We start from the raw sequence: 72,089 nt of genomic DNA, 5'->3' as shown, positions 1-72,089 counted from the left end.
GTGTCTGAACTATCAAGACCCTTGACATCTCAATGTATCAAATCTTTCCAAAAATTGACTGACAAGGGCCTAGCTCTTGAACATGTCTTGTTAGAGGAAGGGACCTTAAAACATTACCAAAAATAAAGTCAAAATTCTTCCTCTTACCATAATGATAAACCAAAATTTTGGTCCAAAAATAAGAACGTAATCAATGAGGGTGTGACTAATGCAAAACGGGTCCAGACCATGGCCACTTCTCCAAAGTCCACAACCACAAATCACCAATTCAACAATCAAAACAATCAAAATCAATCTCAAAAGCCTCATAACAATGTCTCAGTTCAGGGGTAACCACCCTGATCTAACAACAGGACTCCAAGAGACTTCACTCCTCTTGCCGAGCCCATTGAGGTTGTGTTCCAAAAGCTTGTCCAAGTAGGCGTGGTAGTCTTTCTGATAACTTGCAAGTTTGATCCTAATCAACCCAAACCTAGGTTGTACAATGAGAATGAGTATTGTGAATATCATCGTATCAATGGTCATGATACACAAAAGTGTATGAAGTTGAAAAATATACATACAAGACCTCATTGAAAAGGGTGATATTGAAGTAGCAACAACCAAACTTGGTAACAACAATGGTAAACTTAAGATATACTAGGATTCTTTCCCGAAACATGATAAAGGTAAAGGCTCATCATCTAACACTATGAACTATGATTACACCAATCATATAATGGGCTTTGACTTTTTAGTGGGTTGCATTGAACCTGCAGACAACCATGTCAATGTCATAACTATCCAAAGAGCTAACCCTACCCCTTCCCAAAGAAAACCTAACGCTGTTAAGATAGTCATTCAAGGTGCAACACCTTCCACTTCCCACTCTCTAAAGGACTCCTACATAGCCACCCACCAAGGCAGAGTCACTATCCAAGGAGCCCCTCACCCACCAAACCCTCCCCCCATGTCCTCCACTCGTCGATATGACCTACTTGACCATCTTGGGAAGACCCCCATGTAGATCTCCATCCTATAACTTCTCAAGACTTCCCCTGTCCACAAGGAGATTTTGGAACAAGCCCTCGTTGAGTCTCGCGTTCCTGATAATATCAATGCTGCCCAATTTCAAGCTCTCATTGGAAACCTTGCCGCCCAGCAACACCTTGTGTTCACTTCCAATGACGCTCCTACAGATGAAGACCTTAATAAACCTTTTCACATCGAAGCCGTTATTCAAAAGCACAAGGTTAAATGTATCATTATAGATGGTGGATCTAGACTCAATCTGTGTACATATAAATTAATAAAATAATTAAGGCTTTCTGAGGACTTGGTAGATACATCAGGAAGAATCATAATAAAAGCATACGATGACGCAGAAAGAATTTATAAAGGCATGATCACCTTGCCTCTTCAAGTGGGCCCTATTACAATTGAGACCCCTTGCCAAGTCCTGGATATTGATATCCCTTATAACATCCTCCTCGAATGATCATGGATTCATTCCCTTCAGGCCATCCCTTTCACTTATCATCAATGCATCAAATTCCCCTTCAATGGAAGAGAGATCACTCTCAAAGGTTGTCCACGACCCTTTCAATATTGCAAGCTCTTAGAGGGGAATCATCCATATCATTTTCCATTAAATAGACCCTCTCAAACTCCTCCATCTGACACATCAAATGTCGCCTCCACCTCCTCCCAAGCAGAGCCCAAAATCAAGATCTTGGATAATGTCAGCGGAGAATACAAACTCAAGTATGTCTTATTAATAGGAAATCTCCATGTGTCTCCCAAGTAATTTGGCAAGCCAAAAGAAGTAAAAAAAGATCAAAAACTTGTTATATAATACAAAGATACCACCTTTCAACAATGGGGTCCACTTGATGAGGAGAGTCTTGAGACAGATGTGTCTTCATGGTTGTATCGGGAAGAAGACGAAGACACAGTAAAAATACCTAAGAAAATGTATCTAAAAACATGAGCTATAGTAGAAAAGATGGGTTACAAAGGACATGACTTGGGACCGGAAGAGAAAGGAATAAAAGAACCAATAAATACCATCTCATACAAGTATAATAGGGGTTTGGGTTATACTCTAGTGCCTAAGATCACTATCACTGGTGCCCCTTCAAGTCCTTTGGATATCGAAGACTCTGATGAAGAAGAGTTCCATGAAATGCCTTTTGAATACGAAGACAACATCTTCTTTGACACCCACATCAACACCATCACTCCCATAGCCCCTCTCATTCTGCATGAGCTACAACTTGTTCATCCTGAACTTATAGACCGGGGCCAATGAGACAAACCTGCTTTAGACGTCTGCGCCGATGACAATGATCTCATGACTCTCCTAACTATGCACAATTTGGAAGACTGCAACAGATTTCATGGGATTCAGTTACAGGAAAAATGATACTTTGGTAGTTAGGTCAATGCCCTTAGTTGCAAAAAAGATAATAAAAAGAAAAACCATGATTCCCTAGGTCAAAACCTCTCTGAGGCACCTTTGGATGAAGAAAACGTAAAAACAAAGGGCATATCCGAAAGTGAAAACTTGGATCAGGAATTTGAGGATGAGGGACTTGACCTCCCTACCATTTTTCCTCCTCAGCAAGATAGGTCAACTTTACTAATAGAGGAAACAAACATTATCAATATGGGCACCAAAGACACTCCAAAGAACATGCTCATTGCCAAGTCCCTCATGGATCAAGAGAGACATGACTTCATCAGTTTTCTCAGAGAAACAAAGATCAATTTTGCCTAGTCATATGCTGACATGCCAGGTCTAGATACGAACTTGGTAGTTCACAATCTTACTATCTATTCAGATGCAAAACCAGTAAAGTAGAAGATACACAAGATGCATCCACATATTGCACTCCTGGTCAAAGCATAAATTCAAAAGATGTTGTATGCAAAATTCATCAAACCAATAGACTACTGTGAATGGGTACCCAACATTATACCTGTCGACAAAGCTTCTGGGGGCATCCGTATTTGTGCTAATTTCTGAGATTTGAACAAAGCCTACCCTAAGGATGATTTCCTTTTCCCCAACATAGACATTATTGTAGTCCTCACAGCAAGACATGAGATGCTATCACTTAAGGAAGGATTTTTCTAGATACAATCAAATCAAGATCATAGAGGAAGATCAACATAAAATAGCATTCAAAACACCATGGGGCACCTTTTTTTATTGAGTCATGCCTTTCGGTCTCAAGAACATTGGAGCTACATATCAATGTGCAATGAAAATATTTTTCCATGACCTCTTGCACAAAATCATGGAAGACTATGTGGATGATCTTCTACGAAAATCCAACACAAGACATGAGCACATCCATATCTTAAAGCAAATTTTTGAAATATTGGAAAAATACAAACTGTGGCTCAATCCTAAGAAATGTGTCTTTGGTGTCACATCGGGAAAACTGCTAGGTTTCATCATTTCCCGCAAAGGCATAGAGGTTGATCCTACAAAGGTGAAAGCTATAATGGAAATGCCTCCCTCGAAGACCCTTAGACAACTACATAGCCTCCAAGGAAAGCTCCAGTCTATCAGACACTTCATCTCACAACTCACAGACAAATGTCACCCATTTGCTTACTTATTACACAAAGATACCAAATTCAAATGGAATTTTCATGTGTCAAAAGGATTTTGAGAAGCTTAAGGAGTATCTTGCATCGCCTCCAGTTCTCATGCCTCCTATTCCAGGAAAGCCACTTCTTTTGTACATATATGCTACTATAGTGGCATTAGGGGCATTATTGGCACAGACAGATGATCAGGGAAAGGAGCGTGCTATATACTACATCAATCGCACACTAGTAGGGTATGAGATCAATTATTACCATATTAAAAGAGCATGCTTAGAACTTGTCTTTAGCATGCAAAAGATTCAACACTACATGCTTAACAACAAAACAAAACTTATTGCTAAGATTGACCCTCTCAAATACCTCTTGTCAAAAGATGCTCTCACTGGCAGAACTACTAAATGGGTCATGTTGTTAAGTGAATTTGGCATTGAATATGTGGACATAAAAGCAATCAAAGAATAGGTAATAGCAGACTAATTGGCTGACGCTCCACTTCCAAGTGACCATCCGATCCTTACAGAATTTCCAAACGAATTCATAATGACTGTCACCACATCCTCCACATGGCAGTTGTACTTTGATGGTTCTTACACCCAAAACTGATCGGGGGCAGGAATTTTTGTTGATCACACCTCAAGGAGATTGCATCCCAAAATCATACAAGATAGCCTTTGCATGTACTAACAACATCGCATAATATGAAGCACAAATTATTGGACTATGCCCGACTATCCAATGGAAGATATTGGAATTACATGTCTATGGTGATTCCCAACTTGTCATAAAACAAGTTAATGATGAATATCAAACAAAATATGACAAGCTTCTTTCCTATTGCAGTATGGTTGAATATCTCAAGCATCACTTCATATCAATCAAGTTTGACCAAATTCCACAAACAAACAACAGAGTTGCAGATGTAATGACCGCTATTTGCTCCCTCCTTCAGATGTTGAAACATAGTCAGAAGTGTGAGTCCTTGGTCGAGCAACTCTTCATACCGACATATGGTTTACCAAATTTTGAAATGGTGTGTGAACTCATTGATCCTAAATCGCCCTGGTATCAAGAGACCTTGACTTACCTAAGAGACAACACCATTCCCCCACACCTCACCAAAACCCAACAACAAACCTTCATCTGTCGATGTGCTCGTTACACTATCCTTGGAGACACCCTATTTAGAAGGCATTTAAATGGTTCCCTCCTAAGGTGTTTAGAAAAACAAGAGGCTGAATAGGCACCACTTGACATGCATGAAGGTATCTGTGGGGCACACTCAAGTGGGCTCACTTTGGCTAAAAATCTCTTGCGAATGGGATATTATTGGCCTAAAATGGAAGTAGATGCATATAATTATGTGAATAAATGTATCCCTTACCAGAAACATGGCAACAAGATCCACACTCCATCACAAGAATTGCAATCGTTCATTACACCCTGCCCCTTCTCACAATGGGGGATCAATCTCATTGGGAAAATCCACCCTACATCCTCCAACGATCATAAATTCATTATCACCACCACCGAATATTTCACCAAGTGGGTAGAGGCTATCCCTCTTATCTTCACCACAAGTAAGAAGATCTCTAAATTCATTCTGAACTACTTGATCGGTCGAAATGGAATCCCCAAAGTTATCATCACAGATAACAACAGATCATTCAAAAATCAGGATGTTAAAGAGCTCTGTTAGAAATTCGATATCCAACACCGCTTCTCCACTCCATATTACCCGCAAGGTAATGGTCAAGATGAGGCTTCTAACAAAACCCTAATTAAAATCCTCAAAAAGATAGTCAATGAAGCTAGTCATGATTGGCACCTCCAACTCAACCTTGCTTTGTGGGCTTACCGCACCTCCATCCGCACACCCACAGGCGCCACACCATATTCCCTTGTCTTTGGCTTTGAAGTCCCTCCCTCTTGAGATCAAGATTCCCTCCCTAAGGGTTTCACTACAGAATGTCCTCCCAGGCAAGGAATACAGAGTTGCCAGACTACAAGAGCTAGAACTGTTGGATGAAAGGTGCCTAAAGGCCTTAAACCATCTCGGGGTATATTAGAATCACCTACACTTGAGTTACCACAAGAAGGTTAGAACCCAAGAATTTGAAGTTTGTGATCTTGTCCTCATGGAAAATTAGAGAAACCTTCAAGAAAGAGAGAAGAAAGGCAAGTTTGAGCCTAATTGGCTTGGACCATATGTGATCACAACAAAGTATGGATCAGGGGCATATCAGTTGGCTACTCTTGAAGGAGATCCATTGGATGATCCAATGAACATAATGCACCTAAAGAGATTCTATGCCTAGTCCTCAAAAGGTCTTCAATTGTAAAAAAATCAAGAAAAAATAAAAAAAAAAGTTAAATCAATTTGTCCATTAGTGAAAACCACTTTGTGGTGCTATGGGAAAGTACCTTGGTGAAAACCTGCATGCAGGTGCCAAAGTAAATAATTTGGATCCATCATCTATTAGGTCAAACTCCTTCAGCGCTTTCCCATCTGATATCCATAACACTCCATACCACGCTCCTGGTAGAATAATCACTCGTATGATGGTGTCTTTGCCCAAATAATGAATAAGGATTGCCCCATCAAACTAAGCTTTATCCCATCCACCTAAGCTTTTATCTCTCATTTCCTGAGCTTATGTCTCCACGTGAGCTTCATCAAGTCTTGATGTTAGTCCTACATCCACAAGTTGGTCCTCATGGTCATCTGATCAATTGTCTAGTCAATCCCAATCCACCCCATCCTTTTCCCTAGGGATGAATCCTTCCCTCGCCCAATAGTTTAATCTTCCATCCTAATCCTACTCTTGGCAAGAGACATCGGTTGGTCATGTATGGGTGACTTGTTTGATTTCTTTGATTTTCATTTTGACTTGTATCTTTTGTCCTACGACTGCATCTATCTACGACTGCCTGAATCTTCCATATCTAGGTATGTTTACAATAGGTACATATTGGGGCATATTTTCATGGCATGGCATGTTTTGGATCTCTCTTGTATAAACTGACGACCTGGTACTAGTGTTTATCAACACTTACCTTGTCGTGTACAAGAGGTATCAGTGTGTTTGACGGTTTCCTTGCACGTACCCACAACTTTGTACCAATGTTCATCAACACTAAAATAGATGTGTGTCAGGAATTCCTTCTTGACTGTGAGTCAGTCCACGCCTTAGGTTTCTCATGGAATCCTGGTTCCTATAATCAGTGGTGCAGGTTACCTAGGGCAATAATAAACTAGGTTGGCTCTCTACATCTTTTATGCACAACTCTCCCCATCATTCCATAAATTCCTAATTCCCCCCATCTAAAAACCCTGCAGAGTCTTCAATTTTTTCCCTCATATTCTTCTATTTTTATCTAAGATCATTGTATTATCATGGGCATATTCACAAAAACATTTTCTAGTACTCATTTGCATTGCATTATCCATTCATTTCACTATCCACTTAGGTGGAATCATTCATTTAGATTACAATCATTCTCTCAGATTACATTCATCGTTCATCTTACATTTGCATTGCATTATTCATTCATTTAGATCGCATTATTTGCATAACATTAATTATTTACATTGCATTATCCATGTAGGTGGCATTACATTTATCATTCATTTCTCATTTTGATTGCATTTATTAATCATTTAGACTAATTTATCATTAATTATTAATTATTTTCATCCATATTTACTATTACATTACATATTCATTTTCTTGCATCATCATATCCATTATACATTAAACATCCCCATATACAACATATACACACATCAAAACATCTCAGAAACATGTGCACCCACATAATCACTCTTCCTGCATCCACAACATATCATACAAACATGCACATGCATCCATCCTGCATCACAAATAGGTCAGCGCAATACATCCATAATCATCATCCATGCATCACATCATAAAATAATAAATAGAGTCCATCATAATAAGATACATGTATCACCGCCACCAAAAATCATATATATATAGCTCCAAAAAAATTAAAATGAATATGTCTGTCATAATACAATGATCACCCTAAAGGGTCAAAATATAACATATAAGACAAAATGGAGCTATCTCTCTCCACCTGTCTCCCCAGCCCCCTCCTCATCACCTCCTCCCCTGGATCCTCCTCCTCCTCCTACTCTAGGTGGCCTAAAACCCACCGATCCACCCGTCTGCTGGCTCTGTGTGGGTTGTTGGTTGTGTGTCCTATGAGATCGCACACTCTCAATGTATGAATCTGCTCATTGCTCTACAGGTACCACTCTGTGGTATAACCCTTTATAATAGGCTGCCTCCCGACTTTCCCTCTTCGCCCTCTCTCTCTCTACTGCATCATATCAGAATACATCTACCTAAGCCCTGCGAGGATCAACATCTGACGTGATGCATCCCTCTCCCCCATAGGCATGTAGCATCTACCTCTTCCCTGTGCACCCTCACCCGCAACCCCTCCAACTCCTCATCCTATAGTCCCAGAGCGTCCTGTAATGTGCTAATGGCAGTCCCTGACCTAGCCTCCTCCAGCATCCGCTCTGACTCCTCCCTATCCATCCTCAGATCATCCACCTCTATCCTCACTATTTGGAGGCTCTTTGTCAAATCTATCACCTCCCACCGCAACCACTCAGCCTCTGCCTCCAGGTTATGTCCCCTAGCTTTATCAATTTGTAGCTCATCCTTCAGCAAGTGTAGCCTCATCCAGGTGGCATCTCTCTGCTACTGGAATCTATCAAAATCAGCCTATGATACTCCTTCCCCTACCCTTGGCCCTGTATCTGTGCCTCTGGAATGTCCATAGGTATGACCTCCTCTGCCCCACCATCCCCTCCCTCAGCTGCCTCCCCTACCACTAGTGCTCTTTCCTATCCCTATGCCACCCCAAGCTCTCTCCTCCATACCACCCTAACCCCCCTCTACTGTCTTCCAACACCCCTCCCTACTCCCAACAAAACTCTATAACCAGGTGCATCATCCTCTCCGTCGACTACCTCATCTACTGTCGATTGTAGCTCATCATCCTCTAGAACTCCAAGGATGGTAAGGCACATTGGAAAATATCCCTCATACCAACTCATGTATCCTTTAGTGGTCCCTGGATCCTCTCCCACTCCCCTCCGCTCATCCCAAACCAGGTTTGGTGTTGTCTAGAAGCTGGTCCTCCCCTCCAATGGACTCACTATTGGCCCCCAAAACCTCACCTCTCGTGTCATCCAAGGATATAGCGGTATGTCCCCCACTATATCCCGCACAATGTCAAACTATCTAGCTAGTCTGAAAGGGGCACAATACTCCATAATGTACATAGACCTACCAAATAGCCATATCTCCACTTTGGCCTAGTGCAACTGCCAATCCCCCCTCCATGTCTCACTGTCCAAAAATGGCCGCCATGTGAACTACAAAATCTTGTCAAAAATGTGGCGCCAAAACCATACCGATCCTATCTATGTATAATGTAAGAGGCCCTTGTACCTATCTATATATGGTCATCAAGCCTGCCTATCCTGTACACCTAATGGCCATGTATCTGCAATATGCTCCTAAGCCCATATGTGAAGAAGAGTCACCCCCTTAGATAAGATTTCATACTCCCAGTATACTACAAGATGCATATCATGGTACAACTGATCCAACATCATGGCTCCCCAAGTATACTCTGCATAATCATGAATAATGTAATAAACACATTTTCTCCATCCAACGAATGTCCTCCTAGATCAAGCATGATCCGTCCACTCAGAAACCCACATATCATGAGTACCAGATGAGGAATGTGTCGGATACCCATCACCCTGCCCAAATGCATCCTACTCCTGTCTAGCATCGACAGTACCTCATACTCACAAACCTCTCAGAGGTAGAAATCCACTGCATCTAACTGGTACTCTGGGATCATGCCACAAATTAGCATCTTTGAGATCCTCCATACATCCAGTAAACACTGTAGCCTCATCGGTAGGTAGATGGAAAGTGTTATACCTACTATCCCATCTCTCTACTAAAGTTGTCATCATCGCAGTGTGAGCTCAAATCCTCAAACACCGATCAAAAAAATGCAATCCCACAACACCTAAAATCTCCAACTTATGTAATCGCAACTGCCGATATAGTCTCATGGTCGTCGTCCAATGCTCCCTCGACGCCAATGGTCCCACTTTGTCATCTCATTTTTTTGGTCGTATCCTATTCTTGATGCATTTATGATGCCCCCCACAAGCCATCTTCTATACCAAATCTCCCATTTTCTTCTCCCTTAGCACTCAGGGTAAACCCATGGCACTCGCACTATGCCACAGTTGCACGTGCTAACCGACTCCTATTTTGGGACCTCAGACCTAATCAACGCCAGCGCCAGCGCAAACGTGACCTTTCTACCCTCCCCAACCTAACCCTAATCTACCCTAGCATGAGTGCTCACGCTGTGCTACCCTTTATCCCTCCCTGACCTAACCCTAAATTTCCCTAGCATGAACGCTCGCACCACACTACACTTTCCCAACCCTAAACCTAACCCTAATTGTCCCTAGTGCAAGCACCTATGCCAAATGTGATTGCTCACCCCAGAACCCCTTGTTCTCTCCTTTGACCCATGAGCTCTCGTGCTACCCTAGAGGCGCGTGTACCGAAATGATGATCAACGTGTCTGCCTTTTTAGACTTCTAAGCCTATTCTAAGCCCTAATTCTAGCCTAAATATACAAAATCACAAAGAAGGTTAGTCATACATACCGGTGGTCCATAGCTCTGTGGTGTGTCATATCGGCGAACTCTTTAGGTGTGGTGCTCATGTGTCAGAATGCGATCCATCTCTCCTTCTCTTCTTCCCGGCTCTAAAATGCTCCAATGCTTATGTGCACAATGATCCTTCATTGGGACTTGTGTGGCTTAAATGGACCCCCTTGTGGGCCCACTCCCTGCGTGTTCTCCCTTCTTCTATCTCCTCTTCTATTTTCTTAATTCACTCTATCTTTCTTTCTCGTTCACTCATCACCCCTTCTCCTTCCTTCTTTTCAAAAAATTTCTGTCAATTTTCCAAAAAATTCCAAAAAAATTATCGAGGGGGCATACACCACCCACGCTTTGCGCTGGGGCATCCTTCTTCTTCTATCTTTTACACATCTCCAAATTTGTCGTTGCATAAAAGAGGGGCAACATATAGTCACTTAAATTAATTATTTTAAATAATTAATTTAACTCCCTCGCATAATTAATCTATTAATTATGCCAATCCCTATTCTTTATCAATATTAATTAAATATAATTAATATTGTCACTATAGTCTAGTGATTGATTTATTTAATAAATCAATCTACCTTTATTCTTCTAAAAGCCCTAAAATTAATTCTCTCCAAATCCCCCCTTCAATTAATTAATTGATCTAGGTGATTCCTACAAATCACCTTTTCCTAATCCATCATTAACCTAATGAATTCTTCTAGAAGCACCCCTAATCTCAATTATCATTATTATTCTAATTTTTAATTCCCTCCACTCATTTTCTCTCCTAGTCAAATCCTCCTACAAATCCCATTTGTCCTAATCCCACCTAATCATTCTTCTAATCCCTCTCCTAATGAGTTGCTGGTGTCTAATCCTCATGATTAGCCACGAAGTCAACTCCTTGTCTCCTCACTCACCCACCTTCCTTAAACACCCTTTTCCCAGGTGAATGTGAGATTTTCAAAATCTCACATTCTTCTAGGTATCCCTTCACCCAAGGAATTTTTAATTCCTCTCTATTCCTCCAATCCCTATGAGCATTCTTTTAAGGAATTTCTAACTCCTTCTTCTCATCACTCAAGGGATATTTTATTCCTTTTCTCTTCCCTAGGTGCATTGGGAAGCCTTCCCAATGAACCTTGAGGAGTGTGGAGACAAGAAATTCCTTTTAGGCATATCTCTTTGACTCCACACTTGTCTTGTCATCTCCTCTTGGGCCATGTGTGGGCTCACATGCAATCCTAACCCTCCATCTTGGATCAATCCTAGCCCTTCATTTCATCCCCTCTTCTCCTATAAATTGGAGGCTCCACTCCTTCATTTGACATCTCTAAGTTATCTAGGTTTATGTTGTCAATTTGAGCCTAGAAAACCATCCAAGTATCCAAACTCTAGCCAAATTTTCATTCACCTATCACTTAGCCAATTTCTCATCCATTCCATCTCATCATCTAATTTATTGTGCACAATCTTGAAGAGCCATCCACATCAAACAAGAGAGCCAATATAATCAATCCAAGAAGGGGTGCATCTTTGGCTTCATCAAAGGCTCAATCTGAAGCAGAAGGAGAAGATTACAAAGGTGTAATGGTATTCTAATGTTTTATTGTTCATTTCATTGCATTTGATCATTGTATCTTCCTTCCAATCATTTTCCCTCTTCAGATCCCTCTCCCAAAAAGTCTCCCCTAAAAGAGGACATATTGATGCAAGAAGGTACTTTTAACACTCTTCCTGATGATCTCCCTATTTGGGATGAACCATTATAGGATGGTGTAGATTATTATCTTCATCTGATCCTCCCTCCTGAGGGTACCTTGGTGAAAGAGGATGATTTTAATAACACTTCACCTTCTATTCCTTCCAATAACCTTCCCCACAAAGATGAAGCATTAATTACATATGATAGTCCTTTTCCTAATGAGTGTCTGGAACATAAAGATACCTTAGAGAAATAGGATGATATTATTTCTCATCATAATGCTCTCTCTTCCAAAAATCAAGATCCTAACAAAAATCAAATCAATTCCATTCATGTTCCTAGGAAACCAAAAATTCTTCCTAATTATCATGTTGTGCCTTACGCGTATACTAATGAGGTAGTTGATGAGAACATATATGAAGAATCATATGATTTATTAGTTCTTACAATCCTCTCTTCAATTCACTCAAATACACCATCTCCTACCAAAGAAGTTCCTAAAGAAGAACTCTTAGAGGATGATTGGGGGTCCTTAGATTACACTCCTACCTTTTCGAGAAAGTCTAAGATGCCTAAATTTAATATTCCAAATTTTTCTCTTAACACAAATCTTGAAATTGATTGGGCCTCTTTAAACTTCAATCCAATTCCTCCTAAGAGTGAACCCTCTTTTGAACATACACATGGATGCAATGGACAAATGCGTGAATTTGAGCGATAAAGTCATGAGAAATCACACTTTCCTTTGTCAACATCTTCTTCTCCATTATCTTGTAAATCCACACCTTCTCATTCTAAATTTGAGTTAGAACAAGAAAATGTGTTGATCAATCTTCTAAATTCCAACTTAATATCTCCTCTTTGTCCTAAACGAAGAATAAAACATAAACAAAATTCTCAAAATTCTTCTTTTTATAAATATCATCAAACCCATGGCCATTCTACTAATGAGTGTCAAGCTTTGAAAACACAAATACAACATTGCATTGATTCAGACATGTTAAAAAATAACATCTGACAATGAATGACATATTCATCATGATCAGTTAAAATAACATTCAAGTTCCTATTATGTTGCTCCTCACCATGTGGCATTGTTATCCTACCTATTGGGTGGATCCTTGTCATTCATGGTGGTACAATTTCAGGTGTAATCATACTTAGTGAGCAACATAATAGTCTATTTATTCTTGCCTCTATGCTTGGGGGAAAGAATATTCCTTTTCCTCTTTCTAAGGTTTCACTATTTTCTTTATGGAGTAAATTATTCATAAACTTGATGTCCTTTCTTGCATGGAGTTCTCCTTCATGCGAGTGCATGTCTATTCTGTAAGTGGGATCTTTTCCTTGCTTGAAATGGTACGTCTATTATGAACAATCTCTCCTTAGAGAATTTTTGTGAACCTTATTCTTCTTTCTCTCTCTTTGCACATTACCTCTTCTATTGTATTATTCATAACTTGATATCCTTTCTTGAATGGAGTTATCCTTCATGCGAGTGCATGTTTGTTCCTTGGTTAGGATGTATTCCTTGCTTGAAACAGTGCGTCTCTTATGAGTAATCTCTCTCTAGAAGCTGTGTAATTATTCTCATTGTCCTACACTTGGGGGGAAATGATCTCTCTCCCTCTCTCTTTCTCTAAGGATCCACTCTTTCCTATTTTGCGGATGGTGTGAGTTTTATGATGTTATTCCTTGTGTGAAGTTGTTGTTGTTTGCCCAAGGGTTCTCTCTTATACAAGGGGTGTAAGTTCTTGACTACAATCTCTTTCACACTTGGTAATGCACATCTATAATAAATTCACCCATCCCCATTGGGATAAAAGTGAGTCATCCTTCATCAAGAATCCCTTTCACCTAGTAATAGGAGGAAGGATTGAACTCTTGTTCTCTTCTGCGCTTCATTCTAGAAGATATTATATTTCTCTAAGACAACTCCTCTTAAAGGTAGATGTCTTTTGAGAAAAGATCTCTTCTCCTCCAAGGATCTCCTTTACACTTATACAAAGATATCTCTTTTCAACTATCTTATCCTTGCTTGAAGAGTATTCCCTCTATTGCTTGGATTTATGACATTGTTGCATGATGGATATCTTCTTGGTGTCAAAGGTAGGTATCCTTGTTCTAATTTCCTTAATATATCAACATTAAACTACGTTGACATCTTAAGGGGGGGGCACCCACATCGTTCCTTTTGTATTATATTTATCTCGCACATTGTATCTCTTATATAGTGGGTCATTCTCGGAACCAGAGGGAAGCCTCTTAGAGAGAGATGTCACCACTTTTCTCTTATACATTGGGTCATTCTCAGAACCAGAGGGCAACCTCTTACAATGAGATTTCGCCACTTTTCTCTTATATAGTGGGTCATTCTCATAACTAGAGGGTAGCCTCTTAGAGAAAGATGTCGCCACTTTTTTCTTATGCAGGGTGATTATTCTTGGAACCAAAGCATAGTCTCTTAGAGTGAGATGTCATGCCTTTCTTAACAGTTGTACTATACATCTTATATAGGTTGTAGCATAGTCGAGCATAGACTCCTATGAGGTTCTTAGAACCTCACTTGCACACACACGCATGACGATGAGTGAAACTAATGATGTTCTCACTCTCCTCCCTTACATGGATCACCTAGACAGAATCTAGGGGCTAGTTTTCCATGTCCTTTTTTATCCATGGATCACCTAGTTCTAGGGGTGAGATGTCCATGGTTCCTTTTGTTCTCCCTTCTTCTCATGGATCACCAAAGTGTGTATTCATGTTCTCTCTCTTCTTCCTCTCATGAACTCATAGTTTTACTATTGATGGTTCATGGATGATGTCAGCTTTTCTCTTTTATGTGATTCTATGTGTTCATGAGATAGCATTTTATGTTTCAAGAATGATATTAGTTGATTGAGACATTTTTCATATCGAGGTCTCTTTAGCTAGTTGACTTGAGGTCTTAAGATACTAGCTTTTGTTGCGTGCCATTTTATGTGCACTTGCATATGTTTGAGTGAGTTAAGATCCTAATATTGGGGGCTTGGTTCCTTGAGATTGCTGACGTCTTATACTCCTTGTGATCTTGCTTTGCATCTCTCATCTTTATCTCTCTTATTTCTACTTTACCAGCAGTATTGGCGTAAGCCATACTCCCGCTAAAGTGGGGGCTAAATGTAGCATCAAAAAATTGAACCCCTTGCAATTTTGACCATGTTTTAGGCCCCTTACCTTAGCGATATCATCTCCCACGCTTGATCGGGATGCATCTATGCCTCCACCATGGAACTGGGCCTCATTTCCACACTTTACAACTTCTTTAGACCCTATTTCAGGCCTCAAAAATGGGCAAGACCATGGTGTGGCACCCCAATCCCCTTAGAACAGGGGCGTGGTGCCCTTGTCCTCCCTCTTTGTGTGGCCCCAAAAATGGGTCCGACTGACCCTTGGACCTAAATTATCTTTCGGGAATTAAATTCCCCCCCTATGATGGCCTTCGATGAAGGGATAATTAACCCTCCAAGGAAAGTATAAAAGGGGATCTAGTCCTCTCATTTTCATAGGTGGAATTTGGGAAAACAAGCGAAAGGTCTCCATTATCATCATCAAGCATTCAAGTCTTGAAGTCTTCAAGCATCCATCAAATCTTCTTCTTCGTGTGTCTTCTTCATTCATCCATTGGAACAACATTACAACATTCATTTGTAAGAATGTGTGTGTTAGGGTTTTGTCATTTTACATCCCATTTCATGCAACACTTGTGATTACATTCAAGAAGCAAAGCGACCATCATAAATAAATTGTAGATCTACAAGGTATGCATTTTCATTATTTACATTTAAGAATTTGCAATTACTTTATTTCAAGGTTGATTCCTCAACCAGGGTTTGACTAAGGCAAACCCCTATCCACAACCCTTCTTCTCTTCTTTTTTGTGTCCAGACTATAGGTGCGTGACTATAATTGAAGATTTAGGATTCATTTGCAGAGATGGAAAAACCCTTTTTGACTTGTGGATTTTTCGAAGGACCATGCATAACTTACGCACAGTCCCAATTACTTTTCTTCAAATTTGCAAGGCAGATCCGTATCAGTCTAAATACCTCATATTTGAAGTTACAGTGCGATCCCAAATCAGTAGCTCCTTATTTCACCCATTTTGTCTTCATTTTCTACATAGTCAACAAGACAACTCTTCTACTTGCAAAAGGGGGTAAATTACATTGCACCCTTGCAATTCACTTAGTATTTAGATCCTTATTCACTCTAGGGTTTGGATCTAGTGAATTCAACCCATCTATTGAATATAAAGTATCTCCCAAGTGAAAATCATCCTAGTGATTTCCCTTCTCTCTCCTAGGTGGGGAATGACTAGGGTTCAATTTTCCACTTTACAAGGACATCATATTGTCCTAAGTGGTCATATGGTGTGCTAAGGGGTCATATGGTGTCCTAAGGGGTCATGTCGTGTACTAGGATGTTAAAAGGGGTCATATGGTGTCTTGAGGGGTAAGTAGAGAGGTGGAGGGAAGGAGGGAGGGATGTATGAATAGAGAGAGAAGAAGAGACAGAGGAAGAGGGGAGATAGTGATAAGTTTAGGGGGGGGAAATAGATAAAGAGAGGTGGAGAGGGAAGGAGATAGAGATAGGTGAGATATAAAAAAGTGGAGGGGAGAGTTGGAGTGAGGGAGAGAAGGAGAGGTATTAAAAGAGATGGAGGCAAGGAGAGATATTCTTTACTCCACCTCTCTATCAAGTACCCATCTATCTATACTCTCTATCTCCCCTCTCCCTTTATGTATTCATCTCTTCTCTCTCAATGGGTATCTACCTTCCCTCCCGCTCTATTTATCTCCCCTCTCCCTCTATTTATCTCCCCTCTCCCTCTCTCTACCTACCTCTCTTTCCATCACTATCTACTTTTATCTCCCCTAATTCTCTACCTCCTTCCCTCCATTCTCTCTCTCTCTCTCTCTCTCTCTCTCTCTCTCTCTCTCTCTCTCTCTCTCTCTCTCTCTCTCTCCATACTCTCTCTCTTTAGCTACTTATCTATATCTACCTGACCTCTCTTTAAATACCTCTCCTTCTCTCCCTAACTCTAAGGCTCTCCTCCACTTTTTTATATATCACCTATCTCTATCTCTCTCCTTCCCTCTCCACCTCTCTCTATCTATTTTCCCCCTGTCATCACTATCTCCCATTTTCCTCTCTCTCTTTCTCTACATATATCTCCCTCCCTACAAGACCTCTATTTCTATCTTTTCTTCTATCTCCCAAACCTTCCCTTACCACTTCTATCAATCTCACTCTCTCCCCACTCTCTCTCTCTATTACCTTTCTCTCAACCTTCATCTCTATCCTTCCCTACCTTTATCTCTACCTCTCTCTCTCTTCATTTCTCTCTACTTATCTATATTTACCTACCTTTTTGCACTCCCCCCATAAAATATTTATCTAAATACCTAGATAGAGAGAGAGAGAGAGAGAGATGCAAAGAGAAGGAGAGAGATATAGAGAGGTTAGATAGATAGAAGTGGAGGTGATATTTAGAGAGAGAGAGAGAGAGGGAAGGAGGTAGAGAGTTAGGGGAGATAAAAGTAGTGAGGGATGAAAAGAGATAGGTATAGAGAAGGAGAGGGAAGATAAAGAGTATGCGATAAAGAAAAATAGATAGGGAAGGAGGGAGGGAGGAAGCGAGAAAGACAAAAGTAGAGAGAAAGATTTATGAAGATGAATAGAGCTAGAGAGGAAGGGAAGATGTATGTAGAGAGAGGGAAAGGGGAGATAGGGAAGTAAAGACAGAGCATGGGAGGGTGGGACAAAGATAAAGGGGAGAGAGAGAGAGAGAGAGAGAGAGAGAGAGAGAGAGAGAGAGAGAGAGAGAGAGAGAGAGAGAGAGAGATTTGGTGAGGGGATAGAGAGGTGATATACAGAGGAGAAAATTATGTGTGTCGCATATTTAGAAAACAAAAGGGAGATATAAAGAAGGGTGAGAGAGATAGGTTTAAATCTTGGAGGATAGGAGAGAGTGAGATAGAGAGATGGGAGAGAAGGGAAGAGAAGGGGAGAGGGGCAGTGATAGGAAGAGAGATAGGTCTAGAGATGGAGGAAGAGAGAGAGAGAGAGAGAGAGAGAGAGAGAGAGAGAGAGAGAGAGAGAGAGAGAGAGAGAGAGAGAGAGAGAGAGTATGTCTAAGAAATTATAAGATCTAAATCTCGGGGAGAGAGGAGAGAATGAGATAGAGAGAGGTGAAGAGAGGAGGAGAGAGATAGGAAAATAGATAGGTCTAGAGCTTAGGGAGACAAAAAGCGTGAGATAGAGACATAGCAAGTGAATGATGATATAAGCCCACTGATTACTGAAATTTGACTGTTTGAAAAATTATAAGATCTCCTAAAATCAAGAATCTGCATTATGACTCCTAGATATCTGAAACCACTCTCAAACATCCTAACAATGATATATACATAAAATATAACTTTAAGTATAACTTATACTTAAATGTTATATTTTATGTATATATCCTGTTGAAAATACTAAGGGAATGCTAAATGAATTGCATACAAGTCCATGTTACTAATCTAATTTTATTTAACCAAATTAGGTACATGTTTTTCTTAGTAAACATAACATGTATGCATTTTGTATTTTTATAAACACAATCACATTTTTATTTTAAAAAACCCATACATGTTTTTAAATTAAAGAGCTTGTATGCATTTTTCCTTGTACTTAGGTTTCGATAGCAAGGCTAAGGCTTGGGAGCCTTTTTTCCCTCCTTTTTACATATTTTCCTCTTCAAATTTGGTTTCTCAACTTCATCATCATCAGGTTTACATGTTATCAAGTGGGTATTTCTAAAATTGCCACCATAATTTCACCCATCTTCTGAGTTTTCTAACCATATGAATTTTTAAAATTTGAACAACATTAACATATTAATCTTGAATTTAAAAAAACCAGTATCTCCATAGTTCTCAAAGACATATGTGTACCATTTTTTTAATAACTTTTGATCTACTTATTCAAATTTTTAAAAAATTATATATTATTGTAGTGCACTTGATTCTTTACACTTAAAACAAAATTGTCTTTTTGATTATTTTGGTGCAAGTTATGCTTCGCGCATGAACATGTACCTGATTTTTCAGGATGTGCCCATTTCTAAAAATCATAAAAAAAAACTAATCAACAAAAAATTTATAAAAAATACACAAATTCTAGTGTTCACTCTTAACTATCTTTCTACCAAAGGATTTGTCAAAATACTAAAACTAACTATGGCTTTGTTGATGCGCATGCCAGACATTATGTTATATTTTTTTAGAAAAAATTAGGAGCTGTTTTTCATGCGTGAAGGATTTGACCGACTTAATATTATGTAATTTTGAAAAAAATTAGTATTTTGGAAACTAGATTCGGAGTACTACAATCTTTTTTCTTTGAGTTTCTTCATATTTTGAGTGCGTGAGTCTCAAATTGCTCATCCAAGTTCAGATTTAGCCGATTTCAAAAAAAAAAAAAGGTGTCCACTTATACCCCCCTTTTGCACACCATCTTGGTTCACTACAAGTCAAATTATGATACCTTGTTTAGATCTAGGATATTGGACAGATTCCGCTAGGAGCATGTGGGTCTTGCGGCGAGCAACGTGTCGACGATGAATTTCCATGATTTCTTAGCCATCCAATGAACTGCACGGAAGATAATTTCTAATGAAGAATAAATAGGTAATAATTAGACCAAATCTTGTATAATTTGGGTATATATTTATGTGGAAGTGGTATACTTGACTTCATAGGATGAGGATAGACACTTGGTGTAATTTGGGATTCATCGAACCTTTTCACCACTTGCTCGTTGGTGTAAAGAACTAGACGAAAGAATGTGTCCCACGGTGTAGTGCATAGTGTACCGACATTTCTCTTATCTCGGATGCACTACGGGAAAGTGTTAGCTAGCCGTTATGAATATGTAGATTCCTTAGTATGTAAATTCTATTCGCTAGGTATGTGATGCCTATTGAAGCTAGTTACTTTATGTGAATGGTGTAGGCTGAAGCTAGACCCTATGAATGTGTGATGTATGCCAGAGTTAGTCACTATGTATATGTGATGTAAGCTAGAGCTAGACGATGTGCTTGTGATGTGTTCAAGCGAGTCACCATGTGGTAATGAGAAGTGTGCTCGAATCACTCTTTATGAAATTATAAATTTTGGAAGAGTATGACCCCGATGTAATTGAGTATGTATGTATACTATTTGAATGCAATTTGATATTGATTAATTATTGTTGGGATAATTTTTAATAAATAGTCATGGTTTGAAGAGAGATCAGAGATCTTGTATGAGAGGAGTGAATGAACTCCCTCTAAACTTCGGGGATGAACTATGAAGCCTCTGACTTCCTTCGAAGGGATACATCAGCAAGGTCATTGGGAATAAACCCCGGAGGCTTAACTATAGGTATGATGGGGAACCTATTCTCAAGGGCTTACCACCTTTGAGCACAAGCATAAGTGGTGGTGTAGAACTGGCACCACTAAGGCAATTGAAAAAACTAAGTAGTTGACATTTCTAAGTTAGATTGAGAAGCTTGTTTAATTAAGTTGGTGCTTATGAATGTAAAAAAGAAATTGTAGTGTCCAAGGGGTGAATATTACAATAGTTTCCGCAACAAGTCAAATTATGATATAGCTATCACGAAATCATCTGTGTAGTTTTTGAGTCAAACTCATTGACCCATGTTTCATGAGTAGTAGTTCATAAGAACCCATCTCTCATGAGAATGAATGGTCCACTTAGCACTCATTGCATCTAGGTGATGATAAAAAAGGTGAAGCATTGGGTCTTCTCAGGATGTCACCCATCCCAGTACTACTCCAATTCAAGCATGCTTAACCATGGAGTTTCTTCAAAGATTAAACCCACTTATCTTGCAACCCATTTTGCAAAACGTTCAACAAGTGTTGTGCCTTATGAATCATTCATTTTAGAGGACCTTTTAACTAATCAATTGATAATTAGAAGATATTTTCCACAAGTCAAATTATGATATTGCTGTTAGGATTCAGTTGTGTAGTTTTCAAGTTAAACTCATTGACCCATGTTTCACGAGTAGTGGTTCACAATAACCCATATCTCATGAGAATGAATGGTCCACTTACCAGTCATCGCGTTTAGGTGATGCTCACAGAGGTGAAGTAGTGGGCCTTCCCAAGAGGTCACCCATCCCAATACTACTCTAACTAGATGGTCCTAGAGGTGACCTCTCGAGAAGGCTTAATGCTTCACTTTTGTGAGCATCACAACCTTACTCTACATGCTACACCCTGTTTTCCTAGTCATTCTTTACATCCAATTCCAACTTTAGTCTTATGTGTCTTACTTGAATATTTGACATCCCAACCATCAGTACTTAAGACTTCTCTTGCTAACATTAAATTTCATGTAATTACCCATAGATACAAATGAATGACTATGGTTGAAGTACCCTTAGCATTCCTACCACCTTACCTAGTAGTTCTTCTAGTCTATAAGAAATGCAAAATAACATAATAAAGGAAAGATCTAAGAAGCCATGTTAATTAAAAATAATAAGTAATTTTGCATACAATACAATAAATTTCCAAAAAAAAAAAATGTAATGATGCAACATCACCAAAATATATTATTAAAAAAGACAATTAAAAAATAATGAGAAATTATTTTGTTCTAAAATGTCAATGTCTCCAACCCAATTTACATCAACAAAGATAAGAATATTGACTTTTCTTCCCATAATAAATCCCTCATGGTAGCACATAAAATACTTTCAATTGTGACGTGTAAATATATAAATACCCTCTTTTTTGTAATCTAATGTTTTTTTCTTAGATTAGAAATATACATTCTCAAGGCTCCACTACATGAGGTAATATTTGGTCTATCACAGTTCATAATATACATTGAGCTCCCATAGTATTATACATCCCTAGAGTTTTCTTCAAGGGTGTTCTTTAATCATTATTGTAAGCTCTCTATTGAGTATGTATTCAGTTACTGAGAATTCTTATCATTGTATTCAGATATTTGTGAGGTGATTGATCAACAGTATGTTCTTTGTCTTTGGTTCAGTCTTGTGTTAGGTCAATTAGCAGCACCATGAATGAAGGATTAAGGTCTTATAATATATTGAATGTCCTTTCCCAAGATTATTATATGTTTTCTTTAGATATACAATGTCATTTCTTGGCTAGAACAATTAGCAGGCCAATGGAGGAAGCATTGAAGGTCTTATAATGTTTATGGATTACAGATTTAAAAATCATTTATATGGGCGTTGCATTTCAAGGTTACTGTGCTCTTCAAGGTTTCTTGATCGCCACTTTCCCATAGAGGGAGATTGAATTCTTGTTCTGAAAAAGATATGAGCTCAGAAACACAAGCGACTCGGGTTCCATTATATCATTTTGATTATTTTGTTCTTCACAGTTGGTGCAACCATCCTTCATCAGATATCTCAAGGTCAGCTATCTATGTATTCATTTACTTAGAATTCATATCATTGTATCGTCCATGAGCATAGGTGATTTGTGAGGGTATAGAATTACAGAATGCAATTGTCAAATGGTTAGATTATTTTGCAAGAAAGATTATGTTATTTGCCTGTGGGTCAGTCCTGTGTTAGGTCCTTGGACTGTATAGATTTTCTTTCATTTTTGAAGTTATTACTTGGCTAGATCAATTAGCGGCACCATGAATGAAGGATTGAAGGTTTCATAATCTATTGGTTGTCCTTTTGCAAGATTGCTATATGTTTACTTTATTAGATATATTATGTCATATCTTGGTTAGACCAATCAGCAGGCCAATGAAAGAAGCATTGAATGTCTTTTAATGTTCATGGATTACAGATTTGAATATCATTTATATGGGTATTGTATTTCAAAGTTAGTGTACTTTTCTGAACATACAATGCTATGTCTTAGTTTCCATGAGTAAATTCTGGTTATATATTAGTTCAAGATTCTGCTATATTGGATTGAGTTATAACATGACCAAGACTATCAAGATTCCAAAAGCTTGTGCTCTCGATTCTCATGTTATGTACAATTTTACGACGTTTACATGGGTGAAAGATGCTATAAATCCTCAAACTCTATTAGGCCACAGAAGTATTTTTGTACTTGTGATAGTAGATAACCTTCTTCTGCCTGCAACAGATGACAGCGCCTCAGAATTAAGGATTCCTTTGCGCTTAGCTGGACATAAAGATGATAGAGTATGACCAACAGGAAAGTGCTTAACAGAGGCAAGTGCAACAAAACCAGGAAATCCAAGATGTTGTCCTCTTACCTGATGAGGTGTTACTGTTGGTGCTACTGTTTTCTCAAAGATTCAGATGCAAAGACAAAGAATCTCTGCCATCTTCTTTCGAAGACAATCTCCATACACAACGGAAGGGAATTGAATATTTAGATAGAGCCCAAGGAGCTGCGGTAAGATGCCAGGCACCTGCACAAAATGTCCAATGGTCTGCAATATCAATGGCCCTAGTTGACAACATTCATAACCCAGTTTTAACAGAGACCATGAAAGTGAATGCCGAGTTTATGAATTCCTCCCAGCCCATTGAATCACATCACATGGTATATGAGAAGTTCATTACAGATTAGGATATTTTTCTGTTTGCCAAAGGTATCAACTATAAACAAGGACTAAATATTGCAACACAAGACCTCCGTTGCATCTTCAATGACACAATAGAAACTACTGTAACTCTATTTGCACTCTGCACAAGAGATCTTTAGGTGTGAGCATCCAGAAGAAGAACAAGTACTTCATCAGTTGCTTGGATACAAAATCACTCTGTCAATCCTTGGAAACCCTATTCCTTCTGTTGGTTATTATGATATCCCACCATCTTATGACAGACCTCTGCAGTATGCTCATGTTAGAACTGCAGAAAGCAAGATGAAACTATGTGCCTGCACCTTGGTGTTTATCTCTGGACTCCGGCCCCTTCTCGCAGCGGATCAACCTGGGTTCGCTCCAATGGACGCATACGCTACCAGTTCAGTCGCCAAGTATCCAGCAGCAGCGTAAGATTTTATAATTCTTATTATTCCAAACATTATTCGTTTTCCATTTGCAGTGATAGATTGTGGCATTGCAGATCGCAGGGCCTGCAATATGTTAGGTTCAAGATGGTTCCGTGTGGGGTAAATTTACTGCATATGCATCCATGAGCTTCAGGAATGCTTACTCTTATCTCAGGAGGGCCTCTTCAAGTTGGTTTTGTTGACACTCAAGGTAAAACATACACCTGCCTTCTTTAAACACCTGCTTTATTTCCTTCCCCGAATCATTAAACACCTGCTTTATCAAATTAGGTCAAGCTTTCATCGATATTTTGCATCCTGGAGATGTCACCATATTTTCGAGGGGGACACTGCATTTTGAGCTTAATGTTGGAACTGAAGAAGCTAATTATATCTCTGCTCTCAACAGTCAAAATCCTGGTGTTGTGGTAGGGAAAACACATTTATTTACTTGTCAATCTGCTCGATACTCCATTTTAATAGTATCGTAATCGTTTACTGTTGATCATGGTAGACAAGCAGCGTGTCAATATTGAAGCTTCCATTGAGAAGTGTGTCAACAGCTTTCAACATCACCCAACAAGCTGTAAAGAAATTAGATTCAACGATATATGCCAGTGCAATGGGACTGAAAAAAACATCCAAAAGCAGTTGTGTTCCAGGAAGAGATATTACTGAAGAATTTTTAATTATATGTTGATCCACAATAAAAGGCGTCCATTGGGAACCATATGCCCCGACCCGGCATAATGTGAGCAGATATCCATTGCCAATGGCTAAGACACAGGAAGCAGAGTTTTCACACTGTTCTTTCATGGCCAGGGAAAAGTTCCAATGGATGATGTATACCGATGTGGGTGAGTTTGTATTCTCTGATTCTTGGTTGAATGAGCAGGTGGGTCCAGAGGACAAGGGCTTTCAGGAAGTAAAACCCAACTGCAAAGATCTTACTTCAGTGGCTCTCTTGAACATGGTTATGAGTCTAAGTTCACAGAGGAACAGCCTTCAAGAATTTCCGAATCTCATATCGGGCAACTTTCCTTCAAGGCATACCGAACACCCTGAGACAGAGGAAGGAGAAAAGGTTCAAGTCCATACTTTTGTTGGAAGCAAGTGCTTCAGAACACTTGAAGCACTTGCACACTTGAAGCACTTGCAGTTAGTTGTTGATCTGATCTTGGTTATTTTGCAGTTGAGTTAGAGGAGGTGATATTGGAAACAAATTTAAGATTCCTTTGTGCTTAGCTGGAGGTTTACAAGATGGATTTCGAAGAAAGACAATAGAGTACAACCTACAGGCATGTGCTTTGCAGAGGAATCATTTTCCAACCATTGAATCTGATTGTGCTGCACAGCCATGGATTTTTATTCATCCAAGATGTTGTCCTCTTACTTGATGAAGTGTTACTATCGATCCCACTGTTTTTTCCAAGATTCAGATTTGGAGACAAAGAATCTCTCCAATGGTTCTTTCTCAAACAATTTCTATACACAACCGAAGGAAACTGAATATTTAGATACAGCCCAATTTTCCCACTTCCTTTTCAAAGTGTTTTTGGCTTTGTATATTTTGTATTTTTGATTTTTTGTTTATTTGCTTCTTTGGGTTTGTTCTTGGTTTCTGATGTGATTCCTATCTTTTTCTTTTTATTATCAAATCTAAAATCCAATTTTAATTTTAACTCATCCCATCCCTTCTTATAACCTTGAGAATTTTTCTGAGAATTTTTCTTTGCATCTTATTTCAAAATATTTCTTTTTATTGCTATTCGTAGTTTCTCTTTCTCTGTATCTATTTTTTCTTAATTTCTTTTACGATTATAAAGATTCCTAAAGTCTCAAACTAGAAATTCATTTATGTTTTTTGCAAGTTTAAAACCTTGTCAAAGGTTTTTTTTGTAGTTCCTGCTCTTCTTGTTTTTCTTTTTCTTTTCTTCGTTTTTCAGCTTGTTGGGCAGCCTATCTTTCAATCTGCCTAGCTTTTATCGCTTTTTTGTTCTCTTAGGAACCTTTTCTTTAGTTTTTGCACTCTTTCTAAGCGTTTCTGCTAATCTTCTAGCTTGAATGCCTTTTCCAGGTTCTTAACTTCCTTTGGAGTAGTTGCGGATTCCAATTTTTATAATCTCTGTTTTATGATCTTTTGTCTTTCTTGTTTTCGTCATCTCCTTTCCTCTTTGATTTTTCGAAATTCTGAGAGTTTGCTTCTTCTTTGGATATAAAATTCCCTTCAGTTTGTATAAAAAATGTTTGAGAAAAAACATTGCAGAGATTCTTCGTCTTCAAATCTGAATTTTGGAGAAGGTGGTGGGACCAATAGTGACACTTCACCAGACAAGAGGACAACATCGTGGATGAATAAAAATCCATGGCTTTGCTTCATAGTCAGATTCAGGGATTGGAAATGACTCCTCTGTGAAGCACTTGCTTGTAGGTTGTACTCTATCATCTTTCTTCCAAATCCTTCTTGCAGACCTCTAGGTAAGTGCAAAGGAATCCTTAAATTTCTGTCTGATAACAACTCCTCTGACGTAACTCTAACTTAACCAATGACAAGTGAACAACTAACTCAGAAAAATTAGAATAGGAAATGCCTAAAATTCTCAGATGCTGTCATCTATTGCAAGCACAAGAAGGTTATCCATTATGCCTACATATTACAAGGACAGAAATACTTCTGTGGCAGTACCAGCGTTTGAGGATCCATATCATCTTTGACTAATACTTCTGTGGCAAGTTTCCTTCCAGTGTAGGAATTTTGGGCCATCAGGGCTCACTGAACACCCTGACAGAGGGGTAACCCAAAGGTACACTGCAGAGAGAGGCAGGAGAAAAGGGTCAACTCCATAGTTTTGTTGGAAGCTGCCTCTACTTCATTGTTTAATGTAATACACCGTTTCCAGCTGAAGAAGGGATACAGGACATTGTACGTGCAGTCCTCCATGGCAATGATAAATCATTATACATATTAAGCATGAATTGAGTTTAAGGTCAAGTTTAGGAGGCGAGTAACTGCCTATGTTGTGGATTGGAGTGAGTCTAAATATTCTGCTTCTCAGGACAGAACACCTGGCCTTAGCAATAAGGCCATTCAGCCAGATGATTGGGAACATAGATTTTGTGAGGTGATAGATACTGCATTGAAAGATTTTGCAATCAGGGTGTTTTCATTGAGTAATGAGCCAACTTCCAAACTAGAATGGCAGTTATAAATCTAATGTTTAATGCTCATATACCTCAAATTCTGTTTACTTGTATATAATAACAAATCGGTATTTGAGGGGTGATTCATTGCCCCAGGTTTAAACTTGACAATTTGAAATTAATGCCAAAGGCAAACAGGGTAGATCAATCTGTTACAGCATAAGCCGTATTTGAAATCATAAAATAATTTAAAAGAGCATAATTGTACCATGATATGTTTCACAGGGACAAGTCCTATTTGAAAGCATTTGGTGAAAATAAAAGTGTTAAATTTGTTATGGTTATAATCTCAAGACTAAAAGTTTTCCTTACTGTTCACCCCAGAATTTCCTTCAAGTTCCTTCCTGAATAAGTCGTTGTAGATGTTGAACTTGAATAAATCGTTGTAAATGTTGCTTGCTTGCTACACTTATGCATATAGTTAACTTCTGATAGACACAACCTTATTGATAGGGTTTATAATCAAGCTAACTCAAAATTTAGTTGGAATTTCAAGGTGTTGGTTGTTGCAACATCTAATTCACAATTTTTTTAATTTTCTTTTTAAAATTGATTAATTTTGATTAATGAATAAATTTGGAGATTAACTGGTTCCAGGCTTCCAGCTGATCAGGCCACAAATGAGAATCCTCACCTCAAGAATCAACATAACCAATCCATCAGTGTGCACCATCGGAGTACTCCATGTGCCCAAATAGTTCGTAGACATACCAAATTGAGATGATTGGATTTTGTAGCTTGTGGTGTTTATGTCACATATTGGTGATAATGTTTTCAAAAGCAAATCCAAAAGAGCGTAGACATTCAACATTGTGGCTGCTTTAGGTAAGTTTACGGTTTGGACACCATGACTGACAATTGTTTAAAGCCCAACCAAGATACTAAGCATTATAGCAAGTCAAATATTTCAAACTTTTGAAGGAATTATTAGAAGGTTTAATATTATGGGGTTGAAATTGTCTGTATGCTTGGATTATGCTGGTTACCTTTGTTCCATATCACCTTGATGATTTGCATGGGGATGTTCTATTCAGCCAGAGTACTTATGTAGGAAGGAGGTATCAATGCATTAAGCCTGTGAACAACATTCACTTCAAGATGGAAGCCATGTTTCAAGTTGATATGCATCATCAAATACCCTATAAAGGAGCATAGATTGCTCTGTTCAAACTTCAAATCGAACAAGAAGGATGATTAGAAATAGAAGATCAATCCCATCTGAAAGCTCCCATGAAATTATTCTTCAGCCTGCTTTAATTAAATACTTGATTTTATGTCACTTCAATGGAATTTTATTAAGCAGCATTGAACATGAAGACTTTAGCCAGAAATTCAGATTCATCGAGTCTCTGACATTCATTGAGCCTCTGTTAGAGCATGGTGTTATGCTTACATATATGTTTGAGGCCACAATGCCCTATCAATGGTAAATTTATGATTATGCCAAACCCAAATTAATCGAGCCTCATTTGTTTAAAAATATAAATCTTTTTCTGAACCCCTGATCGATTGAATCTCTATGAATGTGATTATTCTGTAAAATTGTGAGGTCACAATGGTCTGGGTGTAAAAGCAGAGAACATATTCTAGAAATGAGGCTGGTTTTGTATAATTCTTCTTATATTTGATGTTTTCCAATGTTATGTTTTCATTTATATTGACTGAATCTCTGTTATCATTGAGTCATTGTAATTTGTGATGTATCTATTGATAAATGGTTTAATATTTTTTTCTTTGAGGATGTTATAATTGAAGCTTACGATGTAATTAAATTTGTTGTTGCTAAGTATCTTTTGGATTTAATATAAAAAATTCATACGGTCAAATCCAGAAATTGCTTACCAACATTGATATGGACTGTAGAAATCTCATGCTTTTAATTATATTTGGTGTTGCTTTTTTCCACTTTTCTAATTGAGATGTTATCAAATCTTTCTTGTAATAAATGAAGCAACAAGAATGCTTTGTACTTTTGGTTTCCATAAGTGGCAAATGAATCGAACGGATTTCAAAGTAAAAAGAAATGGCCGGGTTCTCTTTGAGGGTGTGATTTAGTTGTGTCCTTGATCTATATTGTCAGTTAAAGACTGTGTGTGTCATTCTAGGAGGAGTTAGTGTATTATAATCTCATCATGTCTTGAATGTTGAGTTACAAGCTATACTAAAGGTTGTTTTACTTTGTCTTAAGGAATTTGTTATGTTATTAAAATGAATTTTGAGTTGCTTACTTGGGTGAACCATCATGCATGCTATTCTATTGAAAATGGTTATAGTCCTAATATTACATTGATAATTGCCCAAAAGAATCATCATACTGAGTTCTTCCAAGAAAATGCACCTAGCATAGTTCAACTAGGCTAGTGTTTTTTTCCTAATTATTCTGCTCCTAAAAATAGAGCATGCTATATGTAGCAAAAAATGTTTTATTTATTACGACTTTGAAATTTTTAAATGCTTACTATATTTGACGAAAAGCCTAATTTATTTATATATAGATTGATAGATTAAACAATATATGAAGAAAAGCTCTCATTAGGTTGAAATATAATTTTCGATTTAAAGTGCATTTTTTTCTTGTATATGCCTTTGCATTTAGGAACTATCATGGATGTACACAAATATGTCATCCAAGAAATTTTGATTTCTTTTTGTGCCTACAAAATGGACCAATTGTAAGAAATGCATGGCTATCACATAATATTAGCAAACTCTTGAACCTCTTTTCGTATCTCTTGAACCTCTTAATATTAGTTTGGACATAATTTTAATTTCCTATTGTCGTATCTCTTGAACATCATATGAGTGCAAGTGCTAGTTTAACTTCTAATAGACACAACCTTATTGATAGGGTTTATAATCAAGCTAACTCCAAATTTAGTTGAAATTTTAAGGTTATGGTTGCATCATTAAAGTTGTCTCAATTTTATTCCTATATTTGCAATCTCGTGAGTTTACATTGTGAATTTGAACTTTTCCCTTATTTAATTATTTTTTAATGAAAGTGTCATAAAGGATGTATCAAGTCATAAATATATACAAAATAATAATGATTGAATTCAAAACGAGATAAATATAAACTTTATTTAAAATAATATTATTCATTTATTTAAACAATTGTTTTATTATTTAGATCATGAATAGAGTCTTTATTTTTTAAACACAAAAAGCATAATATTTTATTTCTTTATACATTTTATATTTTATTTACTTTTTTCTTGTTTAAAAATGTGTCAAATTATCATTTTTACAATTTCGAGTATTAACATAATCTTGTGTCTATATATTATGCCCAAAATCAAGCCTTGTTACCTAACAACTCGTCATACCCATTATTGTTCGTTTCTTCATCTTGAATGTGTGCCCTAGTTTTGGCCTCTAGGAAAAGATAGCACATGGTAGTGTCCCCAAAATTCAAATTCTCCTTTTCTTGCTCAACTACCCCCTTTTCATAAAACCCTAACCCTAGCTCCACTCCATTTACAAAAGAAGATTTTAAAGGAAATAAAGGTCATTAGAGAGGCACATAAAGCACAGTCAACTATTCACATACCACCTAGAGCATTATGAGCATCTACGAGCTATTGGACTTCTATTCAATTTTTCTTAGGACACCTTTATTGCTACACACACCCCATCTCTTCTCAACCACTTAGGATCAAACACACCTAAACATGTCCATTCTCTACTATTAACTTGACCGAATGATTTGACTTAGGTAGGTATCTCAAACAACCATTGGGTGTCCAATTTCTTACGAGTTACAATTTACCGATTGGCTTCGATAGTTTGACTGAACATGACCTCTTAGAGTAGGAAATTAGTGTGTTATAGGAGACACCATTGTGAAAGAGAGATTAAAATTGTGCCAAATTAGACATGATCATGTGTTCGGGTTTGTGACAAGTCTATAATAGAAAATTAAATTATACATCTTTCTCCCATTCTCATTTTATGCTTCCTTCTAAAATGAGAATTACTCAAACTCAACTTTGTAATCTTCTAATGTTTGAAATATGTGATTATATGTTATTTGAATTGTTATTGTAGTCACCAGTTTTGATTTAAATAAATAAGAGAGTTATATTGTGATTAAATAAGGAAACATTGCTACAATCTAGTAAACATATATTTTTATATTATTTTTTAGTGAACCCAATATTCTTAACAAAAATAATAACCTTTTCCTTACCAAAAAATGACACATGAACCTTTTATTGTTCTTCCCTTTCTCTCTTGCATTTAGGGATATGGCTAAATCGAGGGTGCTTTTCTTCAAAAAATCAAAACCAACCAATCATTCTATCTTTTTTTTTTCCATGTGTCAGGTTTAAAATTTATTGTTTTATCTTCCATTTATCTTTCTATTCAAACACATCTAACCCTCCTACACAATACTCTATTAAATATGCTTTCCTTGTTTAGAAACTATTTTAGGTGTTATTCATCAAATTTTGATATTTTAATCTATCTTACCTCATACGGTTCCCTTCTCTCCATCCTGGATACTAGGATTGGATCAAGTTACTTCCCTTTAGTGCAACACATTGCCTTCCCTTCCTATTCATTACTCTTTCTCTACTTCCATTATGACTTCTCTTGATCCATAAACTTATAGTTTTACCTCAATTTTAGTCATCTTATAAAACTATAGATAGAGTAAAATATTAGACCAAATGAAATCTACTAATAGAGTAAATTGGTCTTTGTTTTCATTCAGAACTACATAACTAGAGGCAGAAAAATCTACAATATCCCCAACAATACGTCTACATCATCCCTAATAATTGTTAACCTAAGAAAACACTCATCACAATAAAGATTGCATTGTTATTAAGCATAATAAAAGAGAGAGAAATCACCATGAATACTAGAGACATAACCAATAATATGGAGAAAAATCTTGAGGGTAAAAACTCTAACAAAATTATGAGTCAAGCTCACTTTAGTACTCAAAATGAGTTTAATACAAAAGATTACAATGCATATACAATCTAAGATCACTCTCAACCCACCAAAACCGCTTTACCAATTCATTTGCAAACTCTTAATGAACTCCCTTGCCTAATATGCCAAAACATGAGAAGAATGTGCATAAAACTCTCATGGCATAAGAGATACAATACTATACAAGCTCCACCTATGCTCAATTTAAGCTTAATTTACATATAAAGAGTTTCAAAGCCTTGGGAAATGAAAAGAAATGTGCTACCTTACCAAATTACAAAATTTACAATCTTGTCAAAAAATTTATGAATAAAGATAATAAGTTGCATTGCCTATCAACAAGAATATGATTACCATATTGAATACAATTAAAACCATTGAGATTGTGGTATTTAAATTTTTTCAAACTATGTTTCACAACCAACAATTGTTCAATCAAGTTAGTTTGTGCATTAGAAGTAAATAAGATATCAAACTCAACATCTTCAAATAGAATATTAATGTTAAACAATGCTTTTTTGGATACCAAACCAACCATTCTAGTAGTGCACGAGGTTTGAGAATACCAATGTGAATCACCACTAGTCTCCATACCCTTAGGAAATTCAATTGTGAGATTAACATCATTTTTACACTTATTTTAGTGTGGGTTCCTTTTAGATATAGTTTCCATCATGAACATCATATATTGTAGTACCTATCATAGTAATCATAATCTATAGATTTATTTTTAGCACATTTGGAATCAATTACCTTCTTATCACCTGTTTATCATTTTGAAAGGAAGAATAGTGTAGAATAAAACTTGTAAATGTTAAATCTAATAGAAGAGTGAATGCAATAAATTCTTACAAAACCTTTAACTACTATTGATTAGATGAAAATATGCAAATTCAGATTTAAACAAATAAAATCATACCATTAGATTTAGGTGGAAAAATTCATTCAGTGAAAAAACCCATACTCCAAAAGCCAGAGCTCAATTGTATACAATGCATAGAGCCAATGATCTTTAAGAGTAATTACAACAACTAAAAATTCTAGAGAAAATTCTGGCACAAAACATCTTCATACAAAATATCCAACCTATCATACAAAATACATTAAGAAGCCACATATTTAAAGATCTCAACACATGCATGAATTTAAGTGCCCATTGTTTCCAAAAACAACTCATAGACTCAAAGATAAGAAGTTTCAAAAAGAGGAAGTTGCCATTCCCATGACATGTTGCACATAGCAACTTTACAAACCACTGACTCATGACTCGCTTATAACAATCATTTTTCCATATGCAACACCTGATGAATAATGATGAACAATAAATACCCAACAGATACTAAGAGGTGGGGGTGAATTAGTATGGACAAAAACTTCTTCAACAACTTATACTGCAAAGACTGTACTAACGGGTAAACAATATCACCAATCTAAATCAAGGCACTATCAGTATAACACAGTATGACTATAAAAGACATAAACCAGTAACATCTAGATCTTCTCAAAACCTAACATCTCATCTCAACTTCACCCATATGCTTAAGCAAGTAATACATCAGAAATACAATGACCATTGGATCAGCTTGCATTAATGCTTAACAAAAAACACTAAAACATCACATGAATAAGCATCACACATAACACACTGTTTTTTCACGTGGAAACCCAACTGGGAAAAACCATGGTGGGGATGAATACCCTCAAGTTGTTCTTGAACTCTTCTGAAGTTCGCTATGTTAGGAGCCCAGTCCGGTTAAAGACTTTACAACTGGTTCTGCTAGGAACCGATCCTGCTAGGGATCACCCGGTTAAGGGATGGCTAAATACCCAGTTAGAGGTTAAAACCTTGTTTAAAGGTTACCTTGCAAGAGGATTTGAAGAACTCAATGATTTTGAGTCACCCTGTTAAAGGATTTACAAAAATCCTATTAAAGATACCAGGTAATGGGATTTTCCATCTACTGAAATGGTTAGAAGTCAATAGGTAATACACTAATCTGATAACAGCACTTAATGCCAACGCAGATCCACTTCAGTTTCTTTACATCTGCAATCACACTCTACAAATCTTTGCTTACTCCTTTGCTCTGGCAAGAATCACCTCACATACATTCATTTGCCAACAACTTCAAATGAAAAACATCATCGACCTTATAGACAACAATTAGGTAGGTGGCCAAAACTTAAAACCCAAAGCATCTAGGTTATCAATACAGTCGGTCCAATCTTGGTCAATTAAACACATTACATAGGGTAAAACAATCTTGAACAAATCTCAAGACGTTCTCCAATATCCATTCTTCACTACTTCAGGAAACTGATAACCCATCACGCACTCTCCACCGTTTACTAAGATTTTATACATTCCCAAGGTAGATAGAATCAATCTTCTTCATGCAAGATCCTCAAGGAAATCTTTCACGCGCACAAGGCTGACATGGTAACGCGATCTAATCTTCATTTCAATGCTAACTCATCACAGGATGTCATCAATCGAATCACACAGACTTGGAATGCATCAACCGGAAACCCTGAAGCTGAGACTACCAACCGGTAGTCATATCAAATGAAACCTCGATACAAACTTTGCATATATCGGTTCACACTCCAACATGCTGGTTCACTTTTTGCATATACCAGTTCATACCATCATACCAGTTCACTTGCTAGTTTGCTTACTTTAATATACCGATTCATACTTCAGCATATTGACATCAATGACAACATACAATCCCATCATGTCATCAAACTTTGCACATATGCCAACAACACGTACCTCATACCACTTGTCAAAAGTGAACTCCTCTATAAATAACATCTATCAAAAAATAACTCTCCATGACTCTTCCAATGATTTAGTAATCGTCATATTAGTAAATAAAAGAAATTGTCATAGTCCCAACATAGCAATCTATGACACTAATCCCCTAAATTTTATGACTTCCAAAGTGGGTGCAATAAATAATTAAATAATCAACATGTTAGGACTTTAAAGTTGAGACACCTTAATCCAAAGACATTTTTAGTGATCTTATCTTCTTTGGACTTTGAATAATCAAAATAATCATCTACCTTAATAAAATGATAATGAAAACATGCCTCGTCAATGCAAACAATCTTAGATAGCAATAGGCATATGGAGATGAGTATGTTAACCTATTATACATTTCATCAAAATTTCAACATTAAGCACATATGTACCCATTTATAAACCTCTTCTACAAAATGAGTTGGTGCAATGAATGCACTTTTATACCATTCAATTTATAAAATTCCAAGGTTATACTTCGAGTTAGTAAACAATTTAGGTAATTGTATAAAAGTTAAATTAATTGAATAGTTAAAATTAAATATTACTTGACATTATTAAAATGTAATGAAGAATAAAAAAGGAGGCAAATCTATAATGCATAGACCATTGTTAGCAAGAAATCTAGGGGATATAGATTGGAGTTTTGTACCCATAGGATTTTTGATGTTATAGTTTTATACCATAGACTTAGTCCATATTGAGGAAATAAGGAAAGGTATTCTCTAGAGATCCTATCTTAGTTGTAAATTAGAATAAAATGTCACATAGACGTAATAGACCAGAAATCAAAATTATTATTATTCATGTATCAATATATATCCATTACATTTTTTATATCTCCTTTATATGTATATGTTATCTATATCTTTTCTCTCTTCCATATCTCTAATCTATTTTGGTGAATAGCTCTTTCCTATCTACTTATATCTACAATAGGGGATGTGGCCCTTAGATGATATCCCTAAAGTAAAACCTATCTTCCAAAGCTCCTATTTTGGACCCTTATTTCTAGTTTTCTATTACCTATCTTTGGACCGATTTTTCTATCCTATTTTTCAGCCAACATCATCCCATCATTAAAACATTAACTCATCCTCAAGTAAACCTTGTCCAGAATCATGATGAAAATGTTCTAACCTTTCTTTGTTGAGATAACACAATAGGATATTTCCATCTAAAGTCTCAAACTATATTGCTTTAGAATCAAGAATATCAGTGATTTTGAAGTTGACCATTATAGTAAAATTAAATTCTTGAAATAGAAAGAGCCATCTCCATATATTGTTGAAAAATTTCAAATGCTAAGAGGGGGGGAGGGGGTGAATCAACATATATAAAAAATTAACTGATTTAACCAATCAATTATCATTGGGTCCATTTACCACATGTGCAGAAGCAAGGAACCGAAAAACATAATAGAAATCACACATGAACACCGAGATTTTATGTGGAAAACCCAATGAGGAAAAGAAATGGTGAGAACTATCCCACTATATAAAACATAGGTTACAATATATTAGGTTGAAGGCCAAGGAAGCTCACTTCTCTTGGTTTAGACTTGCAAAATTGAGGCACACAACCTCAGAGAAATATATAGGGTACTTTCAAAATTGAAGATCACTTCTTAAGAGAAGAATACAAAGAATTTGAGAATCAATTTTCAATATGATTGAATTGCAGATAACCACATACTTTGATATGTTGATTGCAATCCATCGTTAATAAACATGTAAAACTACCTTCATTACTATGCAACTGCACTTGCACACCCTCACACTTACACAATATCACTCAATCATACCACATACTACATTCACCTTCCTCCAAGATGATTTCATCCATACCATTCACAATCAAAATAACATCAATCAGGTCGGCCTAATTTGACATGTAACATGTAGATACAAATAGTCGACTCAAAAACACTCTTCAAGGTAATGTGAAAGGTAGAATGAGGTGTGTGAAGCATCACACCATGTTGACACACCTTCCTATCCATCCCATTTTGTAGATCCACACGTTGTCGTGTGGACCGAAAACACCATAGGTCAGCTCCAAGAGATAAAATTGTTAATGTCTTGTAACCAAACTAATTGAATACATAATGTAGACCACCAAAAATACTTGCAGAGGCACTAGAAACCATCATTAGACACCAACATAGCTAAACTATTAAACCACACCACCAAAACTACTGAAGATAGAAGAATGCAACACACTCCTGCAAATTTTCACTTTGCTAGTTTGTTCACCAAAACAGTCACACTTAGCCAATACCAACTATGGCCAGTTGAGATCATCTCCAAATCTATGTAAAACCTATAATAAAATTGGATATACAATTTGAATCATCCACAATGAACTTCCACACATTCGCATGACCACTAAATCAATCCACTAATATTATACTAATTGAACATGTATCTTGATCAAAGATATCAACAAGTTTGACAACTGAACACACATCCAAACCAAATATATCAACAAATTTGACTACTAAACACACATATAGACCAAACATAACAACAATTTTGATATCAATGAAAACATAACTCATATTTGGAACAGTCTCCCCTTTGTCGTTGATGGAAACACACACCAACTCCAAAACACTCCACAATGAATTCTCTCCCCCCTTGACATCAAGGACAAAGGGTATCTCCTCAACACAAACTTGATTTACAAAACTTCAACACAACTCCCCCTATCTACAACAACTCAAAAATGAAATGCATTTGGAAGCCAAAAATTGCACTCCAAACATCATCTACTTATCTGCATATATACGAGAGCAAAATGGTCTTACTGATAGGATCAAAAGAACCTTGTAGAGATGGAGGCATGATTCCTTTATGAATAAACTTAAGTTGTGTCTAGGTAGCCTTCCATTCTTCTCCCACAGAGGCTAACAATGTAAATTAACACTCAGTCTTCAATAGAAGATCCTTTACATCTTTGCAACTAGTTGAAACCTTTATTGACTTCTCTAATTTTTTAGAACCTTCTAGCAACTTCACCATACTAGTGAGCTTTAGATCAACCACATCTCTCTCAAAAAAAAACGTTTTTTGATCTCCTCCCTTTGATTATTTAGTATATTCATTTTTAAATATGAATTCTCCAACTGAGCTCTGTCATTTCTATCTACATCCTTCTTCAAATCTGTTGAACAAATAAAGCTATACAATCTAAGCTTTCATAATGTCTATTTGAATTTTAATTTCCTTAGTGGATTCTGGCCACTAATGACAAAATTGGCAAACGACCACTACATCATCCACAACCTTTTAAAAAACCCTTATACTATCCTTCAATCACATGTGTGCATCTACACAACAAACCACCAACTCCTTTACTCACTCCTCTTCTATTCTCTTCTCTAAATCCTTCAAAAAAAGTTGCATCTAAGTTGGAAATATGATCTTTTAAACAACAAAACCAGTCTTCATACCTTTCTTTCTTCTTTTCACCTATTGTTTAGGTGTTTGTCCCTTCCTTTTACTTGTCACAGATGTAGCCCGTGTTCTAGAGGAATCGATCTTCAATAGGGGAGACACAAAGACTAACCTAGTCCTCCTTAGTGTTTTCTTACCAATCGCTTCTTCAACTATAGGTAGATTTATCTTTTGGTAAAGTTTCTCCATTCTTTTTGCATGTCCTTTCTCAATTTTATCCTTGATAATTTTGTTCAAGATCTCTATAGTGGTTCCAAACCTCTCTTTATTTGTATCAATTTCCAACTTTAGTAAAGTACCAATGTTCTTGCCAACCTCTTTCAGAGTACCTCATAAGGTAACTTAAACAACCATGCAATCCTTGGTTCGACAAACTCAATGTAACAACAAGCCCTACTCACCAGAAAAGACAATCTTTCATTCTTGTATTTCCCAACCAAATCACCGAGGATCCTCTCCTTGGCTTGCATCTTGTTTTTAAAACTTTTGAACCAACCCCAATATTGCTTGTTGTATTCGTCTATATCATTGTTAAAGCTTCTAATATGCTATTTGATTTTCACTTCAATGGGATGGAACTTTTCCCATACCTTATTCCCTATGCTCGAAATCTCATTCATATACATGAAAGCCAAATTTATAAGAAGGGACCCAAACCTAAACAAATACTTTTCACTCTTGGTCTTCTCAAGGTTATCTATCAATTATAGTCTCAAGAGTTTGCCCATATCAAAATTCTCATCATGAACCCCCATATGGTATGAAACATAGATTACAGAGGCGATAGTAGAATCCTCCCAGTTTTGAAAATAAATCTTAAACACTACCCCCTTGGTAACATACTTGGACACCTCGATCAATTATATATTCCATTGTCATAGATCTCTTATTAGAAATTGAACTAGTCAACTATGCTATCGTGGAATTCTTCACCATCTTCATCACTTGGATATTGTCAAAGGAGCACAATCTAGTCAAGGTCGTAATGGAATCCTTCATGATTATATGAGACCAGTCAAGATACATCACATCACCCTGAATCTAACTCAAGATAATCTGAATCCATGCATGGTCATAGCTGAAGTCGAGGAAATCTTTCCAAGCGTTAAAATCTAACTATAGAATATGCTTGTATTGGGGCTTGAATGTCATCTAATCATCTTCTACTTATTGTTTCCACTAATCATTAAAGTTTACATGACTTACTTTTGTCAAGGGGTGCATGTTTATAAGCCCTAACATATTTAGTGTAAACTATGTCTGTCAAAACCTTTGAAAAAAATCCAAAAAATTCATAATAGAACTAGATACACCATGTAAATCATCCACACATACGAAATATTACCAAATCACTCCTCTGTTACTGCACTAATTGAACATGTATTCAAACTAGAGATATTGAAAAATTTGACAACTGAACAAAAGATATCAACATGTTTGACATCAATGACAACACGAACTCCTATTTGCAACATATACATTCTTGTATCACTAGTTTATTTAAGAGGAATTTCAAGGAACCATGATCAGTGTAATATGTGAAGGGATTGTATTCTAAGTAGTATTAAAATGTGTGTTAAGTGTAGACCATGACTAAGGCTTCTCGCTCAATGGTGGTATAGTTTCTTCTGCTTGATGCAATTTCCTACTGGAAAATTCTATTCGGTGGTCCTTGTTTCCCGTAGGTTGGGCTAATAATACACTAATGGCTATTCTGGATGCATCTACATGAACATTAAAAGGTACCGACCAATTCAAAAAAGATAACAAAGGGTGCTCTTGCTATCTTCTATATGATAGTGTCGAAATATTATTGGCTTTGTTATGTACAATTGATGGTTTAATTGGTCTTCCAATTTTTCAACAATTCTTCTAAGGGTGTAGCTATGGTGGTGTATCCTTTGATGAACTTCCTAACCAGTGTATCCAAGGATTGTTTTTACTTTTGGGGATGTCTTATGGAGTGGTAGGTTCATAATTAGATAAATTTTCATTGGGTTTACCACTAAGGCTTCTTTACAAATGATATGTCAAGTAATAGTGTGCTGAAGGGGACCATAAAGATACATTAATTAAGGTTCAAAGATATCTGCATACTCCTATATTTTTCCAACATTGCCCAAAGTTCCTAAATATGATCTACCAACAATCCATATATTGTACAATCATCTAAATATACTTTCAAAAAGTAAGGAATGAAATTATCCTTAAATGTGTTGACCATTTTCTAGCTAAAAATAGTAGGGGCATTCTTGAGCCTGAATGGCATTACTATGTACATGAATGATCCCCATTTGGTGGCAAATTTTGTTTTAGTTCGGTCTTCCTCCCTTATCCTTACCTAGTGGTGTCCAAAGAACCCATAGATGATTAGATATATTTCCCTTTTGACAACATATTCCAAGATTTATCAAAGAGGGTAACTAGATATATATCCAAATCCAAACACAAGGGTGGAGAGGAGTGGCAAGCGGAGCGGCGAGCGGGAAATTCAAATTTCAAATCTGGGGATGGCGGAATTCTTGGGGATGGCAGTCTTCCTGCGGGTGGAGCTGGTAATCATGCTGGTCCTCAGGCTTCTCAGGGTACTGAGAGGGACAAGGTGACAGTCAAATCACTGGAAGATAAAGAATCCAAAACCGAGGACCCACATGATAGAGGTAAAGAAAAGAAATGGTCTTCTCTTTTTGGAGTCAGGCCTCTTGTGAAATCTGGTCTTTCGGAAGTTAAAAATATCCCTGATCCGATGACAGGGGTTGTTGCTATTTCTGTTCTGAATAAGCTATTCAATTTCACTGTGTCTGGCTTAGCTATGACCTTGGTGGGAAGGTTTGTTGGTTTTAGACCTAACATTGATGTTTTAAGGAATTTCATAAGGAGGAAATGGGTTCTTAAAGGTCAAGTGGATGTGGCGGCTTTGCCTAGGGGTTTTTTTCCCTTTGCCTTTAATAATGAAGAAGATATGAATAAAGCACTCTATGAAGAGCCATGGATGTTCGACAAGTCAACCTTGGCTTTACAGAAATGGGCTCCTAACCTCCCACTGGATGAGTCCTTTTTTGTATCAACACCTGTTTGGACGCATCTCCCTGGCCTTCCATTGGAATTCTAGAATGATGAAGTCTTTAAAGGGATCGCGGGATCATTTGGTGAACTTCTTTCAATCAACCCGATGACAACAGCTAAATCAAGGTTGGTTTTTGCTCATATTTGTGTGAATGTTAATCAAATGATGAATATGCCTCAATCTATTGAGATCCTGTCTAAATTAGGGAAATGGACCCAAGCGATTGAATATGAATCTCTCCCATTAGTTTGTTTTCATTGTAAAAAGTCGGGTCATTGGGCAAAATCCTGCCCGCTTAAGAAGAGTAAGATTAGTAAAAATGATAGTAACTTGAAGCAGAAATGGTAAATGAAAGGGAAGAATGATGATCTACCTTTAGAGGTTGTCCCTGAGAAGGAAGTGACCGAGATGGAAAATGAGGAAAAGAATGGTGTGAATAGTAACATTGAAAAATCAGTTTGTGACTGTTCTAACAATTATAAAGAAAGCAACAAGGAGGAAGAGCATGGGAAAGAAGAAAAGGTTCAAAAATTTGAATCAGAGGAACAAAAGGTTGGTCCTATCATCCAGGGTAAAGTTGATGAGAGTTCAAATGATGATGCTTTGGCTTCATCTAATAATAAAGAAAATGAGGAAGACTTTAATGAAGCGCATGACTGCAATATTTCAAATACTGAGCCTTTGTTGTTATTAACCAATGGAAGTCCGAAGCAAACTAGAATTATGATCCTGAACTCCCAATGTAAAACTTCTCCTAAAATTTTGGAAATGGCGGTTCTTGAGGGAAATCTTAGGATTTTCGGTACTAAAGAAGGCAAGTCAAATAATGGAGGACCCAATGTAGGTATCTCAACTAGAAGAAAGAATAAGAAAGGGGTAGATGTTGGAAGTCATCACAAAAAGAAGGGGAGACCCTCCCTAAAGAATCAGAGGGAACATGAAAGTTGGAAGAACCATGCTGATGGAACACAGAGCTCCATTGAGTCATCCTTATCCCCAGTTAAAGTATGAAGATAATCTCATGGAATATTAGAGGGTTGAATGCCCCCCATAAGCAGCATGTGTTGTATAATATTGTTAGAGATCATAAACCAGATGTAGTTCTTATTCAGGAAACTAAGATGTGTAAGGATAAAGTGGAAAGGATTAGAATATTCAAAAGTAATGGGGTAGTAGGAACTAGTTTGGAGGGTGCCTCAGGTGGAACAACTATCTTTTGGAACCATAATACTATTATAGGTAAGGAAATTGCTTCTGGGGTCAATAGGACCTCAGTCTTCCTTGAGCATATTAAGGATAACTTTGTATGGGTTATTACTAATGTCTATGCACCTAATTCTAAAGCTGGAAGAACTAAATTCTGGAGGAGCCTGGCTAAAGACAGATTAAGTTTTGTTGACAAAAGCTGGATGATCATGGGAGATTTCAATACTCCTTTAAAAGAGGATGAAAATATGGGAGGCCTCCCTTTGCAACTAGAGGGTAGACAAGATCTTATGTATTTTATTAATGATCAAGCTTTGATGGATGTGGATCTCCAAGGGATTAATTACATTTGGACCAATCGAAGAACTTGTTTTGATTTTATTTCTCCTAAATGGCTTTCTAAGTATAATTGTTCTTTGGCATCAATCATTAAGATTGGATCTAATCATTACCCTATTTCTTTCACTACCAATTCAACGTCTGCTAAGAGAAATTTTCCTTTTAGATTTGAAAAACAATGGTTATCCCACCTGTCGTTGGAAGTCTGTGTTGTTGAATGGTGGAATTTGGAGATTGAGGGAACGACCTTATTCATAGTTGCCAAAAAGCTTAACATTATAAAAGCTAAAGTCAAAATTTGGAACAAAGAGACTTTTGGAGATATCTTTAAAAGTAAAGATCAAATTAAGATTGATATAAAATATGTTCAAGAGAAAATCCAAGAGGAAGGGCTTTCTGAGGATTTGAGAAATGTTGAAAATGGGTTGCTGTCTAAATACCTTGATATTATCTCTAATGAAGAAACCTTTTGGAGACAAAGATCAAGAGCATTTTATTTGAAGGAAGGTACAAAAACACCCAGTTTTTCCACTTGACTGCTCTTAAGCATAGGGTGGCCAACATGATTTCCAGATTATCTTGCAATAGGGGGATTTTATTGGATGAAAATGAAATAAGAAAGGAAGCTATGGATTTTTTTAGCAATTTGTTGGGAGGGGTGGACGTATTGGATATCAGAAATCAAGACCTTCTTGCTCAAGCTATCCCTCCTATTCTAAATGAGGATGACAACAAAAATCTCTCTTGGATCCCTTCAAATCAGGAAATCAAAAAGGCAGTGTTTTCTTTTCATGGAGATAAGTCTCCTGGTCCAAATGGATTCCCAATGTTCTTTTTCCAGAAGTTTTGGCATATTGTGGAGAGTGATATTTGTAATGGAGTTAAAGAATTCTTTGGTTCAAGGAGGCTTCTAAAAGAACTCAATGCTACCTTTATCGTTCTTATTCCTAAGATCTTTGGAGATATCTTTAAAAGTAAAGATCAAGTTAAGATTGATATAAAATATGTTCAAGAGAAAATCCAAGAGGAAGGGCTTTCTGAGGATTTGAGAAATGTTGAAAATGGGTTGCTGTCTAAATACCTTGATATTATCTCTAATGAAGAAACCTTTTGGAGACAAAGATCAAGAGCATTTTATTTGAAGGAAGGTACAAAAACACCCAATTTTTCCACTTGACTACTCTTAAGCATAGGGTGGCCAACATGATTTCCAGATTATCTTGCAATAGGGGGATTTTATCGGATGAAAATGAAATAAGAAAGGAAGCTATGGATTTTTTTAGCAATTTGTTGGGAGGGGTGGATGTATTGGATATCAGAAATCAAGACCTTCTTGCTCAAGCTATCCCTCCTATTCTAAATGAGGATGACAACAAAAATCTCTCTTGGATCCCTTCAAATCAGGAAATCAAAAAGGCAGTGTTTTCTTTTCATGGAGATAAGTCTCCTGGTCCAAATGGATTCCCAATGTTCTTTTTCCAGAAGTTTTGGCATATTGTGGAGAGTGATATCTGTAATGGAGTTAAAGAATTCTTTGGTTCAAGGAGGCTTCTAAAAGAACAAAATGCTACCTTTATCGTTCTTATTCCTAAGATCTTTGGAGCTGATTCTCTTAATGCATTCAGACCTATCAGCCTTTGTAATTTTGTTTACAAGATTATATCTAAGGTTCTTACTTCTAGAATGTTGGATATTCTTCCTCGCATTATTGTGGCTCAATAGAATGGTTTTGTCCCTAGTAGACAAATTCTGGATTCTATTATTTCTGTTCATGAGAATATTCATTCTTTAAATGCTGCTAAAAAAAGGGCTTTTTTCTTAAGCTGGATATGTCTAAGGCATATGACAGAGTGAATTAGCAATTCCTTTTTAGAATTATAAAAGCTTTTGGGTTTGGGGAATAGGTGATTCAGCTTTTTTCTCAGTTAACTGGAGATTCTACCTCTGCAGTTATTATAAATGGATCCCCTTCCAGTTTCTTCAAAGGTTCTAGAGGCCTAAGACAGGGGGATCCCATCTCTCCTATCTTGTTTACTATTTTGGCTGAAAGTTTGGCTAGATGTATTATGAGAAATGTGGAAGAAGGGAAACTCAAAGGCCTTAAACCTTCATCTTCCAACATAACCTGTACTCATGAACATTTTGTTGATGATTCGATCACAATGGGAGAAGCTACCATTAGGGAAACGAGAAACATGAAGAGTGTTATGGATTCCTATGAAACTACTTCTGGTCAAAAAATAAATTGGGATAAGAGTCTTTGTTCTTCATCAATACCCTTGAGGATAGACAAAGAAGGATTGAAAGAATCATTGGTTGCAAAATTGGTGAGTTTCCTTCAACCTATTTGGGTCTCCCTCTATGTTTGAATCCTTCAGAGAATTTCTGGATGAAGATGGTTGATAGATTCAATACGAAGTTGGCTGGGTGGAAAGGAGCCTTCCTTAGCCAAGCGGGTAAGGTGACGTTTCTTAAAGCTACCCTTCAAATTTTGCCTATCTATGCCCTCAGTCTGTTTAAAATCCCCAGAAAGTTTGCGGAGGCAATTGAAAGAATTCAAAAAAAATTCTTATGGTCGGGAGTGGAAGATAAAAATAGAATCCCCCTTATTGCGTGGAATAATATTTGTACTCCTAAGGCGTATGGGGGTTTGGGATTAAGACATATTATAACTATGAATAATGCCTTGTTAGCTAAACAAATTTGGAGAATGAAAGGGGAGGAAAGAGAATGGAATTTAATTTGGAAAAAGAAATAATGTTACATGCAACCATCTGAGGAAGAATTTATGGAAAATACTTTTTTTGTTGAAGTATCTACAATTTGGAATGTAGTTCAAACGGCTAAAGATTGGGCAGCAACTGGAAGAATGCGGAAATTGGGGAATGGGAGAATTATTAGATTCTGGGAGGATAGATGGCTTATGGATAAACCGCTAGAGGAAATTCCTATCCTTAAGGAATGGAAAAACTAGTTCAAAAGTAGGTATGGAGGCTTTGTTAGAGACTACTAGAGAAATGGCAAGTGGATTGAGTTCAGCCAGCTTTGTTTGGGATTAAAATTTCTAGAGATTCTGCTTTCTTCTAAAAGTTCTATGGACAACGTTGAGGATTGTTTGATTTGGAGGGAAACTTTAGATGGGAAATATTTTGTGTCTTCAACAGTGTCTATCCACAACAAAGTTTTGGACGAGATCCCTTTGTGTGCTAAAGTGTGGATAAAGAAGTTGACGCCCAAAATTAATATCTTCTTTTGGATTTTTATCCAAAATAAGGTGTTAACTCTTGATAATCTCCATAAATGTGGATTTGTTTTTCCTAACAGGTGTTTTCTTTGTTGCAGGGAGGAGGAGTCTGCTTGTCATATCCTCTACCAGTGTAATTATAGTCAAGAAATCTGGAATATTATTTGTAGTAGGTGGAAGTTGAGCTAGGTTTTCCCGAACTCTTTGGAAGAGTTCTAGAAGCAATGGTATTGTCTTACTTCCAATTCTAAGAATGTTGAGCTTTGGAAACTTACTCTACCTAATGTTATATGGAACATCTGGAAGGAGCGTAACAATAGGATTTTCAAGGATAAAAGTGCTAACCCTTAAGTGGTGGTGGATAAAATCTATAGAGGGATTTTTGAATGTTTAAATGGAACTGATCATAGTTTAGCTGCTAAAGAAGACTTTAATGAAAGATGGAATTTATCCGATAACATAATCAATGTGGCTAAGGGTAGGGATGGTCTTGTCCGGTGCTTTCCTTCTCAGGGATGGATTAAGGCCAACTTTGATGGGGCGTCTAAGGGGAACCCGGGGAAAGCTGGTTATGGGGGCATTGTCAGGAATTTTACTGGAAGTTGCCTTGTGGCAGTTGTTGGATCCTTGGGTAATAAAACTAGTCATTATGCTGAAGCATCTGCGGCTTTGAACACTTTGATTATTGAAAAAGATCTTAATCATGATAATCTATGGTTGGATGGACATTCACCTAACATAATTAAATGAATTAAGGGAGAAATTGAGCCTTCATGGACTATAGAAAATATTATTTTCAAAGCTAGAGAAATAATTGCTAGCTTTAAATTTATTATCATAGAACATGCCTTTAGAGAAAAAAATGGGGTTGCGGATGGGTTAGTGAACCTAGGAATAAATTCCAAAGCTCAATGTATATGGAACGGGGAAGTTAATATGGATTTTAATATTAAAGAACTTATTAGAAACGACAGATTCATGGGGAAAGAGGGATCGCACGATTAATCATGAATGTTGTAATGAGTAATATTCAAATATTTAGAAAGGTAATGATGACACGTCAGAAGGGCAGAGTCCTAATCAAGAGTATTAATTTTCTGCACACTTTGTGGGTATGCATTTTCAAAAATTTGACTATCATTGGGAAGAAAGCTTTGATGTTGCAGAAGAAGAGAAATTGTAAATCGAATTCTAAAATGGGGGGGATCTAAGAAGAGAAGAACCTGATAATATTTCTACATGGAAGGAGATGCCTAAGGTTTGGGCAAAGTTGGAGAAAGGATTCATGATGAATTTCATGGAAAAGTTGGTCGACTATGATAAAGGCAGAGTTAACCTAGTGGTCACCAAAGTCACTGAAAACTGGATAAACGGCTCCTTCAAAATTCATGGTGTTAGGTTTAAGTTGGATGCGGATCTCATTGCGACGGTTACAGGTATGCCCCACTCCGGTCTTAACTTCTTTAGAGACCTGAAAGTGTCTAATAATGCAATTAAGCTTTTTCCACATAAAGAGAAGGAGAGAGAAAAAATAGGAAAAGCTATTGGGGGGGGTATTATGATGCTTCCAATATTAAGAAATTTTAGGGTTGTGTTCTTAATGCAATTATGGAATATATTACTATGGAGGGTCGTTTTACTAGGGTCCACACATAACATTTTGTGCTTTTAAATCATTTTAGACATGAGAAGAGGATTTCTCTGCCCTATTACCTTTTTAGGTCTCTATTGTGGTCTCTGAATAAGCATAGCCAAAACACTTCTTCGCTTGTGCTTCATAGCGGCCTTATTTTGCTCATTTATGAGCATTGCAAGATACTGGCTATCCAGAAAAACAAGAGATTGTCGGTGTCACTAGGGAAAGGAAAGAGGAAGATGGAGGAAGGTGGGCCTAGCAAGGATGAGGGTACACAAAACAAAAAAGGTAAAAAAAGCTACTATGGAGAAAATTCAAGAGGACAAGGGTAATCAAAAGAATACGAAGATTGATTCAGAGGACATTGGAAAAGATGGAAGTGAGATGGAGACCGACGAGTCTAAAGGAGAGGAGAGCTGGAAGGAATAGGAAGTGAGGGAAGAGGAAGGATGAGCTGAGGAAGTTTCTGATCAAAATAGTCTGACCTACAGTATGAGTATAGGAATTGTTAATAGCTAGATAATGGAGGAGCGGGGCAAGATTAATGATGAAAGGGAAATGGAAATTGAGCAGGAAAAGGACAAGGAAACTGAGCAGGAGAAGGACAAGGAGAATTCGAGCAGGTATCAGGATAAAGCTGGAGAGGGGATAATTCTAGATAAACTCAAAAACTAGTCTAAAGCTTGCATGGGTTTTCACAGGTGGGTTTATGAAGGAATCAAGAATCTGGAAAAAAACTGATAAGCAACAGGAAGAAAAAGGTAAGAAATCTGAAATAAACAAGGAACAATGGAAAAAAGGAATGGGGGAAACATTGGAGAAGATGGAAGCTCAGATTGGTAATCTAGAGGAAGGAAAAACAACTATGAAAAAATTTATGCTAATGATTCTGGATATCTTGACCTTTGTGACTAAGAATTTAGAGGAAATTACCAAGTTCCTTGATGGTTCTAGCACCACCAAACCTATTGTGGATCTAGATATTGATGAGGATGCTATCGAGGCAGGAACAGTGGAAAGTGCTCCTGGTGGTGCGGTGAAAAGAACAAGAGCAAGCATGAAAAAAGCTGATGCGACCTCTTCCAAGGATATCCCTAAGCTTAGGGATAATATTAAAGATTTTCAAGGGACTAGTGGAAATTTGGCTAATGTCCTAAAAAACATTAAGTAATTTTTCTTCTGTCTCTTTTATGTCATGGTTGGATGTGGCTGGTTTTGTTGGGCTTTTTTGCTGATTTTTGCCAATAACTGTGCTAGTTTTTTGGCAATTTGTCTTTTCTTGTTGCTTAATGCTATTATCTTTTAAGGATCTTTTGTAAAGGGTTTCAGGATCCCTTCAAAACCCACTTTTCCCATAATCAAAAACATATTCCAAGATTTCTTCTATGCAAAGTGAAGGAAACAACTCATGTATACATGCTTTATTCAATTTCCAGAAATCTACACATACTTGGATTTCTCTTATCTTTTTATTTTATATCACCATCAAACTTATCTATTATGAATCTTCTACTACTTTGATTATTGTAACTGCCAACTTTTTGTCTGACTCTATCTTCATCTATTTCTTCATATTAGGATTTAGGTTATATGGTCTTTTCCAATATGGTTTGGTATCCTCCTTAAATTGTATTTTCATGGTCCATGTAAGCAATTGACAATTTGAATGAAAACACGATTTAGTAGACTAATTAGGCAATCACAAAAACCCAAATCTATCGCACAAATCTCAATTGCAAATGAATAAAGAATGCATAAAAGAATTAACAATCAAATGAAATGAATTAAAGAAAATCAAACTTCATTGGTAATTTCATTCATCTACCCTCCATTGTCATTGTTTTTTAAAGAAAATCAAACTTCATTGCTAATTTCATGCATCTAGACTCCATTGTCCTTGTTTTTCTTGTGTTGAAGTATCGCTCTCAACATCGTACTTTAAGAAAACCTGCAAAATGGATGCACAAGAATACAAAGATGATGGTTCCTAATAATGAAGATTGAGATTGAATTTATAGATTTTGAGAATTGGTTTGACGGTTGAGATTGATTTAAAAACAAATTTGATCAATGATTGAGATTTGTTGAGAGAGATATGATTTAGAAGTAAGCGGAATTGATTTAGTAGTTGACTGATTTGAGGAATTGCTAAAAAGCTAACTATGAATGCAACTAAAGACTTAATTAGCAAATACATAATTAAAACAATTATTTAATTATGCATAAAAGTGATAAAACAAATATTTTATTTGCTTTTAGAAGAATTTGAATAGAAAAGGCGAGAGATTAAATGAGTTATAGAATTTGTTTAGTTATGGAAGAGAAAAATAAATATTTTATTTATTTTAAAAGGAATTTGATTAGAAAATGTAAGAGATTAAATCAATTAAAGAATTTATTTAATTATGGAATAGAAAAACAAATGAAATAAAGATTTTATTTATTATAAGAGGAAATCGATTTCAAAAAGTGAGAGATTAAATGAATTAAAGAATCTATTTAATTATGGAAGATAAAAACAAATGAAATGATGATTTTATTTATTTTAAGAGGAATTTGATTAGAAAAAGGTAGAGATTAAATGAATTAATGAATTAATTTAAGTATGGAAGAGAAAAACAAATGAAATAAATATTTTATTTATTCTTAGAGGAAGTTGATTAGAAAAACGAGAGATTAAACTAATTAAAGAATTCATTTAATTATGGAAGAGAAAAATAATAAAATAAAATAAATGATTTTATTTAATTTAATAGGAAATTGATTAGAAAAAGTTGTTGGTTGAACAAAAGCAAATGATTAAATCAATTAAAGAATTCATTTAATTATGGAAGACTTAATTAGCTAATTAAATAATTAAAATAATTATTTAATTATGAGAGAAAATATAGATAGATTTAATTAAATAATAAAGATTATTTAGTTTAAGTGATGTGAAAAGGAATTAATCAAATATTAATTTTTTTAAATTAATATTTAAACATTACTAAAATTAATGCTTATAGGCATGACAAAATTTTAGGTGTCTACAATCCATACTTCTTCCTCAATACCATTCATTTTTGTAAAAGTCTAGGGAAAAAACCCTGAATATTTTGTTAATGGCTCAATAATTGATGCGATAATTGGTTCTTCCCAATAGTCCCCTATTTTCCCCATCTTTAGACTATCTAATGTAGCTATATTTTCAACTTAATGGTTGATTGTAATTATGTTTATCAAAGTTTGGCTTGAGTTCTAGTTTCCATTATCCTTCTCCTATCTGAAATGAAGCTTGGGGTCTGCCTCCCCACATCATCTTTGTGAACTTTACAACATCCATTGTGTGTTGGTTGTGCATGTTTATCGAACCACTCTACTAGATTCCATACTCCTTGACTCTGGGGTGGTGGATTCGGCTCTAAGGATACATTCTATGGTACATTATTCAATATGATTTCTTTGATTTTTCTTAGTACCTTATGTATCTATTTGTTTTCATTCCAAAATGAAAAGTATGGATAAAGTCTTGCCGAACATCTTCCCATTCCCTAGTTTACACTTTTCCTTCCTCATTAATATACCATGTTTGACCATTGGTATTAATGTCCAATAGAATAATTGTATGACATAGAGCAAGTGATTGTATTCTCTATCTCTTCTCCGTGTAGTAGCACAAGTGTAGAGACTATGTTTCAGGGTTATTATTCACTAGTATTTGAGATGATGGGGTATTCTCCTTCTTTTTGTAGGTATTAGGCTTTAAGGAGAATTTTGAACATAGGATCTAGTCCAAGATACTGTTATTATGTGTGTTCTACCAACATGTAGCACCACAAAATAATGTGTCTTGTAGTGCTGTCATCCTCACCTTTTTTTCATTGAATGTTTTCTCCATTTTTGAAATATATTCACCAATATCTCCAACTCTACAAAATCTTGCTAACTTAATATGGTAGATACCTTGTTTGGTTTTTTGTGTGTCTAATACTGGTTCTTCTTTATTTGAGGTTGTAGGGGTATGGCTCCTAATCTGAATACTTAGTGGAATCCAAAGAGTGATTGTTGTGGTTTTGGTGTGGAGGTCTAAGATATATTGCATAAGTGTTGGGAAGTGTTATTTTGAAGAGGCGCAACATACAACCTATCTTCAATGCTTAGTGGGATACACTATTTGTTTATTATCGACAAAATATATATTTTTCGTCTCGGGATCTATTATATCGTTAGAGTCAACAACCCATCTTAATTTGAGTAGATTCTTGAATGTATTGAAAAGCTTCTTCATTTCTACCACTTTAAAATCTACATATTGTTTAATGCCCTTTACATTCACCTCAACAATGTTCTAAGTGCCTAATGTCTCCATTCTGAAATCATCAACTAGACTAATATTCATTGGTGTTTTAACAAGCTTCTATCTCCCTAACTTCTCCCATGCAATGGATAGAATAGAATGATATTTAGAACTGCACCCAAGTCCACCCTGACGTACTCCTCTTCTAATATATTGTTCCGAGGTATTTCCTACTTGTTGCTTGCTTCTTTCTTCTCTTCTTTTTTCTTTGGTGATTTATCTTTCACAATTCTCTTGCTTTTAGACCTTGAGGGGGATGGGTCATGGTTTGAAGGTCATGACTCCTCAAAACTTCTTTTTGTCCTCCTATTAATAAATGAAATTTCATTAGTTGCTATACTTAATGCTTGAATAATTTCCTCTTTCTTATTTCCTTCCTCCTTTAAATTATTTATACTTTTGTTAACTAACTTCCCCAAATACTCATTAGTTACAAAGAGGAATTTATCTAGAATTGTAGGAACTCCTTACACATGTCATCTAGTTTGATTGCGATATTCCTAAAGTCCATTTTAGGTTTAGGATTTTGTAGAAAGTTGTGGTAGGGTAGGAGCCTCTTCGCTACTAAATTCCCCTAACAACAATCTTCTTGATCTTCTATATCCTTCCAAATTATTCTCCAATTTTCTTAGTAACTATTCTTCTTTATTCCAACATGAATTTGTCCTTTTTAGGGTCTTCTCCTCTTTGTTTTTATTTATTTTCTCTCATTTCCCAGTAGCACCCACATTGGTGTGCTTAGTGCAGCAACAATATTGGTGTTGTCAAGTCTTGACTTCATCGCCATCTCCACTTTCCTTCTATGTCTTTACTCTCTTTCCAACTTCTATATTTATCTTCTTTCTATCTCATTGGGGTCAGCCTTTCTTTCTTTCTTCTCTATTTCCGTTTTCTCCTTAATCTCTCTTGAATTATTTTTCTCACCTTTTTCCATGGGGCTTTAAGATTTGGGATTGGATTACTCCTATTTTGGGTTGCTTGGTGGATATCCAGTTAGTTGTACTAATGGTCACATCCTTTCATAGGTCTCTCTAGACCTTTTCCCCATTTTTTTCCCCATCCCCTTTGTGCCTAACCCCCATCACAAGGTAGAGATCATGAAGAATTTTTTTTGTTCGATCATATCTCTTATTTCATTTTTTATTTATCTCCTGATCTGATAGCAGTTTTAGGATGTGAACATTTTCTCAACAAAACTTAACCAAGGTCTCAACAATGGAGCCAATGTTAGCAATAAATCTAAGGGATATAGATTGAAGTTCCATACCCAAATATTTTTTGATGATGAAGTATTCTATGCTAGATTCAATCCTATTGAGGCAACAAGGAAAGGTATTCTAGGTCCTACTTAGTTGTAAATTAGAATAAATTGTCACATACACATAATAGACCAAAAATCTTGCAATTATTTGCATTCATATATCAATATATTTCTGTTGCATTCCTTATATCTCATTTATATGTATATCTTATCTATATCTTCTATGTCTTCTATATGTCTCATCTATTCTGGTGAATAAATATTTCCTATCTACTTATATCTACAACAAGGGACATGACCCTTAGATGATATCCCTAAAGTACAACCTATCTTACAAAGCTTCTATTCTAGACCCTCATTTTCAATTCACTATTGCCTATCTTTGGTCTTGTGCCCATGTACTAATTTCTAGCCAACAACCATCGAAGAGCCCTCCCAATTAAATGAAAGCTCACCAAAGAACGATTAACAAAATCTTAAAGAATTCATTTTCCCCAATATAGTTAAAATATGAGAAGAATGATAAAAAATAACTCCTAATGTACGAGCGATGTGCACGACTCTACAAGTTCCACCTATGTTCAATTGAAGCTTATATTGCATAGATGTATTGAAAGCCTTAGGAAATGAAGGCAAATGTGTGATTTTTCATTTACCCCTTTGAAATGAGAGAGAAATTATGTAATCTTTCATATATCCCCTATGACCTTTCATCTCCTCTTGATGGAAAAGTTAGTGGGATCTTTCCATCCTCTTGGAATTAGACATAAACACAAAACATAAATATATAAAATGAATTTTCCACTGAACTCTTAGATGATTTTCTTGTTCTCTATCCTTTTGAGGCCATAAATTTTGCATATAGGCTTGAAACAACATTACATTTTTTAAACATTCGTATTTTTTTAAAAAAGAATCCAAATACTCAAACAAATGAATATTTAACTTCATAGTTTAAAAACTAGATCCATTTCATAAGTAGGAGATATTTTCCACAACAAGTCAAATTGTGATATTCCTATCACGATTCAATTGTGTAGTTTTTGAGTCAAACTCATTGACCCATGTTTCATGAGTAGTGGTTCACAAGAACCCATCTCTCATGAGAATGAATGGTCCACTTAGCACTCATTGTGTCTAGATGATGCTCACAGAGGTGAAGCAGTGGGCCTTCCTTGTAGGTCACCCATCTCAATACTACTCCAACTAGATGGTCACAGAGGTGACCTCCCAAGAAGGCTTAACGATTCACCTTTGTGAGCATCACAACCTTACTCTACATGATACACCTTAATTTTCTAGTCATTCTTTACGTCCTATTTTAATTTTAGTCTTATGTGACTATGATTGAAGGACCCTTAGCATTCCTACCACCTTGCTAACATTAAATTTCATGTAATTACCCATAGATACAAACAAATAACATAATAAAGGAAAGTTCTAAGAATTAAAAATAATTCTAAGAAACCATATTAATTAAAAATAATAAGTAATTTTTCATACACTACAAGATATTTCAAGAAAAAAACTTGTAATTATGCAACATCACCAAAAATATATTATTAAAAAAGACAATTAAAAATAATGAGAAGTTATTTTTTTCTAAAATGTCAATGTCTCCAATTCAATTTGCATCAACATAGATAATAATATTCACTTTCCTTCCCATAATAAATCCCTCATGGTAGCACATAAAATACTTTGAATTAATTACGTTAATTAGTTACCATCATCAAGATCTACTGCTTTGCATCTTCTTAGTCTTAAATCAAAATTCAAAATAGGGTGAAATTCTTGTTCTGAATAAGAGGTTACAGTGACATGATTTCCGTGGATATGAGCTCAGAAATAGGGTGCATACTTCTTATAATACCAATTATGGGTTTCTGGCTCAAATAGGAAATATATTAAGAGAGTTTCGTTCTCCCTAAATTTAGCTCCATTAAAACACAAACGACTTAGTGCAATCACCCTTGGGTTCCATTGTGTCATTTTGATTATTGTGTTCTTCACAGTTAGTGCAATCACCCTTCCTTCATCAGATATTTCAAGATAAGCTCTCTATGTAGTATGTATTCAGTTACTGAGAATTCTTATCATTGTATTCAGATATTTGTGATTGATAAACAGTATGTTATTTGTCTTTGGGTCAGTCTTGTGTTAGGTCAATTAGCAGCACCATGAATGAAGGATTAAGGTCTTATAATCTATTGAATGTCCTTTCCCAAGATTATTATATGCTTTCTTTAGATATACAATGTCATTTCTTGGCTAGACCAATTAGCGGGCCAATGAAGGAAGCATTGAAGGTCTTATAATGTTTGTGGATTACAGATTTAAAAATCATTTATATGGGCGTTGCATTTCAAGGTTACTGTGTTCTTCAAGGTTTCTTGACCGCCATTTTCCCTCTATGGGAAAATGGGATTCTTGTTCTGAAAAAGATATGAGATTGAATTATTTTGTTCTTCACAGTTGATGCAACCATCCTTCATCAGATATCTCAAGGTCAGCTATCTATGTATTCATTTACTTAGAATTCATATCATTGTATCGTCCATGAGCATAGGTGATTTGTGAGGGTATAGAATTAGAGAATGCAATTGTCAAATGGTTAGATTATTTTGCAAGAAAGATTATGTTATTTGCCTGTGGGTCAGTCCTGTGTTAGGTCCTTGGACTGTATAGATTTTCTTTCTTTTTTGAACTTTTTTCTTGGCTAGATCAATTAGCGGCACCATGAATGAAGGATTGAAGGTTTCATAATCTATTGGTTGTCCTTTTGCAAGATTGCTATATGTTTACTTTATTAGATATATTATGTCATATCTTGGTTAGACCAATCAGCAGGCCAATGAAAGAAGCATTGAATGTCTTTTAATCTTCATGGATTACAGATTTGAAAATCATTTATATGGGTATTGTATTTCAAAGTTATTGTGTACTTTTCTGAACATACAATGGTATGTCTTAGTTTCCATGAGTAAATTCTGGTTATATATTAGTTCTAGATTCTGCTACATTGGATTGAATTATAACATGACCAAGACTATCAATATTCCAAAAGCTTGTGCTCTCGATTCTCATGTTATGTCCAATTTTACGGCGTTTACATGGGTGAAAGATGCTATAAATCGTCAAACTCTATTAGGCCACAGAAGTATTTTTGTCCTTGTGATAGTAGATAACCTTCTTCTGCCTGCAACAATGACAGAGCGCCTCAGAATTGTAGGCAGTCTATATTTTTCTCAGTTAATTGTTGACTTGTTCTTGTTTAATTTCCAGTTACGTTAGAGGAGGTGTTGCTGGAAACAAATTTAAGGATTCCTTTGCGCTTAGCTGGACATAAAGATGATAGAGCATGACCAACAGGAAAGTGCTTAGCAGAGGCAATTGCAACAAAACCAGGAAATCCAAGATGTTGTCCTCTTACCTGATGAGGTGTTACTGTTGGTGCTACTGTCTTCTCAAAGATTCAGATGCAAAGACAAAGAATCTCTGCCATCTTCTTTCGAAGACAATCTCCATACACAACGGAAGGGAATTGAATATTTAGATAGAGCCCAAGGAGCTGCGGTAAGATGCCAGGCACCTGCACAAAATGTCCAATGGTCTGCAAAATCAATGGCCCTAGTTGACAACATTCATAACCCAGTTTTAACAGAGACCATGAAAGTGAATGCCGAGTTTATGAATTCCTCCCAGCCCATTGAATCACATCACATGGTATATGAGAAGTTCATTACAGATTAGGATATTTTTCTGTTTGCCAAAGGTATCAACTATAAACAAGGACTAAATGTTGCAACACAAGACCTCCGTTGCATCTTCAATGACACAATAGAAACTACTGTAACTCTATTTGCACTCTGCACAAGAGATCTTTAGGTGTGAGCATCCAGAAGAAGAACAAGTACTTCATCAGTTGCTTGGATACAAAATCACTCTGTCAATCCTTGGAAACCCTATTCCTTCTGTTGTTTATTATGACATCCCACCATCTTATGACAGACCTCTGCAGTATGCTCATGTTAGAACTGCAGAAAGCAAGATGAAACTATGTGCCTGCACCTTGGTGTTTATCTCTGGACTCCGGCCCCTTCTCGCAGCGGATCAACCTGGGTTCGCTCCAATGGACGCATACGCTGCCAGTTCAGTCGCCAAGTATCCAGCAGCAGCGTAAGATTTTATAATTCTTATTATTCCAAACATTATTCGTTTTCCATTTGCAGTGATAGATTGTGGCATTGCAGATCGCAGGGCCTGCAATATGTTAGGTTCAAGATGGTTCCGTGTGGGGTAAATTTACTGCATACGCATCCATGAGCTTCAGGAATGCTTACTCTTATCTCAGGAGGGCCTCTTCAAGTTGGTTTTGTTGACACTCAAGGTAAAACATACACCTGCCTTCTTTAAACACCTGCTTTATTTCCTTCCCCGAATCATTAAACACCTGCTTTATCAAATTAGGTCAAGCTTTCATCGATATTTTGCATCCTGGAGATGTCACCATATTTTCGAGGGGGACACTGCATTTTGAGCTTAATGTTGGAACTGAAGAAACTAATTATATCTCTGCTCTCAACAGTCAAAATCCTGGTGTTGTGGTAGGGAAAACACATTTATTTACTTGTCAATCTGCTAGATACTCCATTTTACTAGTATCCTAATCGTTTCTGTTGATCATGGCAGACAAGCAGCATGCCAATATTGAAGCTTCCATTGAAAAGTGTGGCAACAGCTTTCAACATCACCCAACAAGCTGTGAAGAAATTAGATTCAACGATATATGCCAGTGATTCCCACTCCCCCAAAATAAATGGCGTCCATTGGGAACCATATGCACCGACCCGACATAATGTGAGCAGATATCCATTGCCATGGGCTAAGACACAGGAAGCAGAGTTTTCACACTGTGCTTTCATGGCCAGGGAAAAGTTCCAATGGATGATGTATACCGATGTGGGTGAGTTTGTATTATCTGATTCTTGGTTGAATGAGCAGGTGGGTCCTGAGGACAAGGGCTTTCAGGAAGTAAAACCCAAAAGCAAGGATCTTACTTCAGGGGCTCTCTTGAACATGGTTATGAGTCTAAGTTCACCAGGAACAGCCTTCAAGAATTTCCGAATCTCATATCGGGCAACTTTCCTTCAAGTGTAGGAATTTTGGGCCATCAAGGCTTACCGAACACCCTGAGAGAGAGGCAGGAGAAAAGGTTCAAGTCCATACTTTTGTTGGAAGCAAGTGCTTCAGAACACTTGAAGCACTTGCAGTTAGTTGTTGATCTGATTTTGGTTAATTTGTAGTTACGTTAGAGGAGGTGATGTTGGAAACAAATTTAAGATTCTTTGTGTTTAACTGGAGGTTTGCAAGAAGGATTTGGAAGAAAGACAATAGAGTACAACCTACAGGCATGTGCTTCACAGAGGAATCATTTTCCAACCACTTAATCTGACTGTGCTGCACAGCCATGGATTTTTATTCATCCAAGATGTTGTCCTCTTACTTGATGAAGTGTTACTATCGGTCCCACTGTTTTTTCCGAGATTCAGATTTAGAGACAAAGAATCTGTGCAATGGTTCTTTCTCAAACAATTTCTATACACAACTGAAGTATATAGCCCAATTTTCCCACTTCCTTTTCAAAGCATTTTTGCCTTTGTATTGTTTGTATTTTTGATTTTTTGTTTATTCGCTTCTTTGGGTTTGTTCTTGGTTTCTGATGTGATTCCTAAAGTCTCCAACTAGAAATTTATTTATGTTTTTTGCAAGTTTAAAACCCTGTCAATGTTTTTTTCGTAGTTCCTGCTATTCTTGTTTTTCTTTTCTTTTCTTCGTTTTTCAGCTTGTCGAGCAGCCTATCTTTCAATATGTCTAGCTTTTATCGCTTTTTTGTGCTCTTGGAACCTTTTATTTAGTTTTTGCACTCTTTTTAAGCATTTCTGCTAGTCTTCTAGCTCGAATGCCTTTTCGAGGTTCTTAACTTCCTTTGGAGTAGTTGCGGATTCCAATTTTTGTAATCTCTGTTCTTTCGTCTTTTGTCTTTCTTGTTTTTGTTGTCTCCTTTCCTCTTTGATTTTTCGAAATTCTGAGAGTTTGCTTCTTGTTTGGAATTTCAATTTGCTTCAGTTTGTATAAAAATTGTTTGAGAAAAAACATTGCAGAGATTCTTTGTCTTCAAATCTGAATTTTGGAGAAGGCGGTGGGACCAATAGTGACACTTCACCAGGCAAGAGGACAACATCTTGGATGAATTAAAATCCATGGCTTTGCTTCATAGTCAGATTCAGGGATTGGAAATGATTCCTATGTGAAGCACTTGCTTGTATGTTGTACTCTATCATCTTTCTTCCAAATCCTTCTTGCAGACCTCTAGGTAAGCGCAAAGGAATCCTTAAATTTATGTCTGATAACAACTCCTCTAAAGTAACTCTAACTTAACCAATGTCAAGTGAACAACTAATTAAGAAAAATTAGAATAGGGAATGCCTAAAATTCTCAGCTGCTGTCATCTATTGCAAGCACAAGAAGGTTATCCATTATGGCTACATATTACAAGGACAGAAATACTTCTGTGGCAGTACCAGCGTTTGAGGATCCATATCATCTTTGACTAATACTTCTATGGCAAGTTTCCTTCAAGTGTAGGAATTTTGGGCCATCAGGGCTTACTGAACACCCTGACAGAGGGGTAACCCGAAGGTACAATCCAGAGAGAGGTAGGAGAAAAGGTTCAACTCCATAGTTTTGTTGGAAGCTGCCTCTACTTCATTGTTTAATGTAATACACCGTTTCCAGCTGAAGAAGGGATACAGGACATTGTATGTGCAGTCCTCCATGGCAATGATAAATCATTATAAATATTAGGCATGGATTGAGTTTAAGGTCATGTTTAGGAGTCGAGTATCTGCCTATGTTATGGATTGGAGTGAGTCTAAATATTCTGCTTCTCAGGACAGAACACCTGGCCTTAGCAATAAGGCCATTCAGCCAGATGATTGGGAACATAGATTTTGTGAGGTGATAGATACTGCATTGAAAGATTTTGCAATCAGGGTGTTTTGAATCTTTTGATTGAGTAATTAGCGAACTTCCAAATTAGAATGGCAGTTATAAATCTAATGTTTAATGCTCATATACCTCAAATTCTGTTTACTTGTATATAATAACAAATCGGTATTTTAGGGGTGATTCATTGCCCCAGGTTTAAACTTGACAATTTGAACTTAATGCCAAAGGCAAAGAGGGTAGATCAATCTGTTACAGCATAAGCCGTATTTGAAATCATAAATTAAGTAAAAGAGCATAACTGTACCATGATATGTTTCACCAAGACAAGTCTTATTTGAAAGCATTTGGTGAAAATAAAAGTGTTAAATTTTTTATGGTTATAATCTCAAGACTAAAAGTTTTCCTTACTGTTCACCCCAGATTTCCTTTCTGCATTTCCTTCAAGTTCCTTCCTGAATAAGTCATTGTAGATGTTGAACTTGAATGAGTCGTTGTAGATGTTGCTTGCTTGCTACACTTATGCATATAGTTAACTTCTGATAGACACAACCTTATTGATAGGGTTTATAATCAAGCTAACTCAAAATTTAATTCACAATTTTTGTAATTTTCTTTTTAAAATTGATTAATTTTGATTAACGAATAAATTTGGAGATTAACTGGTTCCAGGCTTCCAGCTGGTCAGGCCACAAATGAGAATCCTCACCTCAAGAATCAACATAACCAATCCATCGGAGTACTCCATGTGCCCAAATAGTTCGTAGACATACCAAATTGAGATGATTGGATTTTGTAGCTTGTGGTGTTTATGTCACATATTGGTGATAATGTTTTCAAAAGCAAATCCAAAAGAGCGTAGACATTCAACATTGTGGCTGCTTTAGGTAAGTTTACGGTTTGGACACCATGACTGACAATTGTTTAAAGTTCAACCAAGATACTGAGCATTATAGTAAGTCAAATATTTCAAACTTTAGAAGGAATTATTAGAAGGTTTAATATCATGGGATTGAAATTGTCTGTATGCTTGGATTGTGCTGGTTACTTTAGTTCCATATCACCTTGATGATTTGCATGGGGATGTTCTATTCAGCCAGAGTACTTATGTATCAATGCATTAAGCCTGTGAACAACATTCACTTCAAGATGGAAGCCACCTTTCAAGTTGATATGCATCATCAAATACTCTGTAAAGGAGCAGAGATTGCTCTGTTCAAATCGAACAAGAAGGATGATTAGAAATGGAAGATCAATCCCATCTCAAAGCTCCCGTGAAATTATTCTTCAGCCTTCTTTAATTAAATACTTGATTTTATGTCACTTCAATGCAATTTTATTTGACTTTACCCAGAAATTCAGATTCATCGAGTCTCTCACATTCATAACTATTATGTTTGTATCGAGTACATAATGGAGACCTTATATTTACATGGTGTTATGCTTACATATATGTTTGAGGCCACAATGCCCTATGAATGGTAAATTTATGATTATGCCAAACCCAAATTAATCGAGCCTCATTTGTTTAAAAATATAAATCTTTTTCTGAAACCCTGATCGATTGAATCTCTATGAATGTGATTATTCTCCAAAATTGTGAGGTCACAATGGTCCAATAATGGAGACATCAAAATCATATTGGTTGAGCTCACAATGATCTGGGTATAAAAGCAGAGAACATATTCTAGAAATGAGGCTGGTTTTGTGTCAATTCTTTTTATATTTGATGTTTTCCAATGTTATGTTTTCAAAGCAGAGAACATATTCTAGAAATGAGGCTGGTTTTGTGTCAATTCTTTTTATATTTGATGTTTTCCAATGTTATGTTTTCATTTATACTGACAGAATCTCTGTTATCATTGAGTCATTGTAATTTGTGATGTGAGTGCAAGTGCTAGTTAAACTAACTCTAAATTTAGTTGAAATTTTAGGGTTTTGGTTGCATCATTAAAGTTGTCTCAGTTTTATTCTTATATTTGCAATCTTGTGAGTTTACATTGTGAAGTTGAACTTTTCCATTATTTAATTATTTTTTAATGAAAGTGTCATAAAAGATGCATCAAGTCATAAATATATACAAAATAATAATGATTGAATTCAAAATGAGATAATAATATTATTCATTTATTTAAACAATTGTTTTATTATTTAGATCATGAATAGAGTCTTTATTTTTTAAAGACAAAAAGCCTAATATTATATTTCTTTACACATTTTATATTTTATTTACTTTTCTTGTTTAAAAATGTGTCAAATTGTCATTTTTACAATTTCGAGCATTAATATAATCTTGTGTCTATATATTATGCCCAAAATCAAGCCTTGTTACCTAACACCTCGTCATTCCCATTATTGTTTGTTTCTTCATCTTGAATGTGTGCCATAGTTTTGTCCTCTAGGAAAAGATAGCACATGGTGGTGTCCCCAAAATTCAAATTTTCCTTTTCTTGCTCAACTACCCCCTTTTCATAAAACCCTAACCCTAGCTCCACTCCATTTACAAAAGAAGATCCTAAAGGAAACAAAGGTCATTAGAAAGCCACATCAAGCAGAACCAAGTATTCACATACCACCTAGAGCATCATGAGCATCTAGGAGCTATTGGACTTCTTTTCAATTTTTCTTAGGACACCTTTATTGCTACACACACCCCATCTCTTCTTAGCCACTTAGGATCAAACACACCTAAACATTTCCAATCTCTACTATTAACTTGACCGAATGATTTGACTTGGGTAGGTATCTCAAACAACCATTAGGTGTCCAATTTCTTACGAGTTACAATTTACCGGTTGGCTTCGGTAGTTTGACTGGAAATGACCTCTTTGAGTAGGAAATTAGTGTGTTATAGGAGACACAATTGTGAAAGAGAGATTAGACTTGAGCCAAATTAGACATGGTCATGTGTTCGGGTTTGTGACAAGTCTATAATAGAAAATTAAATTATACATCTTTTCCCCATTCTCATTTCATGCTTCCTTCTAAAATGGGAATTACTCAAACTCAACTTTGTAATCTTTTAATGTTTGAAATATGTGATTATATGTTATTTGAATTTTTATTGTAGTCACCAGTTTTGATTTTAAATAAATAAGACAATTATATTGTGCTTAAATAAGGAAACATTGTTACACTCTAGTAAACATATATTTTTATATTATTTTTTAGTGAACCCAATATTCTTAACAAAAATAATAACCTTTTCCTTACCAAAAAATGACACATGAACCTTTTATTGTTCTTCCCTTTCTCTCTTGCATTTAGGGATAGGGCTAAATCGAGGGTGCTTTTCTTCAAAAAATCAAAACCATCCAATCATTCTACCTTTTATTTTATTTTTCCATGTGTCAAGTTTAAAATTTATTGTTTTATCTTCCATTTTTCTTTCTATTCAAACACATCTAACCCTCCTACACAATAATTTCTTAAATATGCTTTCCTTGTTTAGAAACTATTTTAGGTGTTATTCATCAAATTTTGATATTTTAATATATCTTACCTCATACGGATGCCTCCACTTCGTCCTGGTTGCTAGGATTGGATCAAGTTACTTCCCTTTAGTGCAACGCATTGCCTTCCCTTCCTATTCATTACTCTTTCTCTCCTTCCATTATGACTTCTCTTGATCCATAAACTTCTAGTTTTACCTCAATTTTAGTCATCTTATAAAACTATAAATAGAGTAAAATATTAGAACAAATGAAATCTACTAATAGAGTAATTATTCTTTGTTTTCATTCGGAACTACATAACTAGAGGTAGGAGAATTTACAATATCCCCAACAGTACGTCTGCATCATCCTTAATACTTGTGAACCTAAGAAAACACTCATCACAATAAAGATTGCATTTTAGATTCCTTAGTATGTGAATTCTATTCACTCACTAGGTATGTGATGCGTATTGAAGCTAGTCACTTTATGTGAATGGTGTAGGTAGAAGCTAGACCCTATGAATGTGTGATGTATGCTAGAGCTAGTCACTATGTATATGTGATGTAAGCTAGAGCTAGATGATGTGCTTGTGATGTGTTCAAGTGAGTCACCATGTGGTAATGAGAAGTGTGCTCGAATCACTCTTTATGAAATTAGAAATTTTGGAAGAGTATGACCCCGATGTAATTGAGTATGTATGTATACTATTTGAATGGAATTAGATATTGATTAATTATTGTTGGGCTAATTTTTAATAAACAGTCATGGTTTAAAGAGAGATCAGAGATCTCATATTAGAGGAGAGAATGAACTCCCTCTAAACTTCGGGGATGAACTATGAAGCCTCTGACTTCCTTCGAATGGATACATTAGCAAGGTCATTGGGAATAAACCCTGGAGGCTTAACTATAGGCCTGATGGGGAACCTATTCTCAAGAGCTTACCACATTTGAGCACAAGCATAAGTGGCGGTGTAGAACTGGCACCACTAAGGCAATTGAAAAAACTAAGTAGTTGATATTTCTAAGTTAGATTGAGAAGCTTGTTTAATTAAGTTGGTACTTATGAATGTAAAAAAAAAAATTGTAGTGTCCAAGGGGTGAATATTACAATATTTTCTGCAACAAGTCAAATTATGATATAGCTATCACGAAATCATCTGTGTAGTTTTTTAGTCAAACTCACTGACCCATGTTTCATGAGTAGTAGTTCACAAGAACCCATCTCTCACGAGAATGAATGGTCCACTTAGCACTCATTGCATCTAGGTGATGATAAAAAAAGGTGAAGCATTGGGTCTTCTCAAGATGTCACCCATCCCAATACTACTCCAATTCAAGCATGCTTAACCATGGAGTTTCCTCAAAGATTAAACCCACTTATTTTGCAACCCATTTTGCAAAAACTTCAACAAGTGTTGTGCATTATGAATCATTCATTTTAGAGCCCCTTTAACTAATCAATTGATAATTAGACGATATTTTCCACAACAAGTCAAATTATGATATTGCTATTAGGATTCAGTTGTGTAGTTTTCGAGTTAAACTCATTGACCCATGCTTCACGAGTAGTGATTCACAAGAACCCATATCTCATGAGAATGAATGGTCCACTTAGCAGTCATTGCGACTAGGTGAAGCAATGGGCCTTCCCGAGAGGTCTCCCATCTAGTACTACTCCAACTAGATGGTCTGAGAGGTGACCTCTCGAGAAGGATCAATGCTTCACTTTTGTGAGCATCACAACCTTACTCTACATGCCACACCTTGTTTTCCTAGTCATTCTTTACATCCAATTCCAATTTTAGTCTTATGTGTCTTACTTGAATATTTTACATCCCAACCCTTAGTACTTAAGACTTCTCTTGCTAACATTAAATTTCATGTAATTACCCATAGATACAAATGAATGACTATGGTTGAAGTACCCTTAGCATTCCTACCACCTTACCTAGTAGTTCTTCTAGTCTATAAGAAATGCAAAATAACATAATAAAGGAAAGATCTAAGAAGCCATGTTAATTAAAAATAATAAGTAATTTTGCATAAACTACAATAAATTTCCAAAAAAAAAAATTGTAATGATGCAACATCACCAAAATATATTATTAAAAAAGACAATTAAAAAATAATGAGAAATTATTTTGTTCTAAAATGTCAATGTCTCCAACCCAATTTACATCAACAAAGATAAGAATATTGACTTTTCTTCCCATAATAAATCCCTCGTGGTAGCACATAAACTACTTTCAATTGTGACGTGTAAATATATAAATACCTTCTTTTTTGTAATCTAAAGTTTTTTTCTTAGATTAGAAATATACATTCTCAAGGCTCCACTACATGAGGTAATAATTGGTCTATCACAGTTCATAATATACATTGAGCTCCCATAGTATTATACATCCCTAGAGTTCTCTTCAAGGGTGTTCTTTAATAATTATTGTAAATGTTTCCAACTTTCAACACTTGTTACATTTTTTATGTATAATTTCAGTGAAAAAAACTAACCTTCTTTGTGACTATTAGTGCATTTATATATAAATAAGAAAAATGAGAAAACATTCTTACATAAATACAAAAGATTAGAGGATAATGATGGTTTAAAATATTTTTTTGCAATGTAATATCAAAAATTGTATATCAAGATACAATTTAATGTTATATTTAGGCTCATTTTGCCTTAGCATTTGCCCTTTTCCTTCTCAAAGTGCTTAGTTTGTGTTTTTTTTTGTATTTTATAAATCAAATTTTATTTCACCTTTGCATTACCCTTGCGTTTTTCTAATATCCCTCTATTTTTGAGCCAATGCACAAACATTTGTACAATGCACTAGCGTCGTAAAATAGTTTCCACTTTCATATTCCCCTTAATATCCTTCTATTTTTAAGTTGTTTGATAGTAGAATCTTCTTAAGTTCTCCTTTACATTTCGGAATGCTCTCTCTTGATTATGAATACATAACCAAAATTTGACTTCGCTATCTCAAAGTTTTATTACAATCGTTAGGAAAGCAAGACAACCGTTTGCACTACCATTCAAATGTTTTATTACCATCATTTTAAGTGCAACAAGAAACGCTTTATATTAATTCTTTTCTTTCGTTAGAGATCTACTGCTTTGCATCCTTTTAGTCTTAAATCTATTTGTTGACCACCATTTTCCCGTACAAGGAGATTGAATTCTTGTTGTGAAGAAGAGGTTACAGTGACATGGATTCCATGGATATGAGCTCAGAAATCCTCACAAGAATTGGGTGCATACTTCTTATGTTACCACTTATGGGTTTCTGGCTCAAATAGGAAATATATTAACAGAGTTTCGTTCTCCCTAAATTTAGCTCCATTAAAACACAAACGACTTGGGTTCCACTGTGTCATTTTGATTATTGTGTTCTTCACAGTTGGTGCAATCACCCTTCCTTCATCAGATATTTCAAGGTAAGCTCTCTATGTAGTATGTATTCAGTTACTGAGAATTCTTCATTGTAATCAGATATTTGTGAGGTGATTGATAAACAGTATGTTATTTGTCTTTGGGTCAGTCTTGTGTTAGGTCAATTAGCAGCATCATCAATGAAGGATTAAGGTCTTAAAATCTATTGAATGTCCTTTCCCAAGATTATTATATGTTTTCTTTAGATATACAATGTCATTTCTTGGCTAGACCAATTAGCAGGCCAATGGAGGAAGCATTGAAGGTCTTATAATGTTTATGGATTACAGATTTAAAAATCATTTATATGGGCGTTGCATTTCAAGGTTACTGTGCTCTTCAAGGTTTCTTGACCGCCATTTTCCCATAAAGGGAGATTGAATTCTTGTTCTGAAAAAGATATGAGCTCAGAAACACAAGCGACTCGGGTTCCATTATATCGTTTTGATTATTTTATTCTTCACAGTTGGTGCAACCATCCTTCATCAGATATCTCAAGGTCAGCTATGTATTCATTTACTTAGAATTCATATCATTGTATCGTCCATGAGCATAGGTGATTTGTGAGGGTATAGAATTAGAGAATGCAATTGTCAAATGGTTAGATTATTTTGCAAGAAAGATTATGTTATTTGCCTGTGGGTCAGTCCTGTGTTAGGTTCTTGGACTGTATAGATTTTCTTTCTTTTTTGAAGTTATTACTTGGCTAGATCAATTAGCGGCACCATGAATGAAGAATTGAAGGTTTCATAATCTATTGGTTGTCCTTTTGCAAGATTGCTATATGTTTATTTTATTAGATATATTATGTCACATCTTGGTTAGACCAATCAGCAGGCCAATGAAAGAAGCATTGAATGTCTTTTAATGTTTATGGATTACAGATTTGAATATCATTTATATGGGTATTGTATTTCAAAGTTATTGTGTACTTTTCTGAACATACAATGCTATGTCTTAGTTTCCATGAGTAAATTCTGGTTATATATTAGTTCAAGATTCTGCTATATTGGATTGAATTATAACATGACCAAGACTATCAAGATTCCAAAAGCTTGTGCTCTCGATTTTCATGTTAGGTCCAATTTTTACGACGTTTACATGGGTGAAAGATGCTATAAATCCTCAAACTCTATTAGGCCACAGAAGTATTTTTGTCCTTGTGATAATAGATAACCTTCTTCTGCCTGCAACAGATGACAGAGCGCCTCAGAATTAAGGATTCCTTTGCGCTTAGCTGGACATAAAGATGATAGAGTATCACCATCAGGAAAGTGCTTAACAGAGGCAAGTGCAACAAAACCAGGAAATCCAAGATGTTGTCCTCTTACCTGATGAGGTGTTACTGTCTTCTCAGAGATTCAGATGCAAAGACAAAGAATCTCTGCCATCTTCTTTCGAAGACAATCTCCATACACAACGGAAGGGAATTGAATATTTAGATAGAGCCCAAGGAGCTGCGGTAAGATGCCAGGCACCTGCACAAAATGTCCAATGGTCTGCAAAATCAATGACCCTAGTTGACAACATTCATAACCCAGTTTTAACTTTTAACAGAGACCATGAAAGTGAATGCCGAGTTTATGAATTCCTCCCAGCCCATTGAATCACATCACATGGTATATGAGAAGTTCATTACAGAAAAGGATATTTTTCTGTTTGCCAAAGGTATCAACTATAAACAAGGACTAAATGTTGCAACACAAGACCTCCGTTGCATCTTCAATGGCACAATAGAAACTACTGTAACTCTATTTGCACTCTGCACAAGAGATCTTTAGGTGTGAGCATCCAGAAGAAGAACAAGTACTTCATCAGTTGCTTGGATACAAAATCACTCCGTCAATCCTTGGAAACCCTATTCCTTCAGTTGTTTATTATGACATCCCACCATCTTATCACAGACCTCTGCAGTATGCTCATGTTAGAACTGCAGAAAGCAAGATGAAACTATGTGCCTGCACCTTGGTGTTTATCTCTGGACTCCGGCCCCTTCTCGCAGCGGATCAACCTGGGTTCGCTTCAATGGACGCATATGCTGCCAGTTCAGTCGCCAAGTATACAGCAGCAGCGTAAGATTTAATTATTCTTATTATTCTTATTATTCCAAACATTATTCATTTTCCATTTGCAGTGATAGATTGTGGCATTGCAGATCGCAGGGCCTGCAATATGTTAGGTTCAAGATGGTTCCGTGTGGGGTAAATTTACTGCATACGCATCCATGAGATTCAGAAATGCTTACTCTTATCTCAGGAGGGCCTCTTCAAGTTGGTTTTGTTGACACTCAAGGTAAAACATACACCTGCCTTCTTTAAACACCTGCTTTACTTCCTTACCCGAATCATTAAACACCTGCTTTATTAAATTAGGTCAAGCTTTCATCGATATTTTGCATTCTGGAGATATGACCATATTTTCGAGGGGGACACTGGATTTTGAGCTTAATGTTGGAATTGAAGAAGCTAATTATATCTCTGCTCTCAACAGTCAAAATCCTGGTGTTGTGGTAGGGAAAACACATTTATTTACTTGTCAATCTGCTAGATACTCCATTTTACTAGTATCGTAATCGTTTACTGTTGATCATGGCAGACAAGCAGCGTGTCAATATTGAAGCTTCCATTGAGAAGTGTGTCAACAGCTTTCAACATCACCCAACAAGCTGTAAAGAAATTAGATTCAACGATATATGCCAGTGCAATGGGACTGAAAAAAACATCCAAAAGCGGTTGTGTTCCAGGAAGAGATATTACTGAAGAATTTTTAATTATATGTTGATTCCCACTCCCCCACAATAAATGGCGTCCATTGGGAACCATATGCCCCGACCCGGCATAATGTGAGCAGATATCCATTGCCAATGGCTAAGACACAGGAAGCAGAGTTTTCACACTGTTCTTTCATGGCCAGGGAAAAGTTCCAATAGATGTTGTATACCGATGTGGGTGAGTTTGTATTCTCTGATTCTTGGTTGAATGAGCAGGTGGGTCCAGAGGACAAGGGCTTTCAGGAAGTAAAACCCAACTGCAGGGATCTTACTTCAGTGGCTCTCTTGAAAAATGGTTATGAGTCTAAGTTCACAGAGGAACAGCCGTCAAGAATTTCCGAATCTCATATCAGGCAACTTTCCTTCAAGTGTAGGAATTTTGGGCCATCAAGGCATACCGAACACCCTGAGAGGGAGGCAGGAGAAAAGGTTCAAGAGAGGCAGAAGAAAAAGTTGCAGTTAGTTGTTGATCTGATCTTGGTTATTTTGCAGTTACGTTAGAGGAGGTGATATTGGAAACAAATTTAAGATTCCTTTGTGCTTAACTGGAGGTTTGCAAGAAGGATTTTGAAGAAAGACAATAGAGTACAACCTAAAGGCATGTGCTTCGGAGAGGAATCATTTTCCAACCACTGAATCTGACTGTGCTGTACAGCCATGGATTTTTATTCATCCAAGATGTTGTCCTCTTACTTGATGAAGTGTTACTATCGGTCCCACTGTTTTTTCCAAGATTCAGATTTGGAGAGAAAGAATCTCTCCAATGGTTCTTTCTCAAACAATTTCTATACACAACCGAAGGAAACTGAATATTTAGATACAGCCCAATTTTCCCACTTCCTTTTCAAAGTGTTTTTGCCTTTTTATTTTTTGTATTTTTTATTTTTTGTTTATTCGCTTCTTTGGATTTGTTCTTGGTTTCTCATGCGATTCCTATCTTTTTCTTTTTATTATCAAATCCAAAATCCAATTTTAATTTCAACTCATCCCATCCCTTCTTATCACCTTGAGAATTTTTCTTAGCATCTTATTTCAAAATTTTTGTTTTTCAGCTTGTCAAGCAGCCTATCTTTTAATCTGCCTAGCTTTTATCGCTTTTTTGTGCTCTTGGAACCTTTTCTTTAGTTTTTGCACTCTTTCTAAGTGTTTCTGCTAATCTTCTAGCTCAAATGCCTTTTCCAGGTTCTTAACTTCCTTTGGAGTAGTTGCGGATTCCAATTTTTATAATCTCTATTTTATGATCTTTTGTCTTTCTTGTTTTCGTCGTCTCCTTTCCTCTTTGATTTTTTGAAATTCTGAGAGTTTACTTCTTCTTTGGATATTCAATTCCCTTCAGTTTGTATAAAAATTGTTTGAGAAAAAACATTGCAGAGATTCTTTGTCTTCAAATCTAAATTTTGGAGAAGGTGGTGGGACCAATAGTGACACTTCACTAGGTAAGAGGACAACATCTTGGATGAATAAAAATCCATGGCTTTGCTTCATAGTCAGATTCAGGGATTGGAAATGACTCCTCTGTGAAGCACTTGCTTGTAGGTTGTACTCTATCATCTTTCTTCCAAATCCTTCTTGCAGACCTCTAGGTAAGCGCAAAGGAATCCTTAAATTTCTGTCTGATAACAACTCTAACGTAACTCTAACTTAACCAATGACAAGTGAACAACTAACTCAGAAAAATTAAAATAGGGAATGCCTAAAATTCTCAGCTGCTGTCATCTATTGCAAGCACAAGAAGGTTATCCATTATGGCTACATATTACAAGGACAGAAATACTTCTGTGGCAGTACCAGCGTTTGAGGATCCATATCATCTTTGACTAATACTTCTGTGGC

The 72,089-nt window shown here is 36.2% G+C and overlaps 1 protein-coding gene and 1 long non-coding RNA gene across 4 annotated transcripts in view; both read left to right on the top strand.

The window, feature by feature from the left end:
* The first annotated feature begins 23,234 nt into the window (after positions 1-23,234).
* Positions 23,235-60,320, top strand: LOC131857213 (uncharacterized). 3 transcript variants are annotated; one of them, XM_059209448.1, is made up of 4 exons: positions 23,235-24,105; positions 24,180-24,316; positions 24,397-24,533; positions 58,299-60,320. In XM_059209448.1, the coding sequence occupies exons 2-4, from the start codon at positions 24,262-24,264 to the stop codon at positions 58,764-58,766; spliced, it is 660 nt and encodes a 219-aa protein (XP_059065431.1). In that variant the 5' UTR covers positions 23,235-24,105; positions 24,180-24,261; the 3' UTR covers positions 58,767-60,320. The 3 variants fall into 3 exon arrangements, 2 of the variants coding, with proteins under 2 accessions (XP_059065431.1, XP_059065430.1); XM_059209447.1 differs by lacking the exons at positions 23,235-24,105; positions 24,180-24,316; positions 24,397-24,533 and adding exons at positions 56,666-57,785; positions 57,860-57,996; positions 58,077-58,213; XR_009358607.1 differs by lacking the exons at positions 23,235-24,105; positions 24,180-24,316; positions 58,299-60,320 and adding an exon at positions 24,620-27,516 and having other exon boundaries at positions 24,443-24,533.
* Positions 60,321-67,150: 6,830 nt separating this feature from the next.
* Positions 67,151-72,089, top strand: part of LOC131048783 (uncharacterized) — a 5,646-nt gene continuing 707 nt past the window's right edge. Inside the window, exons 1-6 of the long non-coding RNA XR_009106517.2 lie at positions 67,151-67,491; positions 67,777-67,985; positions 68,683-69,558; positions 69,642-69,778; positions 69,859-69,995; positions 70,082-72,089. The exon at positions 70,082-72,089 is cut by the window's right edge and continues 707 nt beyond it. This is a non-coding gene — a long non-coding RNA (uncharacterized LOC131048783). The remainder of the gene's footprint in view (positions 67,492-67,776; positions 67,986-68,682; positions 69,559-69,641; positions 69,779-69,858; positions 69,996-70,081) is intronic.

Source organism: Cryptomeria japonica, chromosome 7 (genome assembly GCF_030272615.1).
Source record: "Cryptomeria japonica chromosome 7, Sugi_1.0, whole genome shotgun sequence".
NCBI classification, from domain to species: domain Eukaryota; kingdom Viridiplantae; phylum Streptophyta; class Pinopsida; order Cupressales; family Cupressaceae; genus Cryptomeria; species Cryptomeria japonica.
Note: the sequence above shows the minus strand (reverse complement) of the source record. Positions and strands in the feature narration are given on the sequence as shown.

What these genes read in the sequence shown, in the direction of transcription:
- LOC131857213 (XM_059209448.1), top strand. Translation starts at nt 24,262, where the DNA reads ATGCTTACTCTTATCTCAGGAGGGCCTCTTCAAGTTGGTTTTGTTGAC. An exon ending in TGGTTTTGTTGACACTCAAG is followed by an intron (nt 24,317 to 24,396) that starts GTAAAACATACA and finishes TTATCAAATTAG; the next exon opens with GTCAAGCTTTCATCGATATT. An exon ending in GTCAAAATCCTGGTGTTGTG is followed by an intron (nt 24,534 to 58,298) that starts GTAGGGAAAACA and finishes TGATCATGGCAG; the next exon opens with ACAAGCAGCATGCCAATATT.